The sequence below is a fragment of the Aulonocara stuartgranti genome (assembly GCF_965226115.1).
Source record: "Aulonocara stuartgranti genome assembly, chromosome: 3".
Taxonomy (NCBI): domain Eukaryota; kingdom Metazoa; phylum Chordata; class Actinopteri; order Cichliformes; family Cichlidae; genus Aulonocara; species Aulonocara stuartgranti.
Window position 1 is genome coordinate 41,395,760 of NC_138941.1, and position 69,652 is coordinate 41,465,411.

Sequence of the window (69,652 nt, forward strand, 5' to 3'; positions counted from 1 at the left end):
TGCTTACATCTGCCAAGGACAGTGTCCGGAGCTTCGTGCTCACTCCCAGGGTGGCTGTGGCGTTACCTGACCTCTCACCTGCGTCTGATCTCCAGGTAGAGGCAGTGGACACCCAGCCAGCACCTGAGCTAGCTCCCACCACCAGGGTCAGGGCAGCCGGAGGTCAGCCATATCCTGCGTTTACACCCCAGGCGGGAATGGCTGCCGTCCGGTTTGTTCCTACACCCAGGTGGGTTCCCAAAGTTATGCCAGTCAGTACACAGCTGAGCTCCGCACCCAGCCTCGGCGCTCAGGTGGGAGCGGTTGTCGCTCTGCAGGCGCCTGCACCGGCTCATGTTTCCATTGGAGGCTCAAGAGAGTCATCGCCACCACGACAGCCTCCTGCCCTGCTCCCGGTCCAGCCAGGGGCCTCCTTAACTGTTCACCCTGCGCCTGCTGCTGGATGCCCGGGTGTGCCTATCCGGCATCCTGCAGCATCCACACCACTTCACGTCATGCCAGCTGGAGGGCCCGAGGAGCCCCTCCGGCCTCATGTCTCGTCAGCTGGAGGGTCCGAGGGGCCCGTTCAGCCTCATGTCTCCGCTGGAGGGTCCGAGGGGCCCGTTCAGCCTCATGTCTCCGCTGGAGGGTCCGAGGGGCCCGTCCAGCAACCTGCCACGTCTGCTGGAGGGCCCGAGGAGCCCGTCCGGCACCATGCCACGTCTGCTGGGGGGCCCGAGGAGCCCGTCCAGCACCATGCCACGTCGGCTGGGGGGCCCGAGCCGCCCATCCAGCCACCTTCTGCGTCGTCTGCTGCGGCCTCAGAGTCGTCGTCTGCTGCGGCCTCAGAGTCGTCGTCTGCTGCGGCCTCAGAGTCGTCGTCAGCCTCGTCTGCTGCGGCCTCAGAGTCGTCGTCAGCCTCGTCTGGTCCGGCCTCATCGGAGTCTTCAGCCTCGTCTGGTCCTGTGTCCACCGGGCCTCGGCCAGTGCGCCTGACACTGCTCCGTCGCCGCTGCCTTCCGCGCGGCCGGCCCCCTGAACTGCTCCGTCGTCTCCTTCGCCGCCGCCGCTGCCTTCTGCATGGCCGGCCTCCTGAACTGCTCCTTCGCCTTCGTCGCCGCCGCTGCCTTCTGCGCGGCCGGCCTCCGGACCAGCTCTGTCACCTGTGCCGCCCGCCTGGTCGGCCGCCCGCCTGGTCGGCCCCCCGACCATGTGACCCGTGTACTCTTGTGCCTGTGGGCTCTGGGTCGGCCCCCTGAACTTTGTTTGGACTTTGGTCTTGTGCTCCTGTGTGTTCTGTTGTTCGTTTTGTTTCCTGTTCTGGTCCCTCCGTCCTGGTCCCCCGCCTCCCGCCCTGGGTGGGGTTTTTCTGTTTTTGTTTGGTTTCTCGGTTTTGGGCTGTCGGGAGCCAGCCCTTGAGGGGGGGGGGGGTATTGTCATGGTCCTGGGTCGTGCGACCCAGTGTTTTGTGTTTTAGCCTATTTTGATGTTTCTTTGTTTAGGGTCACTAAGGCAGTCCAGCCATTTGTACATATTACCCGTGTATTAAGTCTCCCTTGCCCTTCGTGTGTTTATGTCTGCGTGTCTTATATTGTCAAGTCCATGCTGTCGGTTATGTCATCTCCCCTGTACTACGTCTCCCCGGTTCATGTGTCTTGTCTAATCTCCATGTTTCCTGTTTTACTTTGAAAGTCTGTATTCACGGTCAGTGTATTCAGCTTCACTCCTTCTGTCCTGTCGTTAAGTTCATGTGTGTCAGCTGTGTTCCCATGTGTGGCCACTTCCCCTGATCATCCCTCATGTGTATTTAGTCTCTGTGTTTCATACAGTCTGTCTCGCGTCGTCTGTGTTACCACCTCCTGTGTTCTGTACCTCCAGCCATAGTCTTTCCTTAGTTTTGTCCAGTTTAGGTTTTCTGTTGAGTACTACACGTATGCTGCCCTCATTCTGTTTTTGTTCTTTTCATCAGCCATAATAAAAGGCTCGTTTTGTTGGAATCCACTCCTGCATCCTCGTTTGTGTTCGCACCTGGGTCCACCACACACCTTTCCGCACGGTCTGCCTCCGCAGACCTTGACAAATACGACTGTCAACGAGGATAAATGAATAAATAACTAAATAAATAAAGACATTCAGTGAACAAAGAGCATAATAACTGACATAAATAATAAAAAATGCTGCATTCATAAAACTGTTTGATGGGAAAATTGTGGACCCCTATTATTATTATTATTATTATTATTATTATTATTATTATGCTTCAGTCTAAAAATTCGGACTTGCAAATATAAAGTATTCAGATGCGTTGGGCCTGAAAATCTGGTTAAAACATTCTTATTTATTTACAAAGTACTCCTAAAAATATTTATTGTATAATGCCATTACTTTCTTTTTTTTTTTTTTGTATTTTATAATATAAAATCTTAATAACTGTATATTAAGTTATTGAGGGATATTCTTACATGTGTATTTTGTTATGTTGTCGTTTATCGTCTTTACATGGGGATGCTCACAGCAGGCGTTACAGTTCCTGTGAAAACACTTTTATCTGCTCATGATGACACTGTGTTGAATTTCTTGGTTAAAATTTGAGTGTTTAGGAGATCAGACCAGAGTTGCCAGTTGGGTCGTTTTAAATTATACGAACGTCGACTCCCAGAAGATAGTTTTAAATGCTTGAAGTCGTTGTTGGTCATGCTTTCAACCCAGCTTTATTCTATTAGATAATATGAACTAAAATAACCTGCTATAATAAATAATCATTACATGTTGATTAGTAAACTAGTAAAGGAGCATTTCACCAAATCACAGGATTCAGCTTTTTATGTCTAAAACTGTCCTGCACATTTTTTTGTAACAACTTTTCCTCGTATGTTTGACAAATGACAGAAAAAGTAAAACAAAGAAACATGAGTAATATCAGGACCAAAGGTTGAGTGAGACCCAAAGCCATCCTTGTTTAGTCTCTTTGGATGAAAAATAAAACCTGCTGGTTTTCTAATCTGTCTCTATTTAATCAGAAGATTAAATATTCTGGTTTTTAATGAGGTTTTCTGACACTGATGCACACTGTGAGAAATACCAGACAACGGCTAATCTTAAGTGACAATTTCACCTTTATTAGCATGGTGAAAAATCATTAGTAAAGGTCAGGGTGACAGGCTGGAGGAGGGCTTGGTGCTCAGGTGGTGCCTGTAAAGAGAGCAACACACTGAGAGAGAGACGACAAGGATGTCCCTCTGCAGTGAACCACAGCAGATCTCTGTACTTGAGCTGCATATGCGCACCGAAAGTGATTGAAAAGCATTTCAATGAGATCCTTTGATTAGCGTCCTGCTTTCATCAGGAATTATTGAAAATAATCATTGTCCCAGTGTTTGTGCTGGAAATGATGAATGCCAGCGTGTCGAGGGATTTAAAGAGAAACTACTTTCTGATTTTAATTGACATAAAATAAAGAAGCCAGTGGACACTTTGCTAATTTATTTCACAAGCTGGCTTCTTGGAGCATTATTTGACTCTCTTCCAACAATAATAGCTGTAATTATGGAATTAATAAAGACTCAAAGAAGTGCTATAGATTGTTTTATCTTTGACCTCATAGCTTCAAAGGAGACAACGAATTGTGGACAAGTACATAACTAGGTATGAAACATAAGGTTTGAAGGTCAATATTATATAATTATATATATATATATATATATATAGTCTCTCTGAAGGCAGCATTACTGTGAAAATGCTCAATTTACTACGCTTTAACTTGTGACAACTTGTGACAATCTGCTAAAGAACCCCTGTAAAAATGTGTAATTGTTACTTTCAGGAGAAACCAATAGACTGAGTGGGATGGAGAGCCATGCTTTTTTTTCTTTTTCTTCACTAAAAATACTGTGATCTCCATGTGACCCCTCGTGCACCCTGAATCATCAACCCGCCCAGCTTGGAACTCCTAAAAATATACTCCTAGAAGGCAGGTGGATGAATAAAAGAGGAGTGAGGGTTCAGAAATGATAAGTTTCTGTATGATTCACAGTAGAGAAATACGTGTCATCAGCATCACCATCATGCTCCCACCCATTGTTGTCATCTCCTGAATTATTACGCAGAAACGTGGCTCCTGTGGCAGATGTCTGATGCCTCAGAGGTCATGAACTCTGAGTGCAGATGCTGATAGAGGAGTGAAAGCAGCTTTGCCTTTGCCTCAGCTCCTTGAGTGACGTTGATCGTGCAGCAGAGAGACAGTGTCCTCCCTTAAAGACCACGTGCATGAATTTTCCCCCTTTATATTATATGAAACAAAAAGGGAGGGGTGGGGGTGTTATCTGTAATATCCAGCATCATTATTTGCATTAAGATATAATCTCATCCTTTTCATAAACTCTGGAGACGTGGTCTTGTGATTAGTAAGAAGCTTTCGGCCGTACGCCAGGGGAAGGTTCCTCTTTTTCGAATCCTGGAAGTGGGGGAGGGTTTAAGCTGAAATTCCCTTCTGTTTCTTTCATAATAAAGCTGTTCAGGAGAAAGTTGTGTTTTTGTGTGTGTGCTGGAACGTGTAGCTCTTTTTTTTGTTTACTAAAGAGCGAAAAGTTGAAAGCATTGCAGGATGTGGGTACAAGATGAGGATGAGGACACTGCGGCTGCAGGTAAGACTCAATAATCTGGCCCTAAAGAGGTGCTGAAGGAGCTAAATAAAAGTTTCAGCGTTTAAAACGTCAGAAAAATAAAAAAGTTTTACATTGCGAGGATGTTCATTGTGTAGGTTTTCTAGTTGATGCACATTTTTTGTGTTTGATTGTTTACAACAGCTTTTGTTACCAGCTAAATTCGACTGTGTAAAATAAAATAATGCTAAAATTTCACTTTTGATCTCATTGCAACTAAATCTTTTTTGACCCCCGCACAGCTGTCATGAAGTCGTACAGAAATGAGGAACATTTTTTCTGCTTTAAAACTCAGCATTTTAATGTGAGGGTCTGTTGGTAATGACTTGCTTTTGGAGCCGGCCTCTCTGGCAGTGAGTTTCTTACGCCTCAGTTTTTAAACAGCTTAAACAAAAGACATATGAGGGATTAATCTGTGACTTTTGGAGGTGCTGCTACACGTGTTGTTTAACCTGCACAAGCAGTGTAGTAGTTTTGGTTTCATAGGTAATGTGCTGCAACAGGAATGACTATTCTGATCTGACGCTCAGCAAGAAAGAGGATTCTTTCTTTGATTTCAACACTGCTGACTCCTTAGTCTGTAGGACAAAGTGAAGTAACAATGGGAAACTTCAGTGAGTCACAGGCCACGGAAAGCGAAAACCTCTAAAGGTTCCTCATGTGATTTCCACTTCCCGTATTCCTCGCAGAGCACAACAACCTCATGGAGTTTCTCTTCTATTCATTCTGATCTTTGGTCGTCTGCCAGTGTCTTTTTTTTCAGGTGCCATTTCACAATATAAAGTGTCATGTTTTTGCCCGCAGACTCGGATGAAGAGTGTGCTTTCTCCTCCGAAGATGAGGAAGACCTTCAGGTACTGATGTGACTGACACCTTTCACAGGAGGGATCGCTGAGCCCTGCTCAGGCTGGTGTACTGCTAGCTTGATGGAAGGGAAAAATTTGACTGACTCTGGTTTAGAAATCTTCCCCGTGTGCCAAGAGCCTGCTATTATAGAGAAAGGATAAAAATGAAATGACACAAAAATTAAACAAAATTGCCAAATCAAAATGGTCTAAAAAGCGCATAAACGTGATTACGTTGAAACGTAATTTGGCGCCTCAGCTGTCTGATAATGGAATAAAATGTGAATGAAAATCAGCTGCGTCAATTTGCCGTTGCTTGATTGATCTCTTTCTTCCATTTTGCTGGTTGACATTTGATTGCCAGTGGCACATCCTGGAGAAGCAGAGGGACGAAGCCAATCACAGGCTGTCGGAGTTGGAGGAAGGTGAGACTCTTCACTTCAAATATCAACGTTGTTTACATGTTTTTTAAATGACAGGACTGTGGGACAAACAAATGAGGAGCTTTCGCACAGGAAATTGTTATGAATGTGTTTGTTTTGTGTGTTTTCTGAATGATTGTATCCTCTTCAGTATGCTTATATGAAGAGCTCGTGACTGACCACTGTGCTCTTTATCAGCTTCCAATCAGCTCCTGAAAGAGATCAACGTGCTGGAGATCCAGTTCCAGATAGAGCGCTCCTGCAGGGAGAGCGCTGAGGCACTGGCTCTCAAAGTATGTCTGTTAACTACTGGACTCTTTTTCCTTTCCTTTCCTTTTCTTCAGCACCTGAATCATCAGATCTCTATTTGATCTGGTTTTTCCCCAGGTGACCAAAGAGAACAAAGTCCTGAAGAGAAAGAGCCAGATGTTGATGCCACTCATCGCTGAACTACCTGAAAACCTGCCTGATGTGACCTTTGACCCTGCGGTTAATGGTGACGAGGTGGATGGTGACGAGGTGGATGGTGACAAGGTGGATGGTGCCGGAGGGAGCAGCAGCGAGGAGATGCTGCTGCTTGAGAGTCAAGCCAAGATCACAGGTTAGCTGGCACTACCCATGATATGAAAACAGCTATTTTGAAATTAGAATGGGAAAAAATAGAAAATGAAATCTTGTTATTTGCTTTGTTTTGTTTTTTGTTCCTGTCATGTGTGTCAGAGCTGCAGGCGTCTGTTGACGGTCTGCTGGCTGAGAAGCTTAAACTGGAGCAACAAGTGGAGGATCTGACCAGTGAGCAGACGCAGCTCAGAGAGCAGGTAATGTAGACAGTGTTTTTATATTTGTGGAGTCTGAGCACTTAAAGCAGGGATGGGGAACTCCAGGCCTCGAGGGCCAGTGTCCTGCAGGTTTTAGATCTCACCCTGGGCAAACACACCTGACTCAAATGATTAGTTCATTCCCAGGCCTCTGGAGAACTTCAAGATATGTTGAGGAGGTCATTTAGCCATTTAAATCAGCTGTGTTGGATCAAGGACACATCTAAAACCTGCAAGACCCCCCACCCCTGTCTTAAAGAATCCTACCAAACACAGTATGTAAAGATGCCTTAAAGCTACATTCTTTCTAATAGCCAGCAGGGGCCGACTCATCTAGCTATAAAATGAAATGTAATGGAATTAATGGGGAAATGGCCTGTGGCTCCCTTTACCCCGACCCTGAGTAAACTCTTTTTCACTCTATGGTCTCAATCATTTGTTTAAAGTCTTATTGAATAATACATGTTGTCCATTTAGCAAATTATGGTTCCAATTAGTGTTCAGGAGGTCAATAAACAGCCTTTTATATCACCCGTTGTGGCCGTTGCAATCTGCTGGTGTGAGCTTGTCGTGCACTTTTTTGATTTTTATCTCCTGGTGCTTTTGCTGTGGCCGGGTTGAAGACATGATTCTGACAGTTTTTACCACACACAGGAGCTCAAAGATGATTCAGAAGGAGATGTTGAAACAGTATGAATCAGATTCTTTGGAGAAACTTTAAAATAAGGTTTGCATGACGCTGTAATGAGTGGTGACACCTGCCGTCTCTCCCAGCACTCAGAACTGTTGGTCAGATCCGCCCTCGCTCATCGAGTCCAGTTTCAAAAAGCTCAATGCTTTAAAACAAGACTTTGCAAACCAGCGAGTGACATCCATCTTTCATGTACAGTCAAAGGGACTGGCTGCTTTGTGAAAGCGAACCTTACAGCTGCTTCTTTGTTACAATAAAACAAATGTAAATCATCAAACCATAAGACTATAACATGTCATAATGTTGAAGTTCGTGTTTTCTCTGTGTGTGTGTGTGTGTGTGTGTGTGTGTGTGTGTGTGTGTGTGTGTGTGTGTGTGTGTAGCTTGCTCTGGAGGTTGCAGAGAAGGAGGCCATTCTGAGGAAACTGAACAAACAAAGCAAGACTGTAAATAAACTCAAACGAGGTAAGTCCTGATTAGATGAGACTGAAGACTGAAGATTATTTTCATTATTGATTCACTTAAAAAATCCTTTCATGAATCAACAGACTTGAGATTATTCATTTTTGTGGTTCATTAATTTTTCAGTGTAACAACAGTCCAGCTTTTGAGTGCAATTAAAGGAGCATGTCACTGAAATTACACACAAACCAACACACACACACACACACACACACACACACACACACACACACACACACACACACACACACACACACACACCACTTTTCTCTAGTTATGTAATTTTTTTTCCATCTTATAGACATATCTGAGCCATATTTGGTACATTGTGTATTTTTAATTCATAAATGACATTCACCCTAAACCATTATGCAATCAGGAGTCTGCTTGCTTCTAAATCAAAAGCATCATAAATTCGTCATTAATATTTATTTTGTGTGTCTCCCCCTCCCCCTCGTGTGCACACCCAGTGTCCCAGCTTGTCACCGATGAGTTCACAGAAATGTCTCAGAAGCTGGAGCTGGAGCAGGGCCTCCGGCAACACGCTGAAGTCTTAGCCACCCAGGTGCGAGCGCGTGCATGTATTTGTGTGTGTGTGTTTGTGTGTGTGTGTTTTCAGCACTGGACAAAACATTTTGTCATATATTCACACCTATATATACTGAGGGTGACAGGTCGTGCCACAGGAACGGGACAAGGAGTGTTAGCGCTGACCTTCGGGCGGGTGTGGGGAACGGACGGACACTCCAGTGAAAGGGGAGGGAGGGGGATGCACACACACACACACACACACACACACACACACGTTTCTGCTGTCGCACCGCAGCTGATGTGGCGGGACAGCACAAGAGGTCTCCATTCATCGTTTCTCACACCGACGACACTTTGGTCAAATGTGTGTCGCCTCTATGAAGAGACAAGACAAAAGCGCACACGCACTTGTACACATTGACGAAAAACATCAATTCACTTAAAAAACACACACACATACCCAAGCAGAATACACACAAACACACACACACAGCACAGTTGTTGCAGTCCCAGCTGCTCCCATAATGAAGGGCTTTTCTTTCCAAAAAAAAAAAGCTGTCTCTCTTCCCATTTAGCCCCTCCCTGCACCATAATTAGTGGTCATCACTGCCGCCGAAGGAGAATAGTGGTCTTTAAGCACAACCTGTCTTCGCCTGACACCTTTATGTTTTGCCGAGCATATAGCAATTGTCGCTTTTGTGCGCAGCCTCCTCCATTTACTGGACAGGCGCACAATGGGCTTCCTCACAGGGGTCCTTACCTGTGAAAAGGACCCCCGACTCTCCACACAATTCAGCCCCTTTACTCTCAATTCATGGTAAAAGACCCCCCTGCGCTGAATGCCTCTTGTGTGCACCACTATTTGTCTGTTTTCATGTGTTTTGAAAACAACAACCATTCACACCTCTCCTGTGTGATGCACGGTGGTATAATGATGCGGGGGCCTCAAACAGGAAACGATTTGGAGCTTTTTTTTTTCTGTGTGTGCTTCTTTGTTCCTTTGTGTTGCAGTGTGTGTGCTCGGGGTGTGTGTGTGTGTTTGTATGTATGAAATAATTGTGCTAATTGCTGTGCGAAAATTGGTCTCTGCTAAAGGGAGCCCACAGATTGAAGCGGTGTAATTTGCAGCGCGGAGCCTCGTGCTGCATGCTCTGACACCAAGCTGCTGCTTCAGTTTGTCCCGATAGTAAAAACACAGAAATGAAAACCTCATTTTCTTACACTTCCTGTTCTCTGATCACGGACCTGCTCTCAAAAAAAAAATCTAGAAAATCTATCAGAGAGACGCCCATTATAAGCAGAGTGCACCGAGGTCACGTCCCTTGTATTGTTTTGAGGGGAATTAAAGGGTATTAGGGGCAGTTACACACAAAATAACACGTAGCAGGTTTTCTTAGCTGGTTTTATTTTAGATCTGGCTATTTGTGTCATTTAAATTAACCATCACCACCACACCAGACCATCTCTAAGGTTATAATTATCTCTGTCAGGATACTTCTTTAGGTGTGGTCAGCTTTTTTTTTTTTTTTTTTTTTTTTTTTTTTTTGTGTCACAGTGTTTTGGTTGGGGAACACATTACAAGACTATGTGGACAAAGTACTGTGCCACCTACAGATGATATCAACAGCAGCTGCTCAGCTGTGGACCCCCATGTCAGGAAATGACATGGGGGTCATGTAATGTAATGTAATGACATCTCGGTTTTTATGTCATTGTTGTTCTTTTCCCGTTGATCATGTTTTGTTTCCTGCCTTTCTTTGTCCTACATTCCACTTCCTGTTTTACTTTGGCAACTGCTTTTCCTTGCGCATCTCCCGTGCCTTGATTTCCTGTCTCTGTCTTCTCTCTGAATGACTGATCCTTCCTGTGTCTAATTCAACAGTCTGTGTGCATTAGAGGCGAGCTCCTCGATCCAAATATCGATAGCACCGATACCAATGTTGGTATTGGTATTCGATCGATACCAGCACGACACAATTGTGCTAATTGTTGTGGAAAATTTAGTGGTCATAAATATGCGTTCAGAATTAGCATCCAGCTCAAAAATCATGACAAACTGCTCTGTCCTACATAAGCTGTCTTTACGGTACTGTTATCGGTATTGGTATCAGCAATCCTGGCTTTGTATTTACTTGGTATCAGATCAATAGTAACATTTGCAGTATTGCGATGCACGATCATTCTGCACTTCTTTTGGCTACACATGTGCATTACTTCTCTTAACCACTTATCCAAGTTAGTGATAGAGGAGCTTGAGGATCACAGGGGCCCAGCTCACCCTGACCAGGCTGCTGGTTTGTCACATGGTCAACACAGAAAGACACACCTGCAGCCAATTTGCAATCACCAGTTAACCTAATGCTCATATTGCTGGAGACGAGAGGAAACCAGAAAAACAACTGGCACATGGAAAATGTTTGAATACACGAAAGCTCCAGCCATTCAGAAGGTTCAAACCAAGAAGCCTCTTGCTGTGAGACAACAATGCTAACTGCGCCTCCCTTATTGGTTCGAAAACTAATCAAATCTGCTCAAACCCAGCATTTTGCCTATATAACTGTGTGCACAACTAGCACAACATTAACACATGTCACAAACGCCTGTGCAAAAGAGCAAAAGGTTTGTTTAGAGCACTCTGCTGATTGAGGAGATCTACACAGCAATGATTAAGCACAGCTGGTGTATTCATTTTCCACAGCAGAGAAGAAAGAAGCACATTTTCCAAACGATTCAAGGCAAAGTCTGACATTTTTTTTTGTCACAATGCGAGAACAATGATGCTTTGTCTCACAGAAAAATAATCCTGTTCGCATTGCCGCTACTCTTCAGTGAAGCCGATGAGTAATACGTAACGAAGCTTCCAAGTCATTGTTCAGTCAAATGCTGATTTGACAACCACCTGCTGGGAGACAATCAGCAACCAGTCCTTTAGATCTCACTTCATCTTTCCTCTAATTATGGTTCATTGTCAGTGATGTATTTCTTTTCCATTTTCTTAGAAACAAAGAATCCAAATATGTGTTGAAATTGTCAAAGCTCCATTTGTTTCTCCCCCCCCCATCAGATGATCCTGGAGCAGAAGGCGGCCCAGGCCTCAGAGACAGACCTGAAAATGCAGGTGCAGCTGGAGCAGGCACTGCAACAGATATCCCAACTTAGCACAGCCCTGTGTGACATACAACTCTACTACCAGGACCGGGTGGGTAAACGTGATCACTGAGAGTGTCACGATAACAGAACATAGTGGAAATAACTGATATCTTCATCATGCCTCTGCTCTCCTGTGATCAGTTAAAACAGAGCCAGAGTGCTGTGGAAGAGAGCAGTGCCCTCTCTGAGCTGCAGAACCTGAGAGAGCAGCTGGAGAAGAGCGAGGAGGAGAGGAAGACTTTAGAAACTCAGCTATCTGACGCTAACAGCTTGGTCGCCCGGCTCCAGGAAGAAGGTACTCCCTTGTGCCTGAAGATACGACCTTATCACAACAAAATAACTGTACATGACATGGAATACATTTTAGAAAAGTCTTCTGATGTCTTAGAAATATTCAGGTTCTCTTGAAGCAGTGATTGGAGGTCATCACCTTCAAACGGATGTGCAACCAGTGATTCGCTTCCAGCCTCATCAGTTTGAGCACCGGTGCATTAAAGAGACTTTTAATCAGCTCATCCATATCAGCTTTTGTTATTTCCCATTCTCTATTCTCTTTCTTTTTAGTGAAAGAGTTACAACAGACACTCAACAGCGATGATAAAAGTGATGAACCAGGAGAGAAAGCCATTCCTGACTTCGTTCCACTGTCTCCTCTCCCTCCTCCGCCTCCTCCACCTCCTCCGCCTCCCACTACTGTTACCAAGTATGAAAAACATAAGCCATAGCTTCGTCTACTACTAAGAATACAAGTCTAAGTTTCACAGGATGGTTTCAGATATTGAATGCACATCAGCTGAGTTAAGTTGGTTGTGATTATTCTGGTGAGGATGATGTTTTAATATTAAATGTCCATATGTAAAACTCAATGGTCGACTGATTTCAGAGACATAATCCCTTTCTCTGCCTCCCGCTAGCTTTAAGGATTTCCTGAAGAGCAGGAAGAAACATGGTGCCAAGGCTGCTGATGATTTAAACAGTACGTCTAACCACACGCAACATAACCTTCAGCATGAAATCAAATCAAATCAAATCAAATCACTTTTTATTGTCACATCACATGTGCAGGCACACTGGCACAGCACATGCGAGTGAAATTCTTGTGTGCGAGCCCCACAAGCAACAGAGATGTGCAAACACAACAACACAAACGAGCAAAATACAAGAATGGCCAACCTGAAACTAATAAATATATGTACAATATATAATAGTGTATGCATTTCTGGATGTGTATACTAAATATTTTCCTAAATTACTAAATTAAATAGTAAAAAAATAAAATAAAATAATAATAATAATAATAATAATAATAATAATAATAATAATAATAAAATATATAAAATATACAGAGTTGAATATGTGCAAAACAAGTGGCATTTATATACAGTGTGGAGTGCATAATGTTGAAGTTCCAGTAGTGAAGCTGAGGTGTCTATGACGTGTTCAGCAGTCTGATGGCCTGGTGGAAGAAGCTGTCTCTCAGTCTGCTGGTACGGGACCGGACGCTGCAGAACCTCCTTCCTGATGGAAGCAGTCTGAACAGTTTATGGCTGGGGTGACTGGAGTCCTTGATGATCCTCCCCGCTTTCCTCAGGCACCGCTTCCTGTAGATGTCTTGGAGGGAGGGAAGCTCACCTCCAATTATCCGTTCAGAGCACCGCACTACTCGCTGGAGAGCTTTGCAGTTGTAGGCGGTGCTGTTGCCATACCAGGTGGTGATGCATCCAGTGAGGATGCTCTCAATGGCACAGTGATAGAAGGTCCTGAGGATGCGGGGGCTCATGCCGAATCTTTTCAGTCTCCTGAGAAAGAAGAGGCGCTGCTGCGCCTTCTTCACTGTTTTGTTTGTGTGTACTGACCACGTAAGATCCTCAGCCAGATGTACACCAAGGAACCGGAAGCTGCTCACTCTCTCCACAGCAGCGCCGTTGATGGTGATGGGGGTGTGTACTTCTCTGCACCTCCGGAAGTCCACTATCAACTCCTTTGTCTTTGCGACGTTGAGGGTGAGATGGTTGTCTTGACACCAGTGGGTCAGGGCGCTGACCTCCTCCCTGTAAGCCGTCTCATCACCGTTGGTGATAAGACCCACCACTGTAGTGTCGTCCGCAAACTTCACAATGATGTTGGAGCTGTTAGTGGCTGTGCAGTCGTAGGTGTAGAGTGAGTACAGGAGAGGGCTCAGTACACACCCCTGTGGAGCACCAGTGTTCAGTGTGATGGGGGATGAGGTGATGCTGCCCAGTCTGACCACCTGGCGTCTGTCAGACAGGAAGCTAAGGATCCAGCTGCAGAGGGAGCTGCTCAGTCCTAGATCCTGCAGTTTCCTGTCCAGCTTCGAGGGAACGATGGTATTGAATGCTGAGCTGTAATCTACAAACAGCATCCTCACATACGTGTCTCTCTTCTCCAGGTGTGACAGGGCAGTGTGTAGTGTCAGGGCTATGGCATCATCACTGGACCTGTTGTGGCGGTATGCAAACTGTAGAGGGTCCAGTGAGTCGGGTAGTGCAGAGCGGATGAAGTCTCTGACCAGCTTCTCGAAGCATTTGCTTACGATGGGGGTCAGGGCTACAGGTCGCCAGTCGTTCAATGAGGAGATGGTGGAGGATTTGGGTACAGGGACGATGGTGGCCATTTTGAAGCAGGCTGGGACTACAGACAGAGAGAGGGAAAGGTTGAAGATGTGCGTGAACACTCCAGCCAGCTGAGCCGCGCATGACCTGAGGACGCGGCCGGGAATCCCGTCCGGACCAGTAGCTTTGCGTGCGTTCACCTTCCTGAAGCACTTCCGCACATCCTCCTCAGACACAGTGTGCGCACTGACGTCATCCGCGGTGCGCACACTGTCCGGTCTCATGGTGTTCGCTGTGTCGAATCTAGCGTAGAATACGTTTAGATCCTCACACAGAGAGGCCGTGGTCTGCGGTGTGCTGGTTTTCCCTCTAAAGTCTGTGATCGTGTTTAGTCCCTGCCACATACTCCGAGGGTTGTCAAACTGTTGTTCCACCCTGTCCCTGTACTCACGTTTGGCTGCTGAAGCACTGAGATTTAACAGGGACTCTGCTTTAATCTTAGATTATCGACGAGATCCCTCATCTTGATATATGTCCCGTGTTCCTGGAAAGCATCTTAATTTTTTCAGGCAGTAATTCTACAGCATCTCTTCTTTGCATAAAACATTTGATGGAACAAACATACAAAACACGCAAATATACACAGACCCCTGACAGTGCAGTAAATAGCACAGATTATGTCTTCATCATGACACCTGTTAGTAGGTGGGAAATATTTGGGTGCAAGTGAACATTTTACCATGAAAGTTGATGCTAGAAGCAGAAAAAATGGGCAAGCGTATGGATTTGAGTGATTTTGACTCACTGTGATGGCTAGATGACTGGGTCACAACATCTCTAAAATTGCAGCTCTCGTGGGGTGTTCAGAGACTCCCGTGGTCAGTGTCTATCAAAAGCTGTCCAAGGAACAGCGGTGATGCGGTGACGGGCTCATGGATGGCCAAGGCTCATTGATTCACATTGAGCGAAGGCTGACCTGTGTGGTCTAAACAGACGAGCTACTGTAGCTCAAATTGCTGAAAATATTCTGATAGAAAGAGAGCATCACAATTTGTTGAGTATGGTCCGCAAAGCCACAGACCAGTCAGGGTGTCCATGCTGACCCATGTCCACCTCTGAAAGTACCAACAATGGGCATGTGAGCATCAGAACTGGAGCATGGAGCAATGAAAGAAAGTGGCCTGATTTGAGAAATCACATTTTCTTTCACATCACATGGATGGCCAGTTGTGTGCATCAGTTACCTGGGGAACACCAGGCACCAGGATGCACTATGGGAAGAAAGCAAGTTGGCGGAAGCAGTGTGATGCACTGGGCAATGTTCTGCTGGAAGACCTCAGGTCCTGTCATCTATGTGAATGTTACTTTGAAATGTACCACCTACCTAAGCATTGTTGCAGACCACGTTCACCCTTTCATGTTAACAGAACTCCCTGATGGCTGTGACCACTTTCAACAGGATAATCTGTCCTGCCACAAAGCAAAAATGATCCAGGAACGGTTTGAGGAGCACAACAACGAGTTTGAGGTGTTGACTTGGCCTCCAAATTCCTTAGATGTCAATCCAATCGGGCATCTGTGGGATGTGCTGGACAAACAAGTCCATGGGGGCCTCAAATCACTTTTTACAGGACTTGTGAGATCTGTTGCTAACACAGCTACAGGGTCTAGTGGAGGCCCTGCCTTGATGGGTCAGGACTGTTTTGGCATCAAAAGGAGAATATTAGGCAGGCGGTCATAATGTTATACCTAAATAGTGGAAGTTGTCAAAATAGGGACAATACACCACACTGATTTAAAAAAACTGTCATAGAAGACTAAGAAAGCAATCTCAGCACCAATATTCATTTTCATTACTTAAGAAGCAGCTCCCTTGTTGGACATGAAGGCAAGAGCAGTGGATGAAATGATGGAGAGAATAAAGAAAGGCATCGTCCTGAGACCTATGAAGAGAATACAGGTAGAAAAATCGCACTGTGAATTGACATTTGATATATGAGTGTTTTCCAAAGAAACTGATAAAAAAGCATAGCCTGCAGAAATAAATATAAACTCTGTCTCATAACCATCTAACTTCTTCCCACAGGAGGACGACAGTTCCTGGAAGGTCAGTTATCCCGCCGTTCTTCATTTTCTGTTATAACATAGCTGTGATCTGTGTCAGTGACAGATATTTGTTTTTTTGCAATCCACACTTTTCTTACAGGACCAGAAAAGTGACAACAGAAAGTCAGCCATCCTGGAGTTGAAAGGAATGCTGGTAATAACTATAAAATCAAATTTCACTGTGGGCTGAAAGTCACATCTGTGTTGCAAAAGAAAAAAAAAAAAACCTTACAGCCGTGAGCGATGCATGGCTTGATCTGCTGTGTTTGATCCATCTTTAACTATTTAATACATCAGGACAACATGAAGCGTCAGCACCTCCGCAGAGTGCCATCCAGGAGGGGAACTGGCCGAAATGTGGGCGAAGCAGAGCTCCTGATGGTGCTCCAGAGGAGGAGGAGAGCAATGGGAGACAATCAGGAACCACCACCCTCAAATCAACCACAGGGTACGCTGACAAGCATGGTGTTTTCTTAACCATATACTATACCTGTACCTTCACAGTGTGACGCTGGCTAATTATAAATGGCCTGTCTGCCATTGATACATGAATGATTCATGCTTAATTAAGGCTTCAAAGAACAGAGAGTGATTTTACAACACTTGTTTTTGGAAAAAAAGCATCTATTATCACACAATATCCGATTTTGTTCTATCTAAAACATGAAAACATAGCTGCCAAAACGAATGCTGGGTTTTGTGCATGTGTTCCCACACTCAGCAAAATGACATCTCAGGTGCCTTTATAATCTTATGACCTTCTAGAACTCTTTAATCAGCTTAAATTACAATGAGATCACAATAAATTGATTCTAATTTGTTTATTAGATTGTTTTCTTACATTATTTGTGCTTCAGGTGCAAGGCACGAGCACAAACAGATGAATACACTTTTTTAGCCTTACCGAACACTCAAAGGTCTTTTAACTACAAGTCACACTTTAACTGTGTGCACTTGAGGCTCTTTATTTACCTCACATTTAGACCAATTTAAATCGCCATTTAACCCAACAAGTCTTTGGAGTGTGTGAGGAAGCCTTAGTCTCCAGAGAAAACCTGCTTCAATGGGTTTAACATGCAAGCTCCACACAGAAAAGCCCGACCAAGGATAAACACACCAGTCTTCTTGCTGTGAGGCGACAGTGCTAACCACTCCACCACCATGCCACCAGTTCTGATTCTGTGACTTCTGTGTGTCCTCTGTTGCTTATGTGCACCACATATAATTTCTATGCCAGGTATTTCAAACATAAGGTTGGGGAGACCAGAGTCTCCAATCTGGATTTTGTTCAAATATTTGTCATATATTAAAATGGGGCGCATTAACCTGAACTATAAGGGTTAAGTGGATCGGTCTTACTGTTGTTGTTTGTTAATTGTGTCTATTGTATATAAATATGATGCATTTGTTTCCCTGCTCAAAGAGGCCAGTTTAATTTGCCTTCCATATGTCCCACTCTGATATCTCATAAATGCTGTCAGATTGGGCACAAACATTCACTTTGACTCAAAGATGAGTGGAACTTGGTGGCGGAAGGTCAGCGTTACTCTGACCTCACAAAACAGCTTTGGACTTTACATGGAGACTTCATTTACCAACTAGACACAATTTCACAGAAATGTCTGATAGTGTAGAACGATGAAGATGTTACCATTTATATCAACCTGCTCTCATCTCAAGACATTGGATCCTGCCGTTTTGTCTGAAGCTGATGATGTCAGAGAAATGCAGTGGGTTCTGTTTGATAGGTCAAGACCTGCGAGGAAGTGGGAGTGACAGTGTTGCAGATCATCAGTGAGCCATTTCTTACCATCTGTTTAGGTTTGCTTTCACTTGCTGTTTATCTTAGCGTTGGAAATATACCCATTAAATCATAAACCCTGCACAGTGAAAAATAATGCATGTGTGTGTTCAATGCACATCAAAAATAACACACCCACTGCATTTAAATGTTTAATAAAGAAGGGTTTCTGTGCATAAATGACAAGCTGGGAGTGACATTTGTCTCCTGATTGCTGTGGGTGGCGTCTTGGCACCAAGATCTAAGGACACCTTTGCGCTTGTCTCCATGTCGCTAGCGGCTTGTGACAAAACTAAAAAGGTCAAAAGTCAACTTCACTGTGGCTACATTTCAGATGTGGTAGGGTACTGAATAGGTGACGCTGATTGGTTAAAGATCTTCTGTGCTGCTGGGTTGAAGACGAGCCAGCCCTTCTGTAGTATTGATGGCTCTCATGATTATAACTTAGTCGTCCAAAAATAAATGCACGTGACACGTTTCATTAAACTCAAAGTGTTAGCGCAAATACCACATGAGTCTAGGGCAGATGTGAGTGGTCGGTGGCTTACAACCAGGAGGTTAGTTACAAATGCAAAGTGCCTACCAGGATGTAACCAGGACATATGCTTTTAGATGTTTTTCATTAGTTTAAAAAAAAGAGAGAAATTCTAGATGCCAGCTTTTAGTATTTGTTTGCATTAATACTTCTAATGATCTTCATCCACTTATTTTTAAAAAAGGAAAGAAGTTATGCAAATTCACTGTTAAAAGGGAAAGATACAGACACAAAAGGGAGAAATAACTGGCTCCCTTTCAGGCCGAGAGCCATTTCGCTCCCTCTGACTTACCTATATTTCCTAATCAGAGAAAACCTCTTTATTCTCTACCTGCTTTCAGTTGTTTTAGCCCACCCTTTAGCTCCCATTTTCAGACTCGTGCCTAAAATGAATATGCGGTGATCTCTGTGCAGATGTCCAACCAGGTTTGCCGTGTGTTCCAGTGGCAGGCGACGCTCCCTGGGCAGGTGAGAGCGGCAGCGCCCCTGTGCTCCGGAGGCTGAAGCAGAACCGAGAGAAGAGAGACTCTCGCATCAGAGCATCAGCACTGTTCATCAGTCACCAAGCCTGACAGCTGTGAGAGGAGGACATGCTGGTTGCTATTATTATTATTATTATTATTATTATTGTTATTATGATACTGCAGGTTTATATGACAATAGACCAAAGATGATTGCGCAAACTACGCATGTTTGACTTTAAAATAATCCATTTTATCTTTACATCTTTCGGTATTTAAATGCACTGCCTCCTTGATGTCTTACAACAAACCAGCACTGCCTGACTTGCCTTGAAAATTTTAAATAAAAACTTTAGCTGTCAGCTCTCTATCCGACAGCAGTTGCTTGTGTTTGTTTTATTTTCTTGAGGGAATCCGAGGGTCAGGATTATATCGTAAACGAACATTAAATCTTGCATTTCCAGCTAAAGAAAAACAAAGAAAAGCATTTTTCAAATGCCGTTTAACCCAGGTCTATAAAAACCTTGTTGCGTGTCAAAGGAAATGGCACTCTTTCAGCCGTATTTAATAGTCAGCATCATCCCTTTCAGAAACTGGGATTTCAGCTGATCTAAGTGCAGAAAATAGATGGAAAATAGCCCGAGCCATTAAAGAAAACACTTGCGTGAATGTGATTGCCCGCTCCTCTCCCAAGGTGTCTGTCTCTTAAAGCTCGATCCAGCAAAAGAATAGTGGCTGCCATTCATTTGGACACATTAAAGCTGTCGCACCGAGAGCCCAGAGGTGCTGCTGAGATAAGAGCCTCGGGTGATCTGTGTGTGTCCCCCCTGAAAGTTTCTTTAAAATGTAGCAGGCTGCCTTTTGTTTTCTCACCTCCACACAGGTCCTGCATATATATGTGCGCATGCATGCATACATGAATGAATCCATGCACCTTCACACTGTGCTACCTGCCTCCCTGTCTATCTGCGTTTGTTAAAAGCGTTTGAAAAGAGGATGAAATTACTCCCACCTTTGACTTTGACACCATTTTACTGTCTTCACACTGTCTTCACATTATATATTTACTTTATTTAGCTCTGTACCAGAAGGTCTGCCTTTTCACTCTTAATCATGCATTTTTTATTGGTTTATATCTCAGTCTCAGAAGTGTCAGGCTTTGAGACATAGTGTGTACTCGCGTCTTTCTAGCTGTTGAATCCATGCACACAAAAGCTCGTGTCTAAGTGCGAGAGAAAGAAACGAAGCCCTCTGAAAAGGATCCTATAGATACAGATGATATTAAAGATGTGTCATTGACTCACACTGAGGTGAGATTCAAATAATGTAAATTAATTTTCCTCTTAATGTGTTTTTCTTTAACTATAAATGCGCGCTGATTTCCTTGCAATGAGCTCTAATCGTGGCTGCTATTAAACCCACTTCTAAGTCTACGTATCCTGAATCAAATTTAACTGAGCCAGTGGCCCATTCTTCAGAAACGAACACAGAGATCTGGTCTTCTTGGTTAAAACTAATTTTTGTATTCATCAGCTTCCTACAGGGGAGGCTGAAAAACTGCTTTAAGCTGCAGAATAAAATAATTACACAGATATCGTTAATCTAAAGTATATACAATGTGGCTACTTGGAAACGAGGTTTGACGTCCTACTGCTGCTGATGTCTGTGGTTTGTATATTTAATTAACGGTGGAAATACTTAGAGCACACATTTTCCTCACTTTTTCTTACAGATTTCCTGCCATCATGAGCTATAGTAGGAAATATTTTGACTTCATAAGGATACATTTGGTCTTACAGCTGTGGAAGCCTGAAACTGCCATAATTAAACACGAATAAATAAAAAACTAAATAAAGAAGTAAAGAATACCCATTAAATAAATCTGCTTCTATTAAAAGCCTCAAAAATATAAAAATGACTAAATCTACGTTTTAAATAAATTAATACAAGTGAAAATGAAATGTTAATGTCACTAACAGGTGAATTAATGCTAACTGAGATTCTATCTCAGCTGTCACGTGGTTGCTGGTCTGCAGAATGACCAACAATCATGCACACTCACACCTACTCTTAATTTAGAATCACTAGTTGGCATGAGATGCATGTCTGTGGACTGTGGGAGGAAGCCCATGCAGCCCATACAGAGCGTCCAAACCCAACACAGCTGGCTGGCAGGTTTGAACCACTGTACGCTCGTGCTGTGAGGCTGTAGTGCTAACCACTGCACTACTGTAACTGCTTTAATATAAACATTCATATCACATTTTTGGTGCATTTAATGGCATATTTGTTTGTTTTTGACCATGCCAGTACAATTTATCACGATTTTGACCTTTATTAAATAGTAGATGTAGTAATTGTTATTTAGAAAGAAATACTTTTTGACTTGATTTCTTAAAGATTGACTTGAACATTTTTACAAAAATTTTGACTTACTGTATTTTCTTTCACATTTCTAAATTTTTGTGTATTTTTGTGGTTGGCACAAATAGATTTACATAGGGAAATTTAACATATTATCATTAAAATATCTTTGGACATTTGGAGAGGGTGTACCCGGAGACCCCCGTCCCACAAACACACACATAGAGGCACCACCCTTTATATTTTTTTTATTATTAACTCAAAAAACATTATTCCTCTGGCGTTGCATTACTCCTCCCACCACAGGTGGGGCTGTAACTAAACAAGTCAGTCCTTCCGGGCTCTGAGGCCTGGCTTTACGACTCTCCTCAGCTCGTACTGAAACACCAGGGGGAGGAACTTTGACCAGCGCTAGTTAGCTACCAGCTAGCTGCTCTCTCTATTATTTTCTTATTTTGTGTGCTGTTGCATATGCAGAGCAATGTGGTTTATTTATTTACTGAGCTGGCTGTCGCTGCTCATCCAGATATCCTTCGTCACGTTAGCAATAGGTAAGTGCTTGCTGAAATCCCCCTGCAGCTGTTAGCCTAGGTAGCTCATATTTGCCTGCCAATGCTAGCGGATCAAGTCAGCAGATTAAGGTGCGCTAGCGAGTGATAACTGAGCTCCGCTTTGCCAACAGCTATCGACTTAAAACGCAGTAATAAAATATGCATGTAAGCCGTGTTAGTGAACGAAGCAGAGTCCTGAAAGCTACCTACTGGCGTCTGGGCTAGTTAGCTTTAAAGGACAGGAAGTTAAGAGGAAGAGAATTGATTGAAAAAAAAGATATTAGATATTTTGTAATGACTACCTTTTAAATGTTAACAGACAATCTTTTTTAGGTAAATGTTCAAATTTTCTTTTTTGGGGGGGGGGCAGTAGAATCACTTTCTCTTTGTCTTTAACTCCTAATCGATACTAACTAATCAGCCGATTCAGCAGCACAGAGTTCGACCGACTCCAACTGCAGGATTCATGCTAATCTAACGTGAAGGCTTTAAATTACGCTCATGTATTTCTGTTTACATCAGAGAGGAGGATGTTAGCGCAGGAGAGGAGCAGCCTACATGTACGAAACTTTTAATGAAGGCTTGGCCCAAAGCCAGAGGTCCGTCCATGTAGACTTTTACCTGGCCACGTAACACCTACTGCATGACACGCTCAGTCATGTGACCTGACCTGTCAGCAGATGAGAAAATAAAACAGCAAATATTCATGACGTATATCGTTTTCATTTTCAATGAGACAACTCATGACATGAGTTATCTCATTGTGTCCTCATTTTTTTATAGATCAAATCAAATCACTTTTATTGTCACATCACATGTGCAGGTACATTGGTACAGCACATGTGAGTGAAATTCTTGTGTGCGAGCTTCACAAGCAACAGAGTTGTGCAAAATACAATAATGTAAACAAGCAAAATACAATAATGGCTACTAGGGGTGGGTTTTTATAATCGATTCATCGATTAAAATCGATTCTGGCTTGGATAACGTAAAATCGATTCATTAAAATCCTGAATCGATTTTTTAATATAAATTTATTTTGTCCGAAATGCCAGAATCTCTGCTGACATCTCACAAAATTTCAAGAACCACCAAACAGTAAATGAGAGCAGGTACAGGGATTCTTCACATAGACTTAAACACAGGGCGTGACCCGCGGATCAGAATCAGTTAGATGTCGCCTTTCTCACAGTCGGGGCTGAAAGTGAAAGCCGACAGCTCGCTGATCCGGGTCCGCGCTTTGTGTTCACGCCCTTTATGCGCTGATTCTAAACCTGTTAGTTTGATGTCTCTCCAAACATTATTGACCGAACCAGCAGCAAAAGAAGATCCAAACGCTTCACATAAACATCGTCATGAATTCACTCTGACTTTTACTGTTTTGCTTCCATTGCGATGCGCAGCTCTCCCTCTCTCCCTCCCCCTCTCTCTTTCTCTCTCTCTCTCAAACAGTTTCCCTTTCTTCATTATTCGCTTGCTTGTTATGCACAAGTCTACTGTTGCTTACAGCGCTGTCGGCCGCTGTTTTTTTCCCTTTTACATTCTTCCGAAAAGAAAACCTCATTTCTGCTGTTCAATACTGAACAAATTTAAACTTTTTAAAATTATTCAAAATGCAAAATGCTTAGCCGTGTCTCTAATAAAACCGCTGTAACGTCAGAGGTAATGTTCATTAATTAATGGTTTTCTTTCGTTTTTGATGTACTGCAGAATATTTTTTATAAAATCCCAGGCCAGGAAAATCACCTACATGTTTTTCTGTGTTTTATCTTCAGCTACTTTGACACAAAGGCATCTGCTGTGATGCTCACAGCTTGGATAAAGTCTTGCGAGTGTCAGCTTCCTTTTTATAGATACAAAAATATGTAAATGTACTGATCTGAATTATATTTCTGACTGTCAAAATTTCCCAGATTTAAATTGAATCGAATCGAATCGAATTAAATCGAATCGTGGATCGAATCGATTCGGGACCTTGTGAATCGGAATTGAATCGATTCTAGAAATCAGTGACGATACCCAGCCCTAATGGCTACATCTGAAACTAATAAATATATGTACAATATATAATAGTATATGCATTTCTGGATGTGTATACTAAATATTTTTCTACATGTGTGTGTGTGTACACATATTTTACAAATTAAATAGAGTAAACAATAAATAAAATATATAAAAATATACAGAGTAAGACATGTGCAAAACAGTGGCATTACTGTACAGTATGGAGTGCATAATGTTAAAGTTCCAGTAGTGAAGCTGAGGTGTCTATGACGTGTTCAGCAGTCTGATGGCCTGATGGAAGAAGCTGTCTCTCAGTCTGCTGGTACGGGACCGGATGCTGCAGAACCTCCTTCCTGATGGAAGTAGTCTGAACAGTTTATGGCTGGGGTGACTGGAGTCCTTGATGATCCTCCCCGCTTTCCTCAGGCAGTGCTTCCTGTAGATGTCTTGGAGGGAGGGAAGCTCACCTCCAATTATCCGTTCAGAGCACCGCACTACTCGCTGGAGAGCTTTGCAGTTGTAGGCGGTGCTGTTGCCATACCAGGTGGTGATGCATCCAGTGAGGATGCTCTCAATGGCACAGCGATAGAAGGTCCTGAGGATGCGGGGGCTCATGCCGAATCTTTTCAGTCTCCTGAGAAAGAAGAGGCGCTGTTGCGCCTTCTTCACTGTTTTGTTTATGTGTACTGACCACGTAAGATCCTCAGCCAGATGTACCCCAAGGAAGTGGAAGCTGCTCACTCTCTCCACAGCAGCGCCGTTGATGGTGATGGGGGTGTGTACTTCTCTGCACCTCCGGAAGTCCACTATCAACTCCTTTGTCTTTGCGACGTTGAGGGTGAGATGGTTGTCTTGACACCAGTGGGTCAGGGCGCTGACCTCCTCCCTGTAAGCCGTCTCATCACCGTTGGTGATAAGACCCACCACTGTAGTGTCGTCCGCAAACTTCACAATGATGTTGGAGTTGTATAGATCAAGGCCAGTGTACGCCAAGCTTAACTGCTTATTAAGTGTTCATTCGTTTTAGAATTATTTGTTTTAATATTTTTGGACAAGTAACAGTGTTTGTTATTACTGTTTAAGGACTATAGTTTGAGTAAGTTTAATTGTGTGTGCAAGCTGCAAACACATGGCCTTCAACACACAAAGCCATTACTCATAACTCAGATGCTTATTCTGATTAATAACGCATAACTTCTTTTAAAAAAAATCATACTTTAGCCAATAGTAGTTATAGAAAGCTGTTATATTTAGTGAAAGAAGTACAGACATGTTTTATGTCTTGGCTTCTCCCTCACAGGTAGTATCCAGTTCACACATATTGACGAGTCTGATCAATTTACTGTCTGTTTGGCCTTCCTTCCACATGAGCTCAGTAACTGTGGGTCGTGTCAGTGTTGCTCAAATGAACCTACATTATTTGGTCCGTCTTTGTTGCTCTGCCACGGCTGTTCACAGGAGCTAGGTATTGAATGTCGATAAAGCCTTTGCAACAAATCTTGAAAAATGTCACATACTCAGTTTGCCTTCAGTAAATTTTAGCTGCTCAGGTGTTGAATCCTTTCTCCTCGTGGCTCCAAAACCTAAACTGTACCACCTGCTTTCCCTAAATTTGTATGTAAATGTTTTATTTATTTCTTTTTTTAAGCAGAATGATTTGCAGCAAAAGCGACAGAACAAATTTAGCAGTCTATAAAAAACAAAAACAACCCTAAAAGTAACTGTCTTACTCTTTTATTCACACTGACGCCCCTCCCCAAGTCTTCTTCTTTGGTTGCTCATTACCTTTCATTTTCTCTCAGCTGCTGGCCTCTACTACCTGGCTGAACTAATAGAAGAGTACACAGTAGCCACCAGCCGAATAATAAAGTACATGATACTGGTGAGTATTTGGGTGTGACTTAATGATGAGATTGTCTTTAGGTACTTGTTTTGATGATGTGCTGTACATGCAGGTCAACAGTGGTTTTTACGATTTCTGTGGATGTGTCCAGTTCTCTACAGGGGTGCTGGTATGCCTCTATATGTTCGAAGGCTTTCCAATGTTGATGGTGGGAGTCGGTCTCTTCACAAACCTGGTTTATTTCGGACTCCTGCAGACCTTCCCTTACATACTTCTGAGCTCCCCAAACTTCATCCTCTCCTGTGGTAAGTGTAACACACATTTGCCTTGAATTATTTGGTAAAACTAAGCAAATACAATCTGAAAAGGGGGGAAAAGTTAACAAATCAATAAGGATGCTATCTGCTATTAACACTGATCAGCCTGAACTGCTTTAACTGTGTTTTATTGATCATATCATTACCAACCAATATTACACTGGAAAGCCTTGAGTTCTGGTAGTGGGCTGTTTGTTTTGTTTGCTGTGCAGTGAAGCACATTATCCTGCCAGTGGAGGCCACTACCAGCCAGATTAATGGCTTGGTGAGCTGTGTCAAGCTTAAAGAAAAGGTTTTTGTGTCAGAAAAGCGGCTCTCTTTTTCTTGGTTAAATCACCATGGTAACTCATGCGAAATACTGATTCTTGGTTGGAGCAAAATCATGTTCAATTTCAGATTTAAAAATCACCTGGAAGCGCTGCATTTTTACTGTTTCTTTAATTTAGAGCTCGTTTTAAGTGCATTAAAGATTCTCTGTATGATTTAAATAATTAAATTGTTAAGCTGTACTTTTTATCATCATCATTATCATCTACTAATGTCTCTGACTGGAGTAGGTGTCACTCACAGGGATCATTTTGTGCTGATGAAGAGTCACATGACCTGTGAAATGCTCCTTTATAAGTGAGTGCTGAGGGCCTGAAGCAAGCTTAACAGGAGTTTTTATAGCTGCCATTTGTGATAACTGTTGTTGAGCCAGCTAAAGGAAAGAAAGCCTGGTTTTGTTAAACTTCTTGTATAGTACACCCCTCTGGCATCCAGACTCCCCAGATCCAAATCAAATGAAACGTATGCAGCATATCCTGAAACAAGCCCAATCCACTTTAACTTTCCACTACCAACAGCCCCGTGCCAGGACAGGTCAGAGCTGTTTTGGTGAAACAGTATTTTGCAGGAGGTTTTAATATTTTGGCCTGGTTGTTGTGTGCACATCTAGAAGGATAGATTCATTTTCCTTTAGTCCTAATATGGACTTCTTACACATTAAACTGTGAGTCAAATGACAGCGTTTGTCAGTGTAATGAGTGTAAATTTTCTCGCTGCAGTGTTGGTGGTGGTGAACCATTACATGGCCTTCCAGTACTTTGCACAAGAGTATTACCCATTCTCAGAGGTAATGTAATCTCAGATTCACAATACTGTGTACAGTTTTGGATATAGATCTTTTTATATTTCTCTTTCTTGTATAATCATGTGCCATTTATGCTCAACTGGACATAGGTGCTTGCCTACTTCACCATCTGCCTGTGGGTGATCCCCTTTGCCTTCTTTGTGTCGCTGTCAGCAGGAGAAAATGTTCTCCCGTCCACCATGCAGCAAGGAGGTAAGTCTCAATGCTGCCATTGCTTTTAACAGACTTTGCTCATCAGCCCGGCTAGCTCAGTCGGTAGAGCATGAGACTCTTAATCTCAGGGTCGTGGGTTCGAGCCCCACGTTGGGCGCGTTCTTTTTTGCACTTGCTCTTAGTTTCTGAAGTACATTGTAAGTTTTTAAAACCTGTTTCCTGCCTTCTATGTGTCAGTGCAGTCAGAAAACTCATGTTTTAAATGACATTTCCTGTTTCCCCCTCCCCCTTTTTCTTTTTTAGATGATGTAGTATCTAATTACTTCACCAAGGGCAAACGGGGGAAGAGGTCTGGGATCCTCCTGGTGTTCTCTTTCCTGAAGGAGGCAGTGCTGCCCAGCCGACAGAAAATGTACTGAGGGCTTGAGAGTCTGGGGCGCTGCCTCGGGGGTCAGTGGGGATGTGCAAGTACGTGTTGAAGATCAAAGGGGAAGCAGGAAGGACAGTGGAAATTGTTTCTGGATGGGACTAAAACGACGCTGTGGCCAAATGGGGAAGAAAGGCATGTTAAGAAATAAATAACTTAAAAAAAAGGACGGACCAATGAACAGATCAGAGCTTCCTGCTGGACGAGCCCGGCGAGTTTACCCAGGCCACGTCTGTCTGTCTTTGTCTTTCTGTCTGTACTGACTGCCAGTAACACCCACCAGAGACCTCGTTGTGGGGATCCTATGTGTAGCGTGATGCTTTCATGTCAAGTTGGACTCATTTTTTTAAAGCTTTAGTAATAAAATATCTACATGTGGGGTTTAAAAAATAACAACCAGAGATAAATACTTGTTTTTCCTTTCTGTCGTACGTGTGTCAAAGGCCTCACACTTCATCTGATTCCATACACGGAGTAGTGTTAAAAATAAGAAGAAATTCTGATGAAGAGGATTTCTTAGATATGAGACAGATCAGAGGTACTTTATGATTCATTCCTGCACTCCAAACTTGGATTTTGGTTTTAAAAAAATGGCATATTAGTTGCTACAGGTCGCCAAACAAACATTTTAATTAGATTACTGGAAATGAAGAAGGACAAACTGTGGAGAAGTCCTGCTCTGTTTTACAAAGTATGACATGGTATAAACAATATCCCGCCTGGCATATAATATCTCAGAAAATGAATTCAGCAAAGGCACTTGTGAAGGTTTACTTTTAACTATTGAAGTGAGCTACGAGGCATGTTTCCTGCACTGGATCTCAGCGCTCATCAGCATTTGGCCACAGAAACGATAAGATTTCATGTGCTTCTACTCATAAACCACCAGCACTACAGCATCCTTTGTTTGTTTTGTTTTTGTTTTGGACTGTTTGTAAGAATTTAAACTGACATACCTGACATCAAAGACAAATGTAAACACTTGTAGAGATCAAACTTTTGCAGTGACTTTTTTTAAGCTCACCGCTGTTGGGGAGAAAAGCTGCTCAGTGTGGTATAAAGAGACAAACATTAAAAAGGACAAAATTCCTTTTATCAATTCCCCAGTGTGATTCACTGCAGGCTGATATGCGTGCAGCTGTGTAATTAAAAGAGTTTAGTGAAATAACTTTGGATTAAATGGTTATTTTTTACAGGCTGAAATAAAGGGAACAGAAACACTTACTGATGTTTATTATTTACAGTTAAATCAGGTTATAGCTTCCAGTCTGTTACGTTGTATTTGCACCGTGATGGATTTTCTAACTGCTGTCACGCCCCGACCTGTCAAGTGTGTGTCGGGGCAGATGGCTTTCTTATTTAGATCCCATGTGGCCTAGATCACAGAGTACACCCGGTTGATGCTAGTGTGCACTTTGACCCCCATCAAGGTGTGAAGTGCTCCATGAATTCAAAGGAAGGAGGAGAAAAAATAATGCATGCAGACACACACACACACACACAAGCCTTCAGCTGACAGGCCACAGCTCAGAGTTCACACTCTAATGCTGTTGACAAGCCCTCACCTGGATCCCGATTCACTTCCCTGGGGGAGATGAGTGAGAGTGCAGGGATACACCTGTGACAGGCGACCCAGTTCACGGAGGTTTTCTCACCTTTCGTTCACCCCTCTGTTCACCCCGCATTTATAAGTTCAGCTTCAGGAGCGGATGGCATTTTTAATTTTTGTCACTTGCAGCTGAGGTTGTGGTGCAGGTGGAAGAGTGGGTTGGCCACCAATCGCAGGTTCAATCCCCCCGGCCCTTCCCACACAGAGTATCTCCTGATATATGCTGTGGGTGTGAATGATGATGGTTGCTGGCATTTATTGGAAACTCTCAGGTCTAAAAAGTAGACAGGATAAAGAACATTTAACACTCCGGGATGCCTGGATATTCTCAAAGACAAGGTTCAGTTTTGTGCCTGCTGAAGCTCTTGAAGATCAGCAACGTATCCGTTTTCCCAAATGCTTTTCAATTTCGGGGGGTTGTTTCCGACCAGGGCCCAAAGATTACTAGACACTTTAAATAGTTTCAAAATAAAAAAAATAGCAACAACAGCTTTATGTACGACCTTTTATTGATATTTTTAACTTGATTTAAAAACTATTAAAAGGGACCTTATATCTTTCAAGTTATGAGTACATATACAGGTAATCCCCTAGAGCAAACGCTCATGTTTCAGAGAATTTCTTTCTGCTCATGCCTCAGTGTGATGTTAATGGGATCAGATATTCCTAATCTAGTCATCTCAGTTACATCCATCTGGTTCTGTCTAAATCTGCTGACGAGGGGCTGCCAATCAGAAGAATGGTGTCCTTAAATGGAGAGGAGCTGAGAACGGCTTGTTTCAGACATGATGATCTGAGGTGCTGCACTAATGTTTAGTATAAGGATTATTATGATCTATGAGTCATGCAAAGCTACCCTAGTAGAGTTCAAGAATGAAAAAATATGAAGCTGAAAATGAGCTTAATAGTTCCACTAAATGTTTTTTCACGTATGTTGATGTCAAATGTTTCCATTTGAAAAAGCTATTTGACAAACTCTAAACATAGTGACACTCAAGCTTTTAATGCATTTCTTCGGAGCCTGTTCCCAGTTTCAGGTTAAATCTCTTCAGCCAAGACTGGGAAAGTCAGTACTGTCTAAACTCCAGCACCTCAACCAGACACATGGCCACCTCTGTCCAGGGGGAGGTGTTGTGCTCCTGAGGGCATCCTTGATGCTTGACCTCCACCATGTTCTGTGACTCAAAGTCCTGTGGCCAGGTGATCCTGGAAGGGAAGGCTCTGGGAAACAACACCCTCTCAAGGACATCCAGAGGCAGGTTAGGAGCGGGGCGAGGCGTGCTGTCCCACCTGGTGGTGTACTGAAGTTGCCTGCTGGAGCTGTCCCTCCAAATGGTGACGCTGTCACGGAGGTCGGGTTCTGCGAGGGGTTTCTTTGGCTGGAGGCCTGTGAAGATGCTCCATGGTTTGAAGGGTGGCTTAGGAAGGGTGTTCCTGTCCTCTTTAATGCCTTCAGGCTGCTGCTCCTCACAGTGGGCCTTTGCATGCTTTGACTCACAGTTGCTCTGATCTGCTAAGAAGCACTTGGTGTGATACTTGCTCACCTGCTCCCTGAGGGAGAAATCCTTCAGGAGGGCCACGCCTTTCTTCTTTGCCCACTCAGCCACCTTTTCATCAGTGAGTGTCTAATGATGGAGGGAGAAAGTGCAAACAGCATAAGAAAGCTGTTCATAAAAACCTTGACTCTACTATAATAAAGCCCCCATTTACACTGCAGAGGCCTTCCTGCCTCACGGGAGCCGCGGTTTTGTACTTTATGAGCCAGTTTAAGACAAGGCGTTGATAATGTATGTGTATATTCTTTATATTTAAAGAGTATACACATACACATAATATTCTATTTAACTTTCCATGTCATATAAACAAACTCCTATAAACTAACCTTTCTGGTGAGATTATTCTGTTTGGCCATGCCCACAAGATCAGTGTATAAGGCCTGAACCAGCACTCTCTCCTTTCTTTCTTTCTCTTTATTCACATGCCACATACAGCTCTTCAGATACCTGCCCACACACACACACAAACAAGAGATTTGTTTAAAGGAAGTAGCTGTTTCAACTACAGCAGTTTAAACTTTTATTTTGGTGTGAGCTTGCTCTACCTCGCTACCTTCCTGTGGCACCAGATGCAGGCTAAGTCCAGAGGTGTCTGCCCCAAGCTGTCCTTGGCCAAAACATCTGCTCCGGCCTTCACGAGGATCTCTGCACAGTCGAGAAAGCCCTCAGAGGCGGCCAGGTGCAACGGGGTCTGCCCCAAGTCTGTGGTGCTGGTTTGAAACACCCCCCAAAAAACCTCAGCTTTATTTATTATCATCACCATCATAATTATCATCATTGCAATCATTATCTCTTTTAAAAAGCATTTCTTTGGTAATTTGAATGTTGTGTATGCAGCCGCTGAGCGTGAACAATTTCATATTTCTAAAATAACCCAAAATAGAAAATACAGCTGCCTGCGCAGCCTTCTTACGCATTAACGTCGGCGTCGTGCTCCAGCAGGTATCTGAGACAGGCGCAGGTTCTGGGGAAGCTCTTGTAGGACAGGACCATGTGGAGGGGCCGGCGACCTTGGGAATCACTGCTGTTGATCCACTGTTGCCTGGATTTCACCAGGAGCTGAACATCACCCAACTCGCCATAAAGGCAGGCCATGTGGAGCGGCGGCAGACTCTGGAAGATAACGTTTCTACTCTTAGGTCTTTTTTATTTTAATTTATTTTTTTTACAGAGGACGATTTGATGTCACTGCAGAAAAACGAAAAGGTGTCATTAAGAATATTAATAACAGATATTTCAGTTTAGATATTTCAAGTTCAGGGTCCTTGGCCTGAACAAAATTAAAAATGACGTGATTTTCTTTGCCTGTTTCATCATAGGCAGTGATGTATTTGGAAAATAATGTTTGTACATTTTCTCAAAAATGTTTTAAATCCCAAGAGTATCATTATCGTTGTTAAGATAGTTTAGGAATAAGTGTATAAGTGGGTAAAAATGATAATCTGATACCTTTTTGTGCAAATGTTTAAGAAAAGACAAAATGTTACAGTTTTGCTAATGATATCTTGGTCACAGCTCATTTTTATATACACAAAGCCATGTTTTTCAGTTCCTCCAATTGTTGTGACAAATTGAAAATCTTCTTTCAGTCCCTTAAAAAGACAAACTTCTGACTTTTCAAAATCAGCAGTTCTAATACTTTGGTCCTAGGAGTCAACAACTAGCTAGCAGACACCAGCTAGCAAGAACTTCTGAGCTGTTCCAGCTGGCTGATTTGGGTAGCTGATTAGCCAGCTGCTGAGCATGGACAAAAGTTTGAATGAGTCCACATCATCTGATCCAAACCAGATAAATGGTTGTTAGGATTATGAGGAGGTTCTTGGAAGATTTTCTCCCCTGTAAGGGGGTTCCCAAAAGTCTGAGAACCACTGCTCTAAATCACTTACAATTGCTAGTGATTCACCTTAAGTGTTAATTCTATTTATATTTTAGTTTTCTTTTCAAATATATGAATGTCTTTTAGAAATTTGTAATATCCCCCCACACACTGATTTCTCTCAGCTGTTCTGAATTACCTTTCAGTGTGTTTATTGGCTTGATAGGTTTTTTTTTTTTTAATTCCTTTTAACTATTCTGTGTAAGGTGATCACGAGTGTTTTGAAATCAACACGTTATCACTCCCAAAACGTAACATTTTAGGCTAGGTGACAAATCGTCAACATTTTTCGCTTTAGGGTACCCAACACGTTCCTAAATGACAACATCAGAAAAAAGAGAACACATGAGAACCGTTTGGACTCAAACTACACATGTTCGTTCATTTTCTTAAAATCGCCTTGGAAAACACTGTTTTACGTCCTTTAACTGCTGGTTAATGTTAGGAATGACGTGACAAAACGTCGGTATGCTACGCCCCATGAGTGAGAACGGGCTGTTTGAAATATGCCTAAATAACAAAATCTGTTATCATTACTATTAATAATAATGCCTATGTTTTATTTATTTTTCCACAGGATGTTGTAATGTAGAGGCTACTACTGCTTTTCTTATTTTTCTTATGCACAAAAGTGGTCTAAAGATTTTTGAAAATCCTAATGTTGATCAGCTGTTAATAACTTTACCTGTTGGTGCAGGGAGAGCTGGTTCTCATTTAAATCACACTTCTCCGGGTTCCCAGGAGCCACAGCTGGGAACATCTGCCTGCTCAGCGCATCATAATGGGACTGTTTCCTGCAAGATTAATCCACGCAGAAAAAATGCTGTGAGAAGTAAGCCGTGAAACCTCAAAACATCCGAGAGATTTAAGCTACATATTTCCTTACATATCCCCCCTTTTAAAGTTGCTATTAGCAGTGGCGTGTCTAGAAAATTTTTGTTGGGGGGGCCAGGTAGGGGCACAGATTTGGAGAAGGGTGGCAGATTTAATTGGCAGATAATGTTTTAAAAAAAAATTCTACCAACCCTTAACCATAATTCAATAATCCTATAAACCTAATAACCAAATGCACTTTTAACTCTTATTAGAATGAGATTTTAACCACTACGGTGCAAAGTTTTTAGATACTGCGTTGATAAAGTACAAGAGATACAATCAGTGCTTTGTCAGTGTTTACTCAGCATTCAAGGACAACAATATTTGCATAGTATTTTTACTGACATATAGTGCACATATGTTTTGGGCAAAAACATTTTTGAAAATTAAAATACGAACATTTGTAACAAACAATTGACAAATTAGCCAGTTCCAATGTAAAACTTTATCTGCCTGTTAAAAAAGAAGATAATCTTCTCACAAACTGGTGTTTGATTTTGAAACAGGAAAAAAGTGGGGAAACAACTGAAAAGACTAACATTTGAATGAAACCTGAAAGCAAGTAAATACTTTCTATGCTGCCTTATCGTAAACTTTGGTAATATTGATAAAGAACAACACTGGCTGATGATAAAATACAGTCAGCTGGCATGGTGACACTGCCAGTATTAACCTGCAGGGCTGGACTGGGACAAAAAAATTGGGCATTTTTACTACAGACCGACCCACCAGGTAGTAAAGCCATAAAGACTTTGACTGAAAACAAACCCTGTTGTGACAGTGATGTACAGTCTTGTTGGTATATGTATGATTTCTATACATTTTACGTCAGATAAAAACTTTGGTTGTAAGATTTAGATAATTATTTAATAAAAACTAGGTATTTTAAATGAGAATAAGAAAGAAAAGTATTTCTTTGTGCCCCCCTTTCCCTGTTAATGCCCTACCTGGCCCCCTGGCAAAACTTTGCTAGACCCGCCCCTGCACAGTTACCAGCTGTCTGCTACATAAAAAAGGATCCTGGTGTTATTTGTCTCTCAGAAACAGTTCATAACTTCCCTTCAACTCATTCATGTCACCTAAAAGGTAAACCTGTTTCTCCATCACCTGTTCAGCTCTGATGGTTCAGTAAGGACATCTCCTGGTTTCATCTTCATGTTTCCCTCTCACCACATATCTAAACAGACATCATGACCAGCAGCTTTACAGCTGTGGCTCCAGCAAACATCAGCTGATACTAGAAATTAATATTAAATACATTCTAACAACAGCCGATCAAGCTTAAACGTGCTGCTGTTGTTTAGCGCAACATCTGCTGGTTTCCTCTTTCTGGCGCAAAGTGGGCGATAAACAAGAGAGAAAAGCCGATCAGCTGATCATTGATCAGTTTCATGATTGAAGTAGCAACAGGAGAGGGAGGGGGAGAGAATGAGAGAAGAGGCAGCTGTGCAGCATAAAGACAGAATAAATCCAGCTTTGTGTCTGTTTTCCATTCTAGCTAAAGTCCGGGACAAACTGCGTCTCTTCTCAGCTCAATACGAAACGTGTAATATTTTCTCTGAATGAGGGACCATTCCATTTTTTTAAGGAGCCGTTGGCAACTCTACTAACCTTATGAATAAAATAAAGTTCACTATCAGTAACATCATAGCACCCACCCAGCTGTATAAAAACTCCGTCAAACTGGCTAGAACGCAGTATGAGTTATTGCAACTGACAGTAAAAAGTCAGCAACATGAAAATAAACTCCACCTAAACTTGGTTTATATATGACCCAGATAGACTGCAGGTCATAACTTCTTACCTGAAGTTCAGTTCACCTGACACTCGGACTGGTGGCTGCTTCGGGTCTCTCCTCCTGCCTCCCCTTCCCTCATCCACCTGCTGGCCTCTGTGGAAGCCCCGTCATAGCCACCACCAAACAACGGAGTTATTTCTACACATCGACCTGCATCTGGCCAATCCACCACCTCTCATTGTTCATGCCATTACAAAAAAAAATAAAAAATAAGTCACTGGGGATATGCCCGGTATGCCCGATGGCCAGTCCAGCTATGTTAACCTGCAACCAAATCTGCAGCTCCATACAGCAATGTTATGACTTAGATTATATCTTATAACTCATAACTCTTATGTTAGCTCCCCTCAGTAGCATACTGTCTGAAATATTCCACAGCTGCAATAATTCTTTAAGTGTTATTTTTTTCCTTGGTATTCTAATTTCACCGAAGTTTACTAAACTCAACAAACTTGATATTACTTACCGGGACATTTATTCTGTCCTCATTTTCTTTCACCGAAAAATTGTTTCCTGCAGTGCTGTCTTTCGCGCTTGGCTCTCCTACCTTTGCTAACGTGATGCGCATAGCGCAGAAGCGATGCTGCATTCACTTACACTCGGATATCTGAGCGTCACCGTGAAAACATAATCGGACATTTGATATTTGATTGAATTTTATTGTTTTGCCTTTGGGGTGGCACCTGGGGTGGCCAGTCTGGTTTGGGGGGTGGCCTGTGCCCCCCCAGGCCACCCCGCTGGACACGCCATTGGCTATTAGCCTGCTCTTACAAGATATAGTTTTCTATTAAAACGCTCATTACAACGTTTAAAGCGGCTGTTTTGACCAACCCACGGTGTAAATTTACACTTTAAGTGCATATGCACTGAAAAACAGCACCCAGGCTTTCAGTATTAACAAAGTTTTTACCCTTTTTTACATCTTCCACGTCTCCGTTTTCCGGGCTTGTTGACAGGTTCCATGGTTGCCATGGAACTGTAACCGGGAAACTAACCCCGCTTTACGACATCCGGCACAAGAAGGAGAGAAAGCGATGAATTGTTATTTCCGGTTACAATATGTGTTAAATTATTATTATTAAAACTGTAGACAGTGTTTTTCAACCGATTTAAAGATCTGATGTCACGCGCTGTTCGACACGTGATTTGTATTCAGACCAACGAGTGTATAAAAGTTTTCTACAGTCATTGGTCATTCAAACATTTTAACCCCAAAAACAGGGGCGACAAACATATGTCCCCAGGATCGGCTTTGGAACAAGTGAGCGCATAAATTCTGGACTTTTAACTATATTTTCCCACTGAAAAAGACCTCTCCCATTCCCATTAAGTAACACTTAAACAATAGAAAATACAGAAAATGTCTGTTGTTTTTTTTTCATTATCAACAATAGAAATTTCTTTTATACAATGAGACAGTAGGCTACAGTACAAAAAACAACAACAAAGAATTTAAGAGAAGAAAAGTAGTACATTTTCTATGAATTCAAGTATTTTTGTTTTATAATTACAGGACAGTCTGGGCAATGAGATACCTGAACTTTTTCTTTAAGTTTAGACTTTTATGTCCTACAGTTTAAGCCCAAACAGTCACACTGACTTATTTCTTCATTTGCCTGAGCAGTTTTTTTTGTATGATGTAGAAGAGCTGGCACATACTGTTTAACTTGCTATTCTTTTTCATCTCTTGAGATATCTCAGGATATCATGTTTGCAATTTAACTTCTTTGCACTGACAGAAGGAGGAGATTCACTGGTGTGGCCCACAATGTAAAACGAGTTTGATACCTTTGCTTTAGACATTAGATACATTCAAGCAAATAATATTTTCCTCCATATAATGCAATAGAGGTGGCAAACATTAAGCACTACTATCTTAACATTATAAATAAATTCCATTCTCATTTTTATCACAATAAAAGCATGTGAATTAAACACATAAAACCATTTTCAAACTTATTTGAAGTTTATTCTATTAACTGGGCAACAGCTAGTTAACATGCACATCAGAGAGTGATAGTAAATCATTTTGTGATAGCAATACTGGCCAATGTTTTCATTCCCTGCCTATGGTCCACACATTGTGCAGGCCTGGTCGTTCTCCTTCTCATATCTACACGATATACTTGCTCTTTTATCTTTTCAATAAAACTGAAATTAAAAGTCATTTCTATCACATTTGATAGCACGAGTTATGTCTGAGTGTAATAGCTTGTGACAGATAAAGGTAGATCAGTGGTTGTATGCATGGCAGAGGCGCACTTCTACCCTCTCACGCAGAGTCCACAGCTCTCTCCTCATATATCCCTGGTGTGCTCATATTGATAGTTCATTACGGGTCCCTGCTGGCTCTTGGCCTTAGCAAAGTAGATCAATCTTGCTCGTGCTGCGCAGGCCACATGTGAGGCCGATATAAATTAAACAGTTACTTTATGGTCTCCATATCTCTGTGGCAGCAGGCCTCTCTGATCACAGCTACTGACCAAAGTGAATGTGACGGAGTGCAACTCAGTAGACAGATACAGTATGTGCAGAGGAGGGAGAGTGGACACACTGGACAAAGGATGCTGAAGATGGAGCTGCCAGGCAAGAAGAAAAGAAGTGAGGGCAGATATGCTGAAGGGTTGGTGTGACACAGATAGGGTGAGATGGAGGGAGATAATAAACTGCGGAGATCCCTAAAGTGAGCAGCTGGAATAAAAATAAGATACAGATATCACTAAGAACTCTGTGCCGTGTCAGAAATACTGAAGTGAGTTAACAATTTCTGGAGCAAATTAGAAACACAAGCATGTAAATACAAGAAAAAGACTAAAACCAGTGGTGCATTAATTTTAACATTATAGAGTAGATTTCTTCTTCTTTCAGGATCTCCATTATACCCTGTCCCTGACATCCTCCTCTGACACACCAACCCTTTGCACGTTCCCTTTCACTGCATCCATGAATCTTCTCTGTGGTCTTTCTCTCTTCCTCCTGCATAGCGGCTCAATTTTCAACATCCTTTGTCCACTATATACAATATAATACAATACAAGACAAATTTATTTATATAGCACGTTTAAAACCAGGGGTACACAAAGTGCTTCACAAAGCAATAGACAATAAATGATTACATTGAGCAATGAAAAATTAAAAACACAGTAAACTGAAGGATAACAAAAACTAATTAGTGAGTAGAGATAAGGAGAATATATAATAATCTAGGGAAAGATGCAGCAATTAAGAAACGGAGACAATTAACACTATAACCACTGTCCCTCCTCTACACATGTCCAAAAGAAGTCGTTTTTAGACAGCAGGGAGGTCAACAAGAAAGGAAAAAGGTACATCAGGTTTTGACTGATGATCAATACATTTGAGGACTTTTATTGTTTAGTTTGGTTCTTTTCATTAGACTTCTTAACAGTAAGATAGAAAAAAATAGTGGATTAACATAACCTGGAAACAGAAAACTTATAAAGCAGCTCACAGAACATCAAGAAAGACCTCTGGCACCGAACAGAAGAAAGAAACATTAAAGAATCTATGAGGGAATCAGCTTTACCAAAACACAGATCCTAGCAAGTCCTTTGTCAGCTGTAGTGAGACAAAAGGACTCATGACTCATCCTCTGTATTAGACATTTTAAATTAATTTCATTTCTTTTTGTAAATACTTTCCTCATTGTAAGAGAACAAAAAGTGGAAACACACAGACACAGGTGTACTGATAAAAATCAGGCTTTGATTTTACTTCTAAATATTGCTTTAGTTCAAAATGCAAAGCAAAGAAAACAAGATAACAAGTTGTGAGAAAGACAATTACCTGTGTACACAATGGAAGCAAAGAAAACAGGGACAACTAAAAAAAAAACTCAATACAAGTAATACAAATGAAAAGGACTGCTGCACCAGGCAGGTCAGTGAAAAGTCAAAGCCCACAGACAAAAAAGTATCTTAATCACCCTTCTTAACCTTTCAATTCAAGCACATAGCCATTCAGTCTGCCTTTACAAGCATTTGTGAATGAACGAATCAGTGTAAAGAGCTTACTGGGATTACTGGGTAACAGGATGCCACGGTTGCAACAAGTCAGTTTGTGAAATTTCTTGCCTCATAGATATTCAATAATCAACTCTAAGTGGTATTATTGTAAAGTGGAAGTGTTTATGAACCACAGCAACTCATCCAAAAAGGGTAAAGTTACAGAGTGGGGCCACTGAGTGCTGAGCTGCAGTCACAGATCATAAGAATTATCATCAGCATGAAAACTGTGCACCGGGAGCTTCATGGCATGAGCTTCAACAGCTGAGCAGTTCCTGTAGGTGTAATCTGTGGGTGGTCCAGAAGATTTGTCCTTACAGTGTATAAATATATGAAAAAACAATATAAATCATGTTGTTTTTATGTTGTTATTTAGGGTACAGTGCAGTGTTCATTATGCTGAAACAAATTAACCTAAAATAACTAACACAACAAACTAAACATGCACAGCAAAAATTAGCTTGGTGTGAAATCTTAAACTCTACGGTTGTGCAAAGAGTGTGGATGAATATTACCTAATTATACTGTCGTTATATAATAACAGTTTTTATTATTATATAATTGGTATGTAAATATAATTATTTAAGTCACACAAATACACTTCTTTCAGAGCTTTTCCCCTCACATAATGATAAAAACATCATGAAAAATCACAAGTACGTAACTTAACTAGCTTAAACCCATTTTTATTGACCCTTTTTCACATTTGTGACTCCTCCTTTCACTCTTTCGTTCTCTGTTAAAGCGATCAAGGTCCGGTGAAGGGTCAAGGACGAGCCACCACCCGCTTGTCTTCCCCCCCCCCCGAGGTGCTTTTTGCCTTTGTCACAACATGTCCTTGAAGCTTTCAGCTACTTTGGTGACGTAGGTTTGGGTGTACAGAAACAGTGAGTATATGTGAACCTTGCGTGTGTGCGTGTTAATGTATGAACAGTCTTTGTGTGTGTGCACGCCAGCATGTGCCGATTAACAGTAAGAGAGCAGCACAGCCCCCCTGTGGCTTCAGCGGCTTCCTCTGACCTCGGTCACGTGCCGTGGAGGTTGAGTGGAAACTTTAGTGTAGAGCTCTTTCATGTTTGACTTTCAGCACAAGTCCCTGGACAGTGACCCCCAGCATGACCATTTCCTTTTGACAGCTGAGTGTGTGTTTGTTATGTGCTGTCAAATTCTCTCTGTGTGCCCAGTAAAATAGCTATGTTTCTCTCTTTAACGTTGTAAGGTCTTGACCTTACTGTGTTGTGTTTGCCCTCAAATGACTAAACAAATTTAAGCTGAACTGAATGAAATGCTCTCCCCCACAAAAAAATCATAAGAGCTTTCTGACATATGATGGTCTGGACATTAAGTTACAGATTAGTTTCTTACTCTAAGTTCAAAGGTCAGTTAAATATACTCTCCGATCTTCGTAAATGCTCACCGAATTTAAAATAGTGCAACGAAACCTGTGAATGCATGCGTGCAGCCGGTGCAGTGGAGATTAGCACTGGGCTGATTATAGCCATGTAAACCTGCTTAGGGTGAGGATGAAAATTAGATCACATCCCAACAGCCTCGCAGCTGGCTCTCCCATTGGTTTGTTACATCATCCATTCACAACCCATCTGTTTTTCTTGGTTTCACAATACAAGCTCCTTTTTGGCTAGTGGCACTGGCTATTGGAAATGGAAGAAAAACGCTCACTTAACTTTTTTCTTTTTATATATATATATATATATATATATATATATATATAAAAAGATAAATTTTTTAAATGGTAGATAGTGCAAGCTGGCTGAAATGATTGGCAGACTGTTAATGTGATTACAGCTAAGTGGGTGTGAAAAATGTTGATTTAGTTCTAAAATGATGAGCGCTACAGTGTTATTTATAAATGTAGTTTTTAAAGGTACTGTGTTTAAAATGTCACCACTAGATGTCAGTATATTGCACATTGCAGTCCACTAAGTTCTGTTTTCTTTCCCCTCCCAATTTAAGTGCATTCTAGCTATGATGTAATGAATATAGCTGTGTTTACCTCAGCTGTCAATATGCGGGGTGGTATGTCCGGAGGAGGCTGTAAAACATTGTGAAAGGAGTCGAATTCAAGTCATGGAGTGAGTGACACTTACTTATGTCCAATGACAGTGATGGACAGTGTTCAGGATGATGGAACTTTCCCGTTGGTAAGCACTGCTGTTAGCCTGAGTTAGCTGCTGTTACTAGGCATTAGTGAAACTTTCTTTAAAGTGGATCTAAGTTTGTTGGACTTAGATGAAACAAACTTGGATCTGAATCCAACTTGGATCCAAGTCATATCAGAGTGTATTCACAAGCTTAGTGAATAAAGTGAGGATGTAATATAACTGTTTATCAGAGGGAAAGTGTGATTTTTAGGACACTCAAGCTAAACAATAGCTGGCACAATATCAGGTTATAATTAGCTGTTGTTGTTTAGCCAGTTGTCTGGAGATGGTTAAGATGGGTGGCACGTTTAATCTGTTGACAATAAGTAATTGGGATAATATCAGGAATTAATATGCATGTTTTTTTTATAATGTATTTTTATTAGTTTTTCTGTTTTCACAAATAATACATAATTACATAACATAATAAAGTGTACAATTCAGAACCAAAAATAAATAAATAAACAAAAACAAAAACAAACAGACTGATAATTAAGCACTGAACACCAGCTCAGTTCCATCTAAAAAAATAAAAAAATAAATGAATAAAGAGAGAATACAATACAGTACAATACCTGTGGTCCCAGTAGTACGTTGCAGTTTGAACACTCAAGAGAATCCTTGTAACATAATATTAGAAACGTCAGGTTCCACATAATTCAAGTATGGTTCCCACACCTTAAAGAATTGATCTGTTTTAGAGTGCAGTACACATGTAAGATATTCCAATGGCACTAATTAATATGCATGTTAATGCACGTGCAGTTCAGGAGGTGAGGCTTGAGGAAGAAGAGAATGAAGCCAGTCTTATTATCTCTTTCCTTTCCATTTTTGCTTCCTTTGGTGAAGGCGACCCCTTCTCAAATAATAAAACCTTAATATCTTGAATCTGAACGGTCAGGCAGAAATTAAACTGCACTTGAACACCTACGATCTCTTCTCTTTCACCTTTGAACTACTATGTATGTGATTGGTCTTTAGCGACAAACATAAAACACAATTATGTAGAACGTAAATGTCCGACTATGTATTTTTAATACATATAAAGGTACCCCAATTTTTTTAATGGATTCTTTCTGAAAACACATCAATTTGTTGAAAGATGTAATTATACACTAATTAATGGATATTAATATATTTTCCTTCTTTTTAATAAATAATCTCAAAAAACCAGCTGACCATACTATGTACAATAATACTGACTGATTATAAATAGAAAAAAATTAGGAGACAGATGTAGAAAACACTTAGTAACAGTTCAAAAAAAGCAATGAAGTGGAGAAGTGAACAAGAGAGGAACTGAGCAACAGAGAGGAGAGAGTCCTGAGGAGTTAAGAAGTTATAAAGTGACAATGTGGAAAAGAAAGAGAGAACATAGAGAGAGAAGTAGGAGTTGAGCCAGCACACCCTCAATGTGCCTTCATATTTGATGAGCCCTCTTACAAGGACCCTGTGCCCCTGGGGCTTCCAAACTCTGCTTGTGTAAGTGCGCTGATGCCCTCACTTTACTCCTTCTCTTCCTCTCTTATCCCCTCCTCTTTTTGCTGGCTCTCCTCCCTCTTTTGGCTTCCCTGTCTTTCTGCCTCTTAATCCTCTGCTTAGCTCCTCCTTTTCTCGCCTTCCCCCCTTCTCCCCCCTCCACTCCTCCTCTCTTTCTGAGCCTCGTGCTCAGCCAGGCGGCAGTGTGCTAATGCACCATGGCACATTCTGCAGCTTCGAGTCACAATGCGACCAGGCTTTATGCAGTGACCGCACAGCGACCTCCCTCAGCATCGCTGCAGGCACTGTGCTGTGCCAGGGCCTGTTTAAGGTGAGGATGGAGGCGATGGGTGGAGGTTTAGAGAAGGAGAGAAGAGAGAAGAGTATGGAAAAGAGATGAGGTGCGAGTAAGCAGGATTCTGCTTCTCACAGGTATCACCTCAGATGAAAGTAAGATTAATTAGCTGAAAATGGCTGAAATATCCTGAGCCAAGCGCGTATGCAGTTGTAGCACATAGTTCCTTACTTTTCACCCAGAAGACCCACTGGAGTCACTGGATATTAACCCTGATAAGGATAAGTGGCAGAGAATGGATAGATAGCTTATTATTTAATATCTCATTTATTTTTATGTTTCTCTTGCTGCTGCAACAGAAATCTGTTTTCTTTCTTTCTTCTTTGCCTTGGTCAGGTCACGTTCTTTTGTCCCCGAGGTCCCGACAGCTTCCTGCCATCACACCTTCCCATGATCCTGAGTTTTTTTCCCACATCCCTCAGACACGTTCTTCTCAGTCCTCACAGCTCAGCAGAAACAACCAGAGGGAAGGAGAGAGATAAAAGGACTTTGATAGTGAGAAAAGGAGTGGTGAGACCTTAAAGGTCAATATTATGAGGGTGGGTGTGGAGCGCAGGAAGAGAGACAGCAGGAGGGAAATTTATAATTTTTGTACGTAAGGGAATTCAAATATTTCACGGTAAACTTGTCCTGTTTTATTTATTTGTTGCTCGTGAATATTCTCAATATTGATGGGGAGTATGTCCATCTTTATAATTGCTCTGCCATAGACAGTATTACTGAGTGTTGAAGCTCTACTTCATTTCTCCACGAGTTTCTTTTTGAATAAAAATGATCGTAATGGAGCTACTCTGATTACAGAAAGCTAGTTATATAATGAAGAAGGGCATATATTTTTAAACAGTACAGAATTTACAGTAATTTTCTGTAAATCTGCAGGTTTATTTAGTTATTTGATTAAAAAAACACATTTCCTGTGTTACGAAATCAGTTTCACCCCGGTTCTTTTTATTCCTCGGGCATCCAGAGACGGCACCGGACGCAGTAGTCATTTTCACAAAAACCTTTATTCATCTTCATTTAAGCATGCATCTTCTAGAAGGGGAGATGTGCCAGGCCGGTGTCCCTCTGCAAATCTTCACTCCTTTGTTTGTTACAGTCAGCTTTATAGAAGCGACCTTATCATAAAACCCCCATGGTGTGCTGCAAACTCTGTGTCTGTGTGTGTGCGCGTACCCGTGTGTCTGTGTGAGTGCACTCACACCTGTGAGATGTACTTCAGTACTCTTATAACACTCTTGTTCAGCAGATTAGTTTCTAAGTAAACTGTCTGCTAGTTTTTGACGAGGACTTTATTCAAGCAAACAAGCAGCACGTCAGACCACGTTGTTAAAGAAGTTTCATCAAAAATCATCTTCAGTTCATAAACTGAAGATGATGAAGAATTACACATCAGTATACATCAACAAAGAAGTGTTTTCATGGCCATTAGAATAGTTTTCAGGTTTTCCAAGTGGTAGCTGCATAGACAGAGACCACCCTCACTAACGTCCGATGCACACCATGTTATTTTGTTGTATAAGCAGGCCTGAAACACGACACAAACTGCTCTGTTGACAAACGAGCTTCTAGGGTTACCCCAGTAGGCTTTCAAGAGGTAAAGAGCGAAGACAACCATCACCTGGTTGTATAGGAGAGCCTACATGGCTTTTTCAGTCTGAGTAACCACATCTGCTCATTCTAGCTGAAAATGACTGAATATTTGCATCAAGTTCAATCTGCAATATGTAAATACTCTTTTGCTTCTCATTACTTGCTCCACTAGATCATTAGTAAGCCATAAATTATAATCCATGTTTTCCTTTTAATGAAATTTAGTGCCAGTGGTCAGGCAATGTCACTAACTGTTAGCAGGGAAACGTGGGTTTTAGCCTCATGGTAAGATAGCAAACTTAAATTTAACTTGCATTAAAACAAGCACGTCTCTCCTAGCATCAGGGACTAGTCTGAGATGCATATATCATATGGTTGCTTTGAAGATGGTAAAAGAACAAAGGAGGGCTTAAATAAAATCAATAAACCATACAAAAGCACTCTGAAGACAGATTTCTTTGATACTCATTGACTTTACGGTCTCACAGTTTACTCGCTCAACTCCTGCGTGCACTTACCGTCAGTGTGTGTAAAGCTGCAAAGATCAACCACTCAGCAACAGCACAAACAAGGTCGAATTTACATGTACTTTATATCTGTCAGGCAAGGCTGGACTGGGACAAAAAATCGGCCCGGGCATTTTGACTAGAGACCGGCCCACCAGGATAAAGATTGAAAATGTGACGTCATTCAGGGGTAAAACCGCAAAGGATTCTGGGAACTTGTGGCAAGAGGTACTAGCGCACGCAGGCTTTCAATTGAACTCAGTTACACAGCGATAATAAGAAACCCAAAAAATGGCAAGAAGCTGTTGTATTATTAACTGCAACAGCCGGTCGCATGACAGCCACAGGAAGCCGATCGTTGTTTTTTTTAATCGGATTACGTCGTTGAAGAGAAATTTTTTTAAGCCATGTTTCCGAAGTAAGAGCCGACGGATGGTCTGGATATACCAAATATAACGTCCCAGAACACTCCAGCTCACAGGTTAGTCTGCTCCAAGCATTCCCACAAAGGTCAGAGTTTTTAGTCGTTAATACGTCATTTTTCTTAACATAATTGGTGACATAGGTTACAAGCAAGTCTGGCGCTGAACAGAAATGGTCGCGCTATGCTCCTTTGTTTATTGTGCATAAATAGTGAATTGTCCTGACACAATATTGCGTTTCGCTTCTGTTATTATGGTACATTGACAAAAACATATACTTTTATTCACAGGATAAAACAGTTGTTTTGTATCACTAATTGTCCAGTGCGATTACAGCATACAGTATTATTGTCACTGCTACATTTCTGTGATGCTACCAGAAATTATTTCCACTACTAATTAATTACCGTTGAGCTCAAAGGTCCTATTAATAAACGGTTAAGGAATGTGTATTTATGAAGACGATTTGTGAGACTGGTAAACTTACCTCTGTTCGTACGATGGTCTTTCGTTCTACACGGTGCATTTCAAGGTCCTGCACCCATCCGTCGGTAAACTGTACCTGGGCTTGTTGCAGTGACCTGAAGTTACTAAACTTCATGAGTGTATGCACTCACTCCAAGAACCGTATGATTATAAATCTGAGCGTGGTGAAAGTTGGGCAGCACGCTGACGTCTTTTGTCCCTCTGTGTGCTCGTAAGGGTCTGACCCTTTCACTCCTTTGATTTTTTCCTCGTATCTTTTCTTTGTCTTTTCGTCGAGTCTGTCTTTGTACGGACCGGCATTGTTCTCCTTCTGTTTTGTACATTCCTTTTTTGTGCGGCAAAGAAAAAACAAGAATTTATTGGAATCGAAGAATGAACGTTTTGCGGTGCTGCAAATGCTTGCATTTGATGTGGTACTTGGATTGTTTTGCCACGAGTTCCCGGCATGCAATGCGCGAAAATCACGTGATTGCTAAACAAGGGGGCGGGTGCATTCAGCCTCCTCGGCTGTAATTGGTCCAGCCCAGAGTCGATCATGACCAATTGGCCAATCCAACACCTTTCATTATATATACCCTTCCTAAAAATAAAAAAAAAACATCGGCCCATAAAAACAAAAAATCGCCAGCGGCCCACCGGGCAAATGCCCGGTATGCCCGATGGCCAGTCCAGCTATGCTGTCAGGGGAGTGCGCTTTAGCAGCTGCACTGCAGATGAACCTAAAATGTTGAGACACTAAAGTGAAAACAACATGGCTTAGTGTACGATAACCAATCTGTCCTGTATGCAGAGTCATATGTTGTGTTGCAACTAACACTCTGATCCTTTCTTATAGGATCACCTCTCCTCTTCCATCCAGGTCACAGAGCATTGAATCAGCCCGGGTCATCATGAGGGCAGCGCTCCACAAAACTCATTGCCCTTCTGACACACATCCTGATTATATTCATAAAATGGTGTTGGAAGGGACACCATGACGCAAAATGCTAATGCCACTGGGACAGTGATACCATAACAGCTTCAGGTCAGTCAGCCACTTTATAATGTGTGCACACAACGCTTAAACAAACATGATACAACCAGAAGTGAAAGACACACACAAGCATGCTGGCCAACACAAAGTACAAATGGTGTTTTCTGCCTGAGGTTTTTTTTTTTATCTATTCAATTAAAGTGCTTGCATTTTACTCATTTTCTGAAGCCACAGTGCTGGAATTAGGCCAAAGCAAACAGTGATGTTTGTGGAGGATGGATAGATGTGTGTCTAGTAGATGGACAACTGATATGATGATTTAATTGATTGGATCTCAGAGTGTTATGACTACAGGGCACGGTGACAGGAGTCTGCAAAATTTTCAGGTTTTAAAATATTTAGTATAGTAGTATAACTCAGCATAGCACAAAGTCAAACTTCTGGGATATGAATATGTCCAGGTAAGTAAATACAGTAAAATTAATTAATCTCATATCTTTTAAGATAAATATCACAAAGTCCTTAGAGGCCAAATTACTGCAAAATAAACATAAAATGTTACAGATCAGGTGGATCCACAGAGCTCAGGCTCAGTGGACGAGAGCTTCAGAGTCTGAGGGGCATTGTTGCAAAACGTCTGTCACCTTTACCTTCAGTTTTCAGCCTCGTATGATCATTTCGAGGACTTATTGAGCAGTGATGTTCTGAAGAACCTACAGAGGCTCTGAGGAGGTTTTGTTAAGACAAGTGGAAAGAAAATCCGAGTATGATCAGTGCATGATGCTCGACTGTGAGCACAAGTCCCACTAAAGGACCTCATGCAGTCTGTTTATGACAGTTTTGATAGAAACATCCAGATGAGTAGCCTGCTGGAGGTCATTGCAGGGTTCCAGCAGTGGTCTTTATGTACCCACAAAAGAGCAGATACCAGTCCTCCTGCCCTGACCCTGTCCAGTTCTGTTTGTGTGGTATCTCCTCCACACTTTGAGGCTGTGATGGGAGGAACAGCACACTTTCTTTTGATGGATGTGGAAGAGCTGGTCTATCAGTGCAACTTGAGTGGGCAACAGGTACCATGTATATATTTCATGTAGTGAGAAGAATGCTAGCAAAAAGAAAAAAATAGAAAAACATCTGTTAGGAAACTCTGATGAGCCACTGTTCCCTTAATTCTTTTGTCATCAGTGTGTATCCATTACAGCCTTGCATGTCATCATTGAGTCAGCAGAAACACTGTCCTCTGTCACTTGTCTCAGACCGCGACAAACCTCTTGGTGTATTAGCAACTAGTAAGCTGGTGGTAAGCACAGAGGAATGTTTGCGTCAGTTCACATGAATTAGCTAAGCCTCCTTTAGGAATAAGAGGAAGTCTGTGAAACCCCCAAAAGTTTGACAAGCCCTCACTTATTCTTAAAAACAAAACCTAAGAGTATTCTGACAGAACTTGCCACACACCAACCTCAATCACCCAGTTACCACCTTAAATGATTCAGTAGGATGGAAGTTACATGCAGAATAAAATGTCCATTTTCAGGCTAAAATGATGTAGCTTCACACCACGTGTATCACACGCTGATTGCTGTTTTTTGATGCTGGATGTGCTGCCGGTTTTATCAGATAGAACTGAGGAAGACCAGTGTTTCACCACAATGACTAAAGCGCACATAAATTAAAAAAACAAACAAACTGAAGAAGTGTAAGTGAATAGCATCGCAAATAAAACCTGCTGAATCAGTTTATTGTTGAGCAAATCTTCTAAGGCCACATTTACTTGTGCTCGAAGAACTCTGATTAAACTCACGTCACTCCTGCAACATGTGGGAGACTCAGATGTCTTATGCAGAAATATTTAGCGCATCAAGTTCAGCTGAGGGTAAACTAGTGCAGCTAGTACCGGTTGACACATGAAAAACCAACATCCACTTTGGAAAGCAATTTAGGGTGCACTGAAACTGAAACAGTGCATAAATGTGTAGTTCTTATTGCTCTTCATACTCTCTGAGTACAAGTGGCTGGTCTGACAAGGGAGAGCAGGCATGTTTTAACTATGGTGCTCAGAATAGAGGCGCTCTGTATTAGTGCTGGGTATCATCACTGATTTCTAGAATCGATTCGATTCAATTCGATTTAAATCTGGGAAATTTTGCCTCAGACAGTCAGAAATATTATAATTCAGATCAGTACATTTACATATTTTTGTATCTATAAAAAGGAAGCTGACACTTTCCAGACTTTATCAAAGGTGTGAGCATCACAGCAGATGCCTTCGTGTCAAAGTAGCTGAAGATAAAACACAGAAAAACATGAAGGTGATTTACCTGGCCTGGGATTTTATAAAAATATTCTGCAGTACATCAAAAATGAAAGAAAACCATTAATCAACATATGAACGTTACCTCTGAAGTTACAGCGGTTTTATTAGAGACACAGCATTTTGCATTTTGCATAATTTTAAAAAGTTTACATTTGTTCAGAAGCCTGTTGAAGAGCAGAAATGAGGCTTTCTTTTCAGAAGTAAGTAAAAGGAAAAAACAATGGTAGACTTGTGCGTGACAAGCAAGCGAATAATGCAGAAAACAGATTTTTAGATGGGAAACTGTTCTTGAAGTACAGACAGAGAGATGTGCATGAAGTGTGATTTTATTGTGGTGGAAGCAAAACAGCAAAAGTCAGAGGGAATTCATGACGATGTTTATGTGAGGCGTAGTTTGGATCTTCTTTTGCTGCTGGTTCGGTCAATATTGTTTGCAGAGAGATAAAACAGCTTTAGAATCAGCGCAAAAAAGGGCATAAACGCTGGCTTTTTTTGGGGGGGGAGATGAAAAAAACAGAACTTTGGTTTTTAGTTTGACAGCAAACCTTTTTTGGCATTATCAGGTTGATTATGAAAGGGGTTCAAAAGTTCAAGAGGTTGGGAAGGGATTCCCCTTTGGGCAGATGTAAAAATCATCAGTAAAGGGACTGCAGTTTCAGGCTGCAGAGCACGAGGATACAAAGTTCAAACAAAGGTCTTCCTTCTTTACTGTGAAAGAAACAAAAATAAAAGCAGAAATGAAAATGATCAAGCCAGCATTCCTCTGCTGGGCATGAATGGAAGGTCGTCAGTGTTCAGTCTGAGCACTCCTGGTGATTAAAAATGCTGAAAACATTTGATAGATTATTGAAAATGTTTTTTTTTTTACTCAATTTGTGCTGCAGCTGCTTATTAGTTTGAGGTCACGGTGCGTATTATTTCCACAAATATGTAAAAGATTCTCCCAATAATATTATTGTTTCAATGTTTAAAGCTAGATTTCCCCTTCAGTTTGTATTATTCTATTGAAAAGTCATTATTTTATAACTGATAAAGACCCATAAAGTTCAGTATAGTGATCAGAGCAGCTTTAACTAACAGTACTGACTCAAATGTGAAAATGTGATACGCTGCTTTCTCAGATACAGTAAGAGGAGCCGGGCTAAGATGTTTTTTCTTCAGCAAGTGTGTGATCCTCACCTCCCCTGGCATTCCCTGCAGTGCCAACGCTGAGGTCTGCCACCCTTCCTCTCCGGCTCCTCTTACCGGGGGTCTCGATGTCGGCGGGGCACAGGGCAATAGATTTTGATGCCGTCTGGCATGTCTGGGTTTTCCTGCACTTTCAGTCAGTCCGCGTGAAGACACCTACAGCTTGGTGCACGTCTCGTTCCTCTTGTGCGTATAGTTGCAACATGTGGTGCTCGTTTACACTGTCACATGATCTGTATATCAGTAAAACGTGTGGATGCTATGCGTGTGCGGCTTCACACGGTCACTTCTGTCTGTTTCCAGCTTGCGCTGATGGGTTATGACCCATAAATTCAGGCAAGTCAGGTGAGGGTTTCTCCAGATACTTGACCCAAGGTCGACTTAGCAATTGTGATCAAAGTGTGAAAAGAAGTCTGGGCATGAGAAATCAGGGTTGAATCGCACCCTGGACCTGGAGTCTAGCTCCTCTGTTCTCAGGTGTTTTCTCACCTCAGATAATTCTAATGTGCAGAGAAGAGAGGAGCGTTGAGAGGGTGTTTTCATAAAATCGGTGGACAAAGAGACACTGTTAGAGGGCTATTGTTCTCTCACGTTTCTCTCATCTCAAACACCGGCGAGTCACAGATTTCAAAGCAAAGTAAAAGTTTCCCCGGAGACAAGCAGAGTTACATATTATCCAACATTTGTGTGTAACAACTCCAGAGTTGCGGATATGAATATGAATATATGCACCGAAAATGAAGCGCGGCACATGACAAGACAGAAACGTGCAGGGTGAAGATACAGAGCGGATCATGGGGGAGGGTGATGAGCACTGCAGGGTTTCTTTTGAGAGAGGGGGGAAAAGTTTATTGTAGAGAAAGCAGCTTTAATATTTGGTTTGTCCCCACACATATTTAACTTTATAAAAATGACTCAGAGGTACAGCATGTGCACCATATAGATGGTAAAAAGGAAAGAAAAACCGATAGAGCAGCTCGTGTTTCTGCTGTCTTCTACTGTGCTCTCACAGTTAATCAGATGTCCCGACATAACCTGGGGTGCACCGCTACGTCACCGCTGCTGGATAGCCGGTTAATCCACTAGAGGCCAGCAAAAACGACATTTGCTGCTCCTGTTATGTTGCCCACGAAAGTTTAGTTGAAATTAATAGTTGCAAATATGACGGCTAAAAAGACGAGACACTAAACTCTACATATATATTACTACAGAGCTGTTTTGGTGTAATCTTTTAAGTGCTTGTTGAGAGATAAAGAGTCATCTTAGTGCTCGTGGTGTTCAAAGGTTATGCACAAAAGGACCTCGTGCAAAAGGACACCTGCCATTTGTCTGTTTTTCAGATTAATCTACTGTTGACTTAGATTTGTTCTCAAAAGTTGTCACCCTTCATGCTAAACTAAACTAACCAGTTGATGGTGAAGAGGTTTAGAAAACACCTCATTATTTGGCACAGAACTTTCCTGGGTTTACTCAATCCATTAATCTTTTGGTTAATGTGACAATCAGTTACACAGAGACCTCCAACCGCTGTGTTCACTGTGTCAGGAACTAGTTACAGCTATATAAAAAAACAAAATTTTCAAAGGAGACCAATTCTGAGAAAAATTAACTGCACACCATAATTCAGGAGCTTGTATAATCACATTTAGCAACTACTTGACGTAACCTGAAGTAATTGTTTCTTGTATGTCTCTGAGTCTCTCACATCTTTGTAGAGCAGTTCTGTCCCACTCTTCTTTACAGCATTACTTCAGTTCACTGATGTCTAGTGACACTCATTTATGCACAGCTGTCTTAAGGTCCCACCACAGCATTTAAATCAGGCTCAAGTCTGGACTTTGACTGGACCGTTGCCTGTGTTTGGGATCATTTTGCTTTTACATGACCTCACATTTGAATCTAGAATACTTTGGTATACAGAGTAGTCCATGGTTCGAGTCAATGACTGCAAGGTGCTTTGGCTGCAAATAAAAGCCAGAATCATCACCCCTCCACCACCGTGCTTGACAATTGCTGATAGTTGTTTGTGTTGATATGCTGTGTTAGTTTTTTTTCCTAATGTGGCACAGTGCATCATTGTCAAACTTTAACCTCCAAGGACCTGGCGTCCACATATGTGGACATCACATTTTGGGTTATTTAGACCAAAATACTAAATTTTGCTCTACAAGGGCCTGATATCCACTTACTAGGACGTTATACTGCTACTGTTCTATCAAAATTTTAAACGAATATCCTCATATGTGGCTCTTATTTTTCTTCAAAACAAAAATAAGGTAAAAAAAAAATCTGGTAATTCGTTGTTTTTACATTCATCAGGCCCCAATATGCCCGAATATCAAAGAGAAATTAAAAATGGCTGTGGAAGAGTTCGGGTCTTAGGAGGTTAAAGGACATTGTCGAATACTGTGAAAACATTCTTTTTTACATGATGGTCTGTTTTTATGTTGATGACGTCTTACTCACTCCACCTCATATTATAATCCCAGACATCCCCATTAGGATAAACTATATATTATATGTATTATAGGCTGCTAAATGCCCCTTTTGCCTGTTATCTAAACGTCATTCTAATAGCACCAGCTTTATTATGTTATGACTTTGTAATTACACAATATTTACCCTTTATTACAGCACTATTATGAAAATATTACCCCACTATTCCCAAGTGGGCTCTACTGTAATGTCCTACCAACAATTCCTTTGGTGTTGCTACTCCTATGCAGCAGCAGCTCCATCACATTCTGTTCGCCCGTGCAAATGTCAGAATATCCTTTACCCTCCACATCATCTGCTCCCCGCCAGGTCCCTTCACCCTTCAGCAGCTGCAGAGGAACCGCACGCTTTTATATCACTGCGATTTTGCTCTCAGGCAGTGAGAGGAAATGACATCTCACCTCACCTACACAGCCAACAACACGGGCTTTTAAAAACCTCCCCGGTCCTTTCCTCAGCTGTGTCCTCTCCAATATTACACCACCAGCCTAAGAGCTGTGCTCCCTGCTCTGCTCTGACCTAATGGGCTGTAAAGCATTGAGGGCGGGGAGGAGGGGTAGGGGGCTGGCTATCTCACACCTCTGCCTGTCTGTTTTCTCCTGTGCATGTTCCATCTTTTCATATTTTCGGTTCAGTATTTGATCCTGGCTGTATTTTTCCTGTGAATTTGCTGGTCTACAATTAATCAGAAGAAGAATTCGCCCACAGGCATGCGCTGGGGTGAAGCTACGCGTTTGATGCTTAGAAATCGAACATTTCACATGTTTGAAGAGATCACAGTCAGACTGGGTTCAGCCTTGGGATCATGGTTGGGGAGAGAGTTCATTTACTATTTGCCCCCCTTTTGTGTAGATGTTACCCCTTTGTAGCTTTTTCTCCTCATTAGCAGCTTTAATGAGGGAGATCAATTAATTCACTGCATGACTGAAACAGCACAAACCGATCACGCTGGAAATGCAAGAAGTGATTTGATCCAGGATCATATCAGTCTAAAAGAAATGGAATTTGTTACTTTAGGTGTTTGTGTCGGTATAATCAGCTCATGTAGTCAAATGCAATTAAAAGGAGCAACCAAAACCTGTATGCCTACTAGATCTTTCAAGACCTGATTTGCACTGGTCTGAAACCCTTTGCTGGTCCATCTATTGAACCAGACTGACCTTGAAATCCATCTTATGAAGCTGTCCTATGTTAATATCACCAGACCAGTCCAGTCTGGGCTCTATGATTAGCTTTCTGTCCGCTGGAAAGAGGGTTTGGTTTGACAGCTGTTTGTCGCGCTCTTTAAATGCTGACCTTGCACAATCACAGTACAGGGAAAAGCCTTTAAGTGGCCCTACAAACTAACTGTATTAATAGCAGGACAGCCTCTTCAGTCTTTCTTCCGGCTGGATGGGCAGAGTGGCAAAGATGGCATCATTAGACAAGTCAGCTCAGCCAAAGGCATCAGAAAAGAGATCTCATGATGGATTATAGTGGAACTGAAAGCTTATACCAAGGGGGACTTTTGCCCGCAGGACACAAACAGCAGCACCTCAGTACTGGTCTAGCTCAATGGTCAAAGTTTGAAGATGATGCCTGGTCAAAGGAGCCCTCTCACATTGGCCTGTTTTTGTTAGGCTTCTGCGGGCTAAAATGACCTGACAGGACTTGATGCATTTCGCTGCCCGGAACATAAGCGATCTGAAAACGTGGAGCTATTTTTGCTGATGTTAATTTGCTCTGTGTTAGGGCCCTGGTTCACAGCTCGGTCAGCCTTCCCTGATACTATATTCCCGTTTGTTTCTGTAAAGGTTCTCCCGTCACATTGCATTTAGGTCGAGATGCCTGTGAACTGTGAAAGAACCGCACGGAGGGACTCGGCCACGCTGAGGCTCCCGGGTCCTGACGTCCGCCGAATTCAGGGGAAGGTTACTGTGCTGAGGGAGTGTTTTTATAATCATGCCTGAGTTTGCTGAATGAGGAGTGCAATTAATCCCTGTGTCATTAAAAAAAAAGTAGAGTAGAAATTTTAACATATATGTTTGCATTCTCATTAGATTATAGAGCCTTAAAAAAAAAAATATATATATATATATATATATATATATATATACTTTTAATAACAGTTAATAAAATATTAACAGCAAGAAGAATGCAATAAAATATGAAGGTGACTGTTTTGTAAATTTAAAAAAAATACAAATTGTTATTTAAAAGCAGATATTTGTATCCAAAAAATATATTTCCACGCAATATTTCTAAAATAATTCTAAACATCATTAAGCACTGCAAGCTCTTTAAGGTAAATAAGCTGTCTTATTATTTAAAAAGTATTGGTTAAAAATAGATAACAACAAGTCAGGCTGTAAATTGCCACTAAATTATAAATTATTATATTTGTTTGAGAAAAAAAAATAATTACCTGATTTCTGTCTCCAAGCAGCAGCAGCAGGAGCATCAGCAGCCTGAATGTGTGTCCTCTCAGAAAAGGCAGTCTCCTGTCTTTATACCAATCTCTCCTCAGTGGGCAAGCTGATCCCTTCATTCTGCGTCTCGTTAACTCTGATTTCATGAATAATTCATCACACAGTCAGAATCACAAATGATAATTGGTTGCCTTTTTTTTTTTTCAAATATATCACAATCACTATTATTGTTATTATTCCCATCTCTGCTGCGGTGCAATTAAACACGAAATTAAATTAATGTGATGGTGAGAAAAATATTTTTCTAATAGCCCTGCATTAACCCTCTTGTTAATTTGAAAACACATTCTGGGAAATTAATTTCAAATTTGAGCACAGTTTGCGAGGGGAAGACGACAAACTCCAAACAGCTAATTTAAGTATTAATTTGTGTAATAGCTCTGCTTATTTTTGCCAGTGGATATATGCTAATATTTCTTTTCGAGCCAGTGTGTTGGGGAGGAGCCTCAGAGGATTAAATAAAGTCAGCGTGGAGCTAAATATTGAAAACAAATTCTGATCAGCATTTTATGTGTAGGAAGAAAAAAAAATGGCAGAAGTTGTTTTTCTTCAATAGTCACTTAAGGCCCATATTAGAGCTGCTACTTTAGCCCGCTTCCTTCACTTTATGTCCCTTGGTAATTCTTTAACGTCAAATTAGCATTCCAGTGGAGCACTCACAAACACAGAGTCGCATTAGTGTGTATTATGTGAGTGTGTGTGTTCTCCTTTAAAACACCCGACAGCTGAGTGTACGCCTTACAGTGATGCGATTAAACGGAGGTTAACACGTGTTGAGTCTTAATCCAAACATAATTAGGTCACGTTAAGTTCATGACGGAGTAAATATATTTCCTGAATGTACTTTTCTCCCTTCTTTCACACACTTTTATTGTTTTTTGGGGGGGAAGGAGAGGTTCGCACTGACATAAAAAAGACACTTCAGGTTACATTTAAAATTGATGGAACAACTACACTTACTGCTCGATGCTAAAGGCCCAGCTGGTTTACTGCTACTTCCTTTCTGCGTGCACGGATATGGATGCTAGCTGCATGAAACGTTTCATATGTCGCGACCCTGTTGTATTTCTTATTAATTTGAACTTTTATATTTCATAAGATAGTTGAATAAATGATAGTTTACCTTTTTCAGCGTATCACGTAAATCCAAATTCACAACTTGACCACTTTTACAGCTACTACGGTGGTTTTTTTGAGACTTTCAAAAGATTTCAAATAAATAAAAATGATTTCAAAACCTTTCGGAGGTTAGTTTCACAATATATAAGATTGCCATGAAATGCTGCGTCACAGGCAGAATAGGGACCAAATGCAGGGTTTTGAAGACGCTGAACTTAAACTCAGCTTTTTTGCTGGAACTGTGTTGAAAATGAAGAGCAGCGGGCAGGAATTCAAAATTAAGCTGGAATCCAGGCAGACTCAGCACTGAGGGAGGACATCACAAAGGATGAGGGAAGAGGCAGACAATAAATACACCAAGTAATGAAAGAAGAGTAAACAGGTGGGAAACACAGCAGCAACAAATAAGGAAATAACAAGGCAGCAGAGGTAAAACTCAAAACAAATTGCGCGAAACAACAGACTACCAAAATAAAACAGGAACTAACCAACAGCAAGACACCGACAGTCAACATCGAACATCAAACATCCGAACTTAACACAAAAACAAAAGGTAAACAAACATGGAGACAAGACTGACTTCTTAGAGAAGATATTAAAGTACAAAACACAGAAACAAGACTGGGACGGAATAGAAACAAATGGGATATCACCAACCTAATCTAAACCACCATCTAACAAAGGTATAAAAATTTAACAAGAATAAAAAGAACTAGGAATGACTACAAAATTAGAAGGAGCAAATAATATTGAACTTGAATTCTCTAGCCCCCAAACCCCCAAAGAATCACAAGTCAGATACCAAGAGACCATGACAGAGATAGATAGATAGATAGATAGTACAACTGACATATATTGACTTTTAACTAAACAAAACACCCATTATATTAATCAATAGTATATAAGTAACCCATATTTTTACTTGTTAGAAGGAGTATAACGATCTACAAACTTAAATGATCCCCTTCCTTCCTGCCTAATCAATCATAGCAATATTCATCTCACTATCAAATGACCTGCCTATGGCCCATATACTCTCAGTAATCACTATGTACTAAAACATTTATGTTGTGTTAATATTTGCTCATTTATTAATATTATCATATTCATTCTGTTATATTGTTTCAGAACATTTTAGAATGGAGCACCTGAGTTCACCTCTATTAAGAACACTTTCCACAGAGTGTTCTTCAGCAGAACCGGGTTAATATATCAAACCCCACACGTATCGTTGTAGTTCTCTGATGTACGGTGCTGCTGCACATGTTCCCTTCAGGAGCATGTGAATAAGATGCGTTGCGATGTGTTGGAAAAACACTTGTAATAGTCCAGGTGTGTGAGAGGATTGGGGGACCGAGACCTGCAGAGCAGTAGAAAGGCGTCTAGTTTGCGTCAGACTGCATCAAAATGCACCTGCAGCAATGAAAGCACCCCCTGCTCTCTCGTTCTCGTTTTTATCTGTCCGTCAGATGGCGGTGGCAGCCGCAGGCAGTTACCATGGCAACAGAAGCAGACATAGAGGGGTGTTTCCTGTGTGATGAGATTTGAACTCTTGACCTCTGCCTTTAAAAAGAGAGAGAGAAAGAGAGAGAGAGAGAGAGAGAGGAATGGCAGTAATGGATATGGATTTATCTATGGGCTGTAACTATGTTGCCTCTGACACAGCTTGGCACCCCATATGCCACCGTTTGCATTTTTCATGATGCGGGCCTTCTTACTCGCAAGCATTTAATGATTTACTCTGCTCGCCAGGTTTAAGGCTCCTCTGCAGCGCACGTTCACTCTGCTTTTGGGCTCTTTAGAGTCAAACCTCTGTCCCCTCCAGCAGGTTTTTTGCAGCCATGTTAAATCTCTGGCTCTGCTGTAGACGAGGATCGATGCAATAAATCAAAGTGTAGTGGAAACAATGCACTGCAATCGAATGCAGAATGGCTGAACCTGCTGAATGGGACACTCTCACAAACATACGTGCACAGACACGCACACACACGTCTGAACCCGCTGTAGATCTAATTTGACAGATTGGGATACAAATATAATGGCTTTGGGCACAACGTGAGTCACAGCAAAGCTACAGTAACCATAAGGGCCTTCTTCTGCATGCTTTTCAAAGGAGACAATATGCAGTGTGCAGAGGCACTGTGACATCTTACATACACAGACAAGAAGCTGGATGATTGTCTCTTTTGGTAGCATTTATGTTGTGTATTTAGCAGCAGATTTGCGCTGTATCCTGTAATCATTTCCTACGAGTTCACAGGAGACTTCAGGGATTATTAAGCCATCATTGTTAAAACTGGCCTCAGGCTGGACTCTAGGAAAGAATCCAAAAACTTCAATTCGTCTGTTATAATTTATTTAATTAGGTTTCTTAAAAAATGTAATCCTATGTATTCCTATACAGTCAACTACTTAGTTTACATATAGTAAGTCAGAAAGTAAGTAGTGTTTTCCTCTACTGTTGCTCTGTGATGATCTTTCTCTCTATTTCATGCCTGTTTACTGACTTATTAAGATTAAAACTGCCTAAGCTGCTAAAACGTTAACTAAAAATGGTGTTATTTTCATAGTTGGCCCTCTTATTCACTCTAAATCTGGGTCAGTTCTACAACAAACGCACAAAGAGACAAACCCATTTCTGTCCGGCCACTGAGCTGATTATTTCCCCCACCCATCAGCCTTCCCAGCGCACAGAGGCATGACAGGCCTTATACCTCTTGGTTTAAACTCTCTGGTTCAGGGGGTCTTGTTTTTATAGTGTTTGAGGTAAGCGACATCTCGCTCAAGGACATAATAAAAGACACATCGGGTACTGCAGGGGTTGAGGAAATGATCTCACCATTACAGGATTGCTTCTTTTACCACAAGGTTGCCATACTGGATGTTTCAGATTTGAATGTCATTTGCGTCCCTGACAGTAGCCTTGACGTGGTTGCGGATCAAAGTGTGAGGAAAATATGCGATTCAAAATGAGATGGTATTTGTTTGAAAAAAAGCGACATTGACCTGCGGGTGTGTGGCGCTATAAAACGAATCATTTTTCAAAAACCCCGTCATTTATCGCTTATAAAGTAGAAGGTGCTGGAGACATACCCTGATGACTTCGTATAAGGTCATATTATAATGGTGTTTCAGGTCAAGGTGGGTTGGAGTAGTATGCAAAAGACTATGTTGGGTTGGTGCCAAATTAAAAGAAAATACAGGGAGATATGAAAGAGTTATAGAAACGCTAACTAACTATGAATTCCAGGCACCTAACATGAAGTTAAGGTCAGTGTTTTTCCTTCTTGGAATTCTGAAACCTTGAATTTGTGAGGTTTGCTGTGTTTTCCCTTAAATAAAACTCTGCTGGATGGATGAAATAAAACTGACATCATTTCATAATGATCATCAAGACTGAGCTCTTATGAGGTCATGGGTACTGTTCATAGAAAGCATGGCAGCGTGTGTGACATCCTCACCTTAGATTTTAGCTACAACATAGAAATAATCAGCATCATGTTCAGTAAAATGGCTTATTAATGTTCTGGCCATGTGTAGTTACTGGTATTTATTGTCTCACCATTGTTGATGTATTCAGATTATGATGTGGAAAAAAACAAGGGTGTTTGATGTTCGTTTCTTCTAAAATGCTTCTAACAAAAAACTTGGGGTCAGAGAAGTGGTAGGACAACAGCTTAATCTTGTGAGTCCATTGACTTTATAGGTGTCTGTGAACTTGTGGTTGTTGACTCAGGCATTAAATGTGACCCTCATCATGCGTGCCAAGACATTTTCAGTTAACCAGCTAGAAATTTTTCTGCTTGTGTGTGTGTGTGTTAATATCTTCTGTAGTAAGACAACTGAGGGTGGTTCATTTACTACAATCAGTGGAGTTGGTGTTCAGCCGAACGATTTAGATTTTTAAGACTGCTATTTTTCCTTCATGAACATCAGATGAGCATGCTTGCGAAACTTGTTTTTGTGCATTTTATTCTTTTATTAATTAAACCAAAGCAATAATAAATCTAGAACATGGGAACAATGAGAAACACAACAATTTATACTCAATTATGTTATCTGAGTAGATATATATGAATGAACAACTGAGCTTTATATAGAAAAAACCTGCTCATCAGATACATGGAGTAGATGTTGTCTGGCGGTGTGATTGCAGCCATTTCACAACTGTCAATGAAAACATTGAATTAAAAAACAAAACCAAATGGATTTGTTTTTCACAGTAATAATGTGTTCAGTTTCTCTTGTTTGAAATTGCTGTCCAGTCGTGACCGTGTTTTACTGAGGGAACAATGTTGTCTCGTCTCTTTTCGCTGAGATATTTGGTGCATATACAGGGAGTGCAGAATTATTAGGCAAATGAGTATTTTGTCCACATCATCCTCTTCATGCATGTTGTCTTACTCCAAGCTGTATAGGCTCGAAAGCCTGCTACCAATTAAGCATATTAGGTGATGTGCATCTCTGTAACGAGAAGGGGTGTGGTCTAATGACATCAACACCCTATATCAGGTGTGCATAATTATTAGGCAGCGTCCTTTCCTTTGGCAAAATGGGTCAAAAGAAGGACTTGACAGGCTCAGAAAAGTTAAAAATAGTGAGATATCTTGCAGAGGGATGCAGCAGTCTCAAAATTGCAAAGCTTCTGAAGCGTGATCATCGAACAATCAAGCGTTTCATTCACAATAGTCAACAGGGTCGCAAGAAGCGTGTGGAAAAACCAAGGTGCAAAATAACTCCCCATGAACTGAGAAAAGTCAAGCGTGCAGCTGCCAAGATGCCACTTGCCACCAGTTTGGCCATATTTCAGAGCTGCAACATCACTGGAGTGCCCAAAAGCACAAGGTGTGCAATACTCAGACACATGGCCAAGGTAAGAAAGGCTGAAAGATGACCACCACTGAACAAGACACACAAGCTGAAACATCAAGACTGGGCCAAGAAATATCTCAAGACTGATTTTTCTAAGGTTTTATGGACTGATGAAATGAGAGTGAGTCTTGATGGGCCAGATGGATGGGCCCGTGGCTGGATTGGTAAAGGGCAGAGAGCTCCAGTCCGACTCAGACGCCAGCAAGGTGGAGGTGGAGTACTGGTTTGGGCTGGTATCATCAAAAATGAGCTTGTGGGGCCTTTTCGGGTTGAGGATGGAGTCAAGCTCAGCTCCCAGTCCTACTGCCAGTTTCTGGAAGACACCTTCTTCAAGCAGTGGTACAGGAAGAAGTCTGCATCCTTCAAGAAAAACATGATTTCCATGCAGGACAATGCTCCATCACACGCGTCCAAGTACTCCACAGCGTGGCTGGCAAGAAAGGGTATAAAAGAAGAAAAACTAATGACATGGCCACCTTGTTCACCTGATCTGAACCCCATTGAGAATCTGTGGTCCATCATCAAATGTGAGATTTACAAGGAGGGAAAACAGTACACCTCTCTGAACAGTGTCTGGGAGGCTGTGGTTGCTGCTGCACGCAATGTTGATGGTGAACAGATCAAAACACTGACAGAATCCATGGATGGCAGGCTTTTGAGTGTCCTTGCAAAGAAAGGTGGCTATATTGGTCGCTGATTTGTTTTTGTTTTGTTTTTGAATGTCAGAAATGTATATTTGTGAATGTGGAGATGTTATATTGGTTTCACTGGTAAAAATAAATAATTGAAATGGGTATATATTTGTTTTTTGTTAAGTTGCCTAATAATTATGCACAGTAATAGTCACCTGCACACACAGATATCCCCCTAAAATAGCTCAAACTAAAAACAAACTAAAAACTACTTCCAAAAACATTCAGCTTTGATATTAATGAGTTTTTTGGGTTCATTGAGAACATGGTTGTTGTTCAATAATAAAATTATTCCTCAAAAATACAACTTGCCTAATAATTCTGCACTCCCTGTATGGTGAGATCTACTGAAAAAAATTAATGAAATTATTTAACTGAAACTGACTGAAACAGAAACACGTTGCTGTACAAAAACCTTGACGCACTCCTCCTTTCTCTACAGTTTTCTTCCAATTAAATTCAGTTCAGTTCAACTGTATTTATATAGTGTCAAATCACAACAACAGTTGCTTCAAGGAGCTTTTATCATAAGGTAAAGACCCTAATATAAGACAGCAGCCAGTCTTCCTTGTCATTTAAAAGAAATATGTTTATTAAGATTTTTAATATAAAAAAACAAAAAAAACAAAACAAAACCGACAACACAACAAGGGCACTCAGAAACTCAGAAGGAGCTTAAAAATTGTCTCCTCTTCCGGAAGAAATGGAAAATCGAGTTCTTTGTCATTTTTAAAGCAATAGTTCTCCGGGTTCTTTCAAAGTTTGCCTTGCTGATGTGTTTTCATTCATTTTCAGTAGAGTCCTTGTATCTGATTATTTCTTTCTTTGTTAACTATAACTAGTTAACACAGACCTTCATTCAAACATAACATTCAAACATCTACACATAGATAACTTAACAAAGAACAAAACTGAAATTCTATCTCTATACACTTTGTCATCAGCAGCCTGTCACAAAAATACATCATTTGTATTTCTTTAGTTGAATTTGCAGTGATTGTCAAAGATGATGCAGTTTCACAGGAATAAAATAGTATTTTTTCACCAATGAGGTTATTCCCATCTGAAAGTCATCGTCTTAAAACATAGGAAGGAAAATCATTGAGAAGAGGTAAGGAAAGGGATATGGAGGTGAGTGTCTACAGCCATGTGGAGGCTCTGTCATGATTCGTTGCTACATTGCAGTCAGTGGTGTTGGAGACCTTGTCAAAACTGATTTGATCCACCATGTAATACCATCTGGAAGTTACATGTTATTTTCAAAACTTGTTAGAATTATACAATCTCTGCCTTTTTTAAAACTGCATTTTATGTATGTTTGTACATGTTTCAGTAAATTACTGCACCTATTTCTCACCTTTCTAGCAAAACATAAAGAAATACGAGTTGGCTCAAGACTCTTGGACTGTAGTTGCATGGATTTATCCACAACATGCAAGCCACCGATACTGTCTACTTAACATGTAACACTTTTGCACACTAAGCAGTGGAAGAATAGTTCTTCTCAAAGTGACTTCAGCGTACATGCAAAATTAATCTTTAATCTCCTCACCCTCAACCCAGAGCTGTCACTTATCAAAATTTCATAAGAGTAATCGAGATAAAACTAGAAGAAAAAAACCCCTCCTTCCCTGTAATCCCAGAGGAAAGGCGAAAGAAAACGTTTTCAAGGTGTTACATGGTGCCAGACAGCTCTCCAACTTGGCTTTTCTTCCCAGATATGCAGCCACTAAAATATTCTGCAGGGGCCAGGGAAGTGGTCTCTGTGTGTGTATGTGTGGTTCATAGTGCTAAGCCTTTCCCGCGTAGAGGGTGGATATTTTGTTCTAAAATGCAATTGAAATTCTTTATCTTTGAGAGATTAAGAAAGGAAGGAGTTCAAATAAGGTAAAAAGCGTCCTTGTCCTGTTGCAGAGTGGAAAAGAGAGTGAGGGCATGAGTAATAAGTCGTGTAATACCCTATTACTCCATCACAGAGATCTGGTTTTTTTCTGCTCAGTCTTATATAAAGTAGCTACATAAGGTTACCAGGTCATTCGAGGATATGCTGGATTAGGCATGTGGTGTGTGAGTTTCAGTGTGTGTAACTGCCAGTGACGCATCAGTGCACAGGAAGAGGCAGAGAAACCGCTTGCAAGTGATGCAAATACGCTAGAATAAACACTGCCTACAGCTGTACATTCACGCTCGCATCGCTACGGTGTATACATCGACAGCCATTACGCAATAAGCGAAACACATTATAGAGCGCACAGACTGTACAGAGCACATACTGCACACACGGGGATTTGTGCTCGCCGCTAGAGTGCGCTCATCCTCTGTGAATTTTTGACCCCTGCTCCTGGGCATTCAGACAACATCTGTTATTACGTGATCTAACTTTGATGTATTAGGCGAACATGGTAGTACTGGCTTCTCCAAATGCGGACAGAACCTCTGCCAGATGATTAAAGGGGCAATGCAAGCAGAGCCTTGAAGTGATGCAAATTGACAAACTATGAAAGAGAGGAGGAAGAGAAAAGAGAAAGATGCCAACGTGGGTGGAAAAGGGAGAGGGTGGGTGACACAAGAGTGCCAACAGATTCCACTCATAGACGTGTAGCTCTGATGGCTCTCTTCATCTTTCATCTATTTCTACCAAGGTTAGATCACTAAATTGCACTGCTGCCCCCAGAAACCTCAGGGGTCAGGGGACTCAGGTTTAAAATGCTTTATAAGTCAATCAAATAAATAGGAAGAGATGCATCTGGCTCATATGTGGAGAGCTTGGTGGGCATTTTACATGTGAATGTCTAAGGACATACAGCTTTAAAACCCATCCATGCTTTCTTGTCAGACACATCCTGACCTTCTGTTGAACTCAACTCACAGCTCCAAGGAGGCCACTCAGACAGAAAGGCTGAATGTCAAACATGGAATGAAAAAGCTTCAGTACATTTCTAATGTCTTAAACTTCTGTTGTCCCCCTTGGTTTTATTTTTTTGGGCAAAATGTAGAAAATATGTCTGAATATTTCAGATAATTTCTCCTTGTATGTATGGCCAAATCAAGCAACCGATTTGTGTGGTGCAGCAGCACGAGTAGCTGGCTTGGCAGTCACTGATGAAGACACTATGAATAGATGGGGATCTTTGTGATGCTAACTTTGTGGCTGTTAGGTTTCCCTCCACCCATTGCCGCCCATATAGAGGCGACTACAGAAGTAAAACAGATATTGAGCAACCAGCCATGACTGAAACATGAAAAGAAATAGTACACGTGAACGAGCTAATTCAGGTGAGAACAGAGAACCATGAGACAGAAGGAGGAACGGTTAGAACAACACTCAGGGAACTAAACTCTAACCTGCCGGTGTCCTGCAGGTTTTAGATCGCACCCTGAGTTAACACACCTGAATCAAAGGATTAGTTCATTACCAGGCCTCTGGAGAACTTCAAGAAATGCTGAGGAATCATTTAGCCCTTTAAATCAGCTGTGATGGATCATGGACACATCTAAAACCTCCAGGACACTGACACTCGAGGCCCTGATGTAGAGTAAATGGCAACAAGAACTCAAATGCAATAAGAAATAGTGACCAATATTCTGTAACGACAATGAAACAGGAAACACTTTATCTGTTGACTGAGGTCTGTCTGTGTAGGCTCTTTTCGGCTGCAGTTTCCTGTCACAGTCTGAAGACATGCATGTTTTTGAGATACTATGTTTTGGTTTCAGGATCTTAAACAGACCTGAAACACTTCCCTTCCTGTCATGTGTAAATACATAACTCCTTGCACTACACACCTGTTTGTTCTCATTTCTGTGCCCCACACTCCGCCCCCTGTTTTGTAGTTTTCTCAGCATTGTCAATCACTCTCAAATAAGAGCCACTGCTGTCTTCAGTCAGCATCCCGGCTATCATCATTTTCATCAGCATCAACATTTGGTGGTTGGTCTCAGTGGTAGTGAAAGGCTAATTGGCCATAGGTGTGAATGTAAGTGTTGTAACCCTTTGATAGACTGGTAACCTGTCCATGGTGTTCCCAGACTCCTCCGCAAAGACAGATGAGATAGGCTCCGGCCCCACCACGGACCTGAAGTGAAGAAGAAAAAGAAGAACATGGGTGGATAGATTGGCTGATTATAAGACAAACAGAAAATCTTTATTAACAAATAGAAAACCCCAAACTTTAAAGAAAAAAAAGACTGTCACCAAACCCAGTCAACAAGTGGCATTTGTCAGGTCAAGTCAAACCAAGCTTTGAATCTATATCATATTTAAAACAACCTCAGGTGACCAAAGTGTTGTACAGGCTGTGCAAAATATACATACAATTAACAACTGTAATTCAACCAGTACAGAATAAACCTAAATGAAAACATCACCGCATACACCAGTTTAGAAATAAATTAGACTATGCTCACGTGATAAAAAGTCATTTATCTTGCTAAAGAACAAGTGAAAGCCTCCGTTTCTCATCTGTTTTTAAGCCTGGATCCAGGAACGTCTTTCTTCACCACCTGTCAAGACAAAAGTTTCAGTGTGTGTAAAAAAGTTTCTCTTTGACCCAGCTGGCCAGATCCTGTTCAGCTTATTCAAGTCAAAGTACAACTATAAAAACATTTGTAGGATGTTCCACATAAGAGGTTCTGTCTTTAATATGTAAAAACTAAAATATTTTATTCTTGCTGCAATCCCCACTTTTAGAAGTCTCTCTGAATAAATAAAAGCCATACATACTCTTTTTTTTTTTTTTTTTTTTTTACAGTGAGTGGAAGTAAATCATATCCTGATGATGTTTTGCAATGTTTTTACATTCAATGAAGCCTTGAAGGAAGAATGAATTACAGCCCTGAAAAAAAGATCCTCTGTGGACGCATCATAACTCATTCAGCCATAAGAGGGAACCGAAACACACGAACGATACAGCTCGCCTGCTGCAGATACAGAGTGATGTACATGTGCATGAAACTGCTTCAAATAAAAAAGCAGTAAACGAATGTTGCCACATTTTTACATCATTTTAGATAATTCGACACTCTCATGTGTTACACCAAAAGTTAATAACATTTAAAAAAGAAAGAAAAATGCAAATGTCTGCCCCACAGAGCACCTGTAGTGTGCAAGTTGTTGAGTTTGTCTATACTTATACTTCGCTTATTTAGCTTCTTTACCTTGTGCCACACTGGATATGAATGCTGTGAGTTTGACTCGTAACACGCTCTGACAGCTGCTCGCGCAGGACTTGATCAGCCAATCATTTGCCTCCTGACAGGTTTTCAGCCAATAGGGTGACATTAAGCCCTCGGGGTGGGTGGGTAGGTGGTGGCGGTGGTGGGGTGTGGGTCTCATTAGCTAGATTCCAGGACCTGGCTGTGGCCCACTGGAAGCGCTCAGCCAGAAAGGATGCAGTCCAGAGGGGGATTCAACATTTGCAGCATCATCTCCTCTTCCTTGTTCTCTCTCTCTCTCTTCTTTTGCTCCATCTTCAGCAGACGAGAAGGAGGAGGAGGAGGAATTTGAACTGAAGCACAAAGGAAAAAAAATGGCAGCCTCTTCGATTTTTTTTTCTGAAAATCATAAACACACTGTCATTCAACAATCATAATCTCCTAATTTTACACATTTTTCTGTTATAATTAGCTGGTTTCTCCATATATCTACATAGCTAATGCCAACAGTGCCTGCCGCTTGTGCTGTTATGTGTTGTTGCACACTAGATCACTGTACAGTTTGATTTTTTGATAACCAACTCTCTCCAACATCCAAAATATGAACAATTCATACACGATAAGTTGACTCTGGTTTCAAGCTCAGCTAAAGTGGCTGCTCTCTGAGACATCTGGCCACCTCTTTACTCCGGCAGGAACATTTTGTGCTTTTGTGGTGCTCCTTTACACTACAACTATTTTGGGTACATACTCCAGAGGGCCTGTGTGGGACCATGGGTGGTTTATGTAACCGTGTGGAACGGTCCCTCTCATTTCAAAAGACTAACGCTATCTAAATGCATCCCCTGGGAGGTGGCTGGGGTGGGGAGAGTCAGTAGGGAGTGCAGATTTGGATCTCCTCATGGTCCATCAGGTTCAATAAGGACCGAGGGATCAGTGCTGACCTTTGCAACCACAATCACGCAGATACCTACATTTCAAACTGGAAATGCAACATAGGAGTCATGCTTTCTAATAAATCCCATTAGTTTCACTTCAATTAATCACTAATGGGCAATTTAGATTTGATTTAAAGATGCAGCTATAAAAACGCTATAAGACCAAATGGATTTGCATAATTGAATCAAAAGCGTGGGGTTTCATGTCAACAGTCACAAAAGGAAGAAAACTGGCTTGAAACTTTAAATCAGTGCGTCATGGTGATAAAGATACGCTCATCCAAAGCATTCGTCACACGTGACCAAAGCATCGGATTCTTTGTTGCGACTAATCATCCTCGAGCACGGTGAAGAAATCCCTATCTTGTCTTCCAGGTATTCGATCCTCGCGGTGGCTTTGTGTTTTCTGAATGGCACTTTTTTTTTTTTAGCAACAGCAAATGTGCAATCACAACATGAGTTGTCATAAACTGGCACCAGGCTGCCGTGCTAATTACGGTGAATCCGAATTAAACCTGGAGTATTAAAGGCACTTGAATATTAATGGAGGTGTTAAAGCGGAATCACATTTATTTCCTTCACGGGTCAAGTACCGAAAAGAAAAAAACTGTGCTGGAAAGACCATTATTCAAATGAGAGTGCACAGACCTTAATAGAAATCAGCCAAACCATTAACTTCTGTTTTAACGCAGCCCAGTAATTTTGTTTCCAGCATTTGTGGACGTGATTGACTGAGCTGTTCCTGTCTATTGTGGTGGATGTAAATGTGGCCCTCTTCCATATTTCCCAAAAAGCCTCATTCAGGTCCTTAAAAGGTTCCAAATAAAGATAAACTAGGGTTAGCATTTTGCCTTAATCTGAAATAATGC

General features: G+C 41.5%; 3 protein-coding genes across 4 annotated transcripts; 2 read left to right on the top strand and 1 right to left on the bottom strand.

The window, feature by feature from the left end:
* The first annotated feature begins 4,359 nt into the window (after positions 1-4,359).
* On the top strand, positions 4,360-19,412 carry shtn2 (shootin 2). 2 transcript variants are annotated; one of them, XM_082511559.1, is made up of 17 exons: positions 4,360-4,622; positions 5,445-5,494; positions 5,850-5,910; positions 6,106-6,200; positions 6,295-6,508; positions 6,628-6,725; positions 7,800-7,881; positions 8,349-8,443; positions 11,474-11,608; positions 11,701-11,854; positions 12,124-12,262; positions 12,474-12,535; positions 15,995-16,092; positions 16,219-16,239; positions 16,339-16,392; positions 16,536-16,686; positions 19,019-19,412. In XM_082511559.1, the coding sequence occupies exons 1-17, from the start codon at positions 4,583-4,585 to the stop codon at positions 19,144-19,146; spliced, it is 1,677 nt and encodes a 558-aa protein (XP_082367685.1). In that variant the 5' UTR covers positions 4,360-4,582; the 3' UTR covers positions 19,147-19,412. The 2 variants fall into 2 exon arrangements, with proteins under 2 accessions (XP_082367685.1, XP_082367684.1); XM_082511558.1 differs by having other exon boundaries at positions 4,366-4,622; positions 18,989-19,412.
* A 2,343-nt stretch (positions 19,413-21,755) lies between these two features.
* tex261 (testis expressed 261) lies at positions 21,756-29,050 on the top strand. The gene is made up of 6 exons (XM_082527695.1): positions 21,756-21,950; positions 25,757-25,836; positions 25,949-26,102; positions 27,161-27,228; positions 27,336-27,438; positions 27,703-29,050. The coding sequence occupies exons 1-6, from the start codon at positions 21,881-21,883 to the stop codon at positions 27,816-27,818; spliced, it is 591 nt and encodes a 196-aa protein (XP_082383821.1). The 5' UTR covers positions 21,756-21,880; the 3' UTR covers positions 27,819-29,050.
* Positions 29,051-29,989: 939 nt separating this feature from the next.
* Positions 29,990-36,513, bottom strand: ankrd53 (ankyrin repeat domain 53; the record flags this gene model as incomplete). The annotated part of the gene is made up of 6 exons (XM_082511575.1): positions 29,990-31,060; positions 31,318-31,438; positions 31,537-31,701; positions 31,905-32,104; positions 33,553-33,661; positions 36,452-36,513. The coding sequence occupies 6 exons, from the start codon at positions 36,511-36,513 to the stop codon at positions 30,503-30,505; spliced, it is 1,215 nt and encodes a 404-aa protein (XP_082367701.1). The 3' UTR covers positions 29,990-30,502.
* Positions 36,514-69,652: the final 33,139 nt, after the last annotated feature.

Excerpts from the sequence above, each read along its gene's own strand:
- shtn2 (XM_082511558.1), top strand. The coding sequence starts at position 4,583 with ATGTGGGTACAAGATGAGGATGAGGACACTGCGGCTGCAG. Across the intron at positions 4,623-5,444 it reads TGAGGACACTGCGGCTGCAG|ACTCGGATGAAGAGTGTGCT; the intron begins GTAAGACTCAAT and ends TTTTGCCCGCAG. Across the intron at positions 5,911-6,105 it reads GCTGTCGGAGTTGGAGGAAG|CTTCCAATCAGCTCCTGAAA; the intron begins GTGAGACTCTTC and ends GCTCTTTATCAG.
- tex261 (XM_082527695.1), top strand. The coding sequence starts at position 21,881 with ATGTGGTTTATTTATTTACTGAGCTGGCTGTCGCTGCTCATCCAGATA. Across the intron at positions 26,103-27,160 it reads AAACTTCATCCTCTCCTGTG|TGTTGGTGGTGGTGAACCAT; the intron begins GTAAGTGTAACA and ends TTCTCGCTGCAG. Across the intron at positions 27,439-27,702 it reads GTCCACCATGCAGCAAGGAG|ATGATGTAGTATCTAATTAC; the intron begins GTAAGTCTCAAT and ends TTTCTTTTTTAG.